Source organism: Hakea prostrata, chromosome 7 (assembly GCF_041222555.1).
Source record: "Hakea prostrata isolate BN-2017 chromosome 7, UWA_Hpros_2, whole genome shotgun sequence".
Classification (NCBI taxonomy): domain Eukaryota; kingdom Viridiplantae; phylum Streptophyta; class Magnoliopsida; order Proteales; family Proteaceae; genus Hakea; species Hakea prostrata.
In genome coordinates this window covers 36,275,194-36,347,282 of record NC_142606.1, presented here as the reverse complement: position 1 = coordinate 36,347,282, position 72,089 = coordinate 36,275,194, and the positions used below count along the sequence as shown (strand labels likewise).

General features: G+C 36.6%; 2 protein-coding genes and 3 non-coding genes across 6 annotated transcripts; 1 reads left to right on the top strand and 4 right to left on the bottom strand.

Moving 5' to 3' along the window:
- Positions 1-1,290: 1,290 nt before the first annotated feature.
- LOC149011002 (small nucleolar RNA R71) lies at positions 1,291-1,397 on the bottom strand. Its single transcript, XR_016174865.1, has one exon. It is a non-coding gene; the product is annotated as a small nucleolar RNA R71 (small nucleolar RNA).
- A 29,247-nt stretch (positions 1,398-30,644) lies between these two features.
- Positions 30,645-30,726, bottom strand: TRNAS-UGA (transfer RNA serine (anticodon UGA)). The gene has a single exon. It is a non-coding gene; the product is annotated as a tRNA-Ser (tRNA).
- Positions 30,727-31,188: 462 nt separating this feature from the next.
- On the bottom strand, positions 31,189-31,270 carry TRNAS-UGA (transfer RNA serine (anticodon UGA)). Its single transcript has one exon. It is a non-coding gene; the product is annotated as a tRNA-Ser (tRNA).
- Positions 31,271-37,887: 6,617 nt separating this feature from the next.
- On the bottom strand, positions 37,888-39,289 carry LOC149010999 (uncharacterized). The gene is made up of 2 exons (XM_089162538.1): positions 39,167-39,289; positions 37,888-38,286 (listed from the first exon to the last, which is right to left on the bottom strand). Exons 1-2 carry the CDS (start codon positions 39,287-39,289, stop codon positions 37,888-37,890), a joined length of 522 nt encoding a protein of 173 aa, XP_089018664.1.
- A 15,615-nt stretch (positions 39,290-54,904) lies between these two features.
- LOC149010998 (aspartic proteinase Asp1-like) lies at positions 54,905-57,674 on the top strand. Of its 2 annotated transcripts, none has more exons than XM_089161826.1 (9): positions 54,905-54,985; positions 55,075-55,295; positions 55,632-55,749; positions 55,851-56,071; positions 56,175-56,408; positions 56,484-56,622; positions 56,726-56,920; positions 57,010-57,082; positions 57,174-57,674. In XM_089161826.1, exons 2-9 carry the CDS (start codon positions 55,120-55,122, stop codon positions 57,278-57,280), a joined length of 1,263 nt encoding a protein of 420 aa, XP_089017952.1. In that variant the 5' UTR covers positions 54,905-54,985; positions 55,075-55,119; the 3' UTR covers positions 57,281-57,674. The 2 variants fall into 2 exon arrangements, with proteins under 2 accessions (XP_089017952.1, XP_089017951.1); XM_089161825.1 differs by having other exon boundaries at positions 54,905-54,967; positions 57,174-57,673.
- Positions 57,675-72,089: the final 14,415 nt, after the last annotated feature.

Sequence of the window (72,089 nt, the reverse complement as noted above, 5' to 3'; positions counted from 1 at the left end):
CACCTTTACTCGCCATACTTTCAACTGTATCTTGTATATTTATTTTATAATTTGTTGTCGAGTTTTGCATTCCTGCTCCTAAAAATCCTGTGCGAATTATAAGATTATTTCTTGTAAATCCTTCATATCCTTTAGTTTGTATTTCAATTCGTATATTATTTATAAATGCTTATTTATCTATTAGCATATCAGGTGTAAAGAATACTAATCCTATATTGTTGTTCATATCTACTTCCATTAATTGTATTATTGAATTGTATTTTTGCATCTTGAATTGTATATTGTTACTAAGGCTTTTGTTCCTAAATGTTTTCTTATAAGAGATTTTATTCCAACTACAAATATTCCAGTATGTATTAGTTTAATATTCTTTGGTTTTAATAATGTTTTTAGTTCTTTGTCTACTAATGATAATTGATAAGCATGCATTTAGAGTAATTTTAGTGTTTTTTATTTTTCTTTGCTTATTTAACTAATCTCTTTTTCTTTTGTTTTGTAGGTAACTGCAAGAGTAGCGATTCGATAATTAGTTTAGGTTGTTATCTTTTCTTTCTTAGATATAATTGTATTTTTTTACCAAAAAAAAAAAAAGAAGATATAATTGTATTTAGGACTTTTCAATTGTAATATTTACATTAGATTGGGTTGTTTAGGTTAATTTTAAAAATCCCCATCCCTCAGATCCCACATGTATAACTTTTGTTCGAAAGATCACGTGGATTACGCTTCAGGTACGTCCTAGACTCTCCCTTTTGCTATAGTTATTTTCTTTGAATTTTTCTTATTTAGCTTCTTCTTTTTTTTTCTTCTTCTGTGTGTATGCATGGTTGTCCGTCCCTAAACCCTGAGTTGACTCCACTTGACTTAGAGTTAGAAGAGACTTTGGCCACCCTTAGAAGGCAAAGAACCATGGCAAACTATGAGCCTCCAATGAGGCCCTTGAGTGCGCATTTTATTCCTACGATATATACTCCGGTTTCTTGTATTCAGTTGCCTGACATAGAGGCGGCTCAATATGAGATCAAATCTAGTGTGATTCAAATGCTACCATCTTTTTATGGACTTGCCAATGAAGAGCCTTATAAGCACTTAGATGAGTTTTTAGAGGTGTCCTCCACGGTTAAAATTCAAAACCTCTCAGTTGATGCTTTAAGGTTACTTCTTTTCCCATTCTCCCTTAAAAATAAAGCTAAGCATTGGCTTCATTTTTTGGACAATGTTAAAATTTCCACTTGGGTAGAAATGCAACAGGAGTTCCTTAAAAAGTTCTTCCCCATTGGCCGTACCAATAGCATTAGGAGAGCGATAACGAGTTTCTCCCAACAAGAAGGAGAACAATTTCATGAGGCCTGGGAAAGACTAAAAGAATTACTTAGAAAGTGCCCCCACCATGCTATTCCTAAATGGCAATTGGTTCAATGCTTTTATGATGGCCTTAGAGACCGACATAGGCAAATGGTTGATTCTTCTTGTGGTGGGACTTTCATGCACAAGAATGAGAATGCAGCATGGGAACTTTTTGAGACCCTTAGTGAAAACTCCCAACACCATGCTTCAGCAGCTATGATTGAGATTCCATCCATTGGGCAACCAAAGAGGAGCGGTCTCTATGAGATAAATCCTACCATTGAGATGAGCACTAAGGTTGACTTGCTATCAAAGAAATTGGACCATCTCTTGTCATTCGGACAACAAACCCCATCTCCACTTCCTACAAGTTTCTCTCCACCTAATCAGATTGCAGCATGTGCTTTATGTTCTAGCCTATCCCATCATGTCACTGATTGCTATTTAGCTACACAATACCCTGAGTTTGTTAAGGAGCATACACAATTGGCCCAAGGAGTTTCTAAATTTGGCAACGATCCATATTCCAATACCTATAACCCAGGATGGCTAAACCACCCCAATTTTTCATGGTGAGACTCAATGCCCAATCCCTCTAATCAAATACCTTATAGGCCACTTCCATTTAATATGCACCAAAATGCCTATAGGAATGAGCAACCATCATTTTCACAACCCTCACATAATTCATCATTTGAGGATAAGGTACTAAAAGCACTCAGTGGATTAGAGCAAAACACTCAATTGTTGCATTCCCATTCTCAGTCCATTAACAAATTGGAAACTCAACTTGGTCAACTAGCTGATGCCATCAGTAGGAGGGAAGTTGGTCAGTTACCTAGTCAACCAATAGGTAACCCTAATCATCAAATTGGGTCTAGGAAAGAACAAGTCCAAGCAGTCTCGGTTGTGACACGCAGTGGGAAGGAATATTATGCACCTTCGCCTACTCCTAAGCCATTGCCCATTGATCTTGAGAGTCGAGAAGAGGTTGATTTGACCCATGAGACTGGCATTGATGCACACAAGCCTAGTAAAGAAACACCACCTGTGAGTATTCCCCATCAAATTCCTTGTAAGGGGTTGCACATTCCGATTGTAGAGGGTCCTATTCCTAAATCTTACACTCCCAAAGCCCCCTTCCCTGAAGCTCTTGAGTCATCAATTACAGATTCTAGAAAGAATGAATCATTAAGCCCAAATAGGGGTGAAGAGTGCTTTGCAATTAACTTTATTGATGAGGTAGTGGTTGATTATATTCCAAACATGCTTATTGATGATCCCCTACAACATTACTTGCCATTTGGGGAATCTAACCTAAATATTGAGGAAGTCAACACATTGTTGGACTCTTCCACTTCTTTGGAGCAGTCACCATTCACATTTAGATTTGAGCCTCCACCTCCATTGGCTGCTTCTTACTGAGTCTGGCTGAAGACTCTAAACTTAGCGCTTTATGGGAGGCAACCCATATGTTTAGATATTATTTCTTGTTTTTTTTCCTTTATTTTCTTTGTTTGTTGTTAGGTTTTTTTCGTTGCGTGCTCTATCATGAGTTCAAACATCGGGTACACTCTTTCCTCTATTTGCTTCTATTATTTTTTTGCATGCACTGAGGTCATTGCATAATTTAAGTGTGGGAGGGTGTCAACTCAAGTAAGACTTGTTGATAGTTGGTAGAGCATTGTCACAAAGATAAAAAGTGCCCAATTTTTTCTGGCTTTGGTAAGATAAATGTTTTAATTCCTTGCTTAGATACAAAATGAGAGTTTAAGTGTTTTAGAAATCCCATATGGTGTAATGAACACCCTCTTGAGAGAATAGTAATGGGTTTTACATTTTGAGACCGAGGTTGAATCGGAAAATAGGAATTCCAGGTAGTCCAAAAGGTTTGACCATCTAGTTATCTTGTATTGCCTTGTGCTTATGGTGACAAGTTGAGACCGATTTTAGACTATTTAAATGTGAAGTAAATTGAAGTATAATGTGAAGAAGAAAAAAAATGCTGAAGTTTAAAGGTTAGACCTCCTTCTTAGTAACCGGGTCTCGGTGTCACCAACATCGTGCCTCGCGTCAAAAAGTTGGGGTGTCTTTGGTCCAGTCTTGGCCTGTAGCCTAGTTGGCTTGAGTAAGTAAGTTCGAGGGGTATTCTACACCTAGTCCCTTAAAGCCATCTAGCTTGAGAGCGGCTGACCCAACACTCGTTACATAGGCCATCTAGAAAGCTTAAGAGGCAAGACATTGCACGGACTAGAACTGTGACCATTAAAGAAAGAAGTGAATTAATGTGCTTATAAAGGTGAAATGTCTAAGAAGGTCAATATTGCTTCGATCTTGAGTTCTTGGTATTTGGTACATAGTTTAGTCTTATCTGAGGGTGAACTGGTAGACTGAAGATAAGAAGAGACTTTTCGATTGAATTGTTTGCCTAGAGCTAGACTCAAGAGAGGGTGTAAGAGCTTAAGTGTGGGGGTGCCTATATTCCCTTTAATCTTTAGTGGAGTGTCTTTGTCTTGGAATCTATCTTTCTACTCTTACTACTGCCAGAATAATTAGAAGAGCACTTAAGAATTTTATGTGTATATTCTCTGCAAACACTCACGAGACACAACTCGTCCACTAGGGTAACCTAGGGGTTTAAAGGCTTGTTGCACATGCTAAGTGCAACCGTGATTCCTACGAAAGTGAGTTAGGTTATTCTTTCTTTATTTTCTGTATTAGTTTATTTTTTTTTTGTTTTGCTCGAGGACTAGCAAACACTCAAGTGTGGGGGTATTTGATAAGCATGCATTTACCATTATTTATTTGATTTAATTCCTCATACTTATTTAATTAAAGAGATCTAACTGAGTATTTTTGTGTATTTTTCAGGAATAAGGAGATTTTGGATATTAGAGATAATATGGAGTAAAGTTGGCAAATATATTAGATATTGGTGGATTTTAAATCATGACATTCAATCTTGCTGCCCAAGAAATCATGAAAAGTGAGATCTTAGCCAAATTGGAAATAGGTGGAGGTCTAAGGAACAAAATTGGTAATAAATCTGAAAATTGGGTAAACACACTACCTTCAGTATTTTGGGCATATCTCTCTCGTATGAGCTTGGATTTCGATGATTTAAGATGCTATGGAATGATATTGAAAATATTTACAACTTTCCAGTTTTGAGTTTTTCCAAATTCCGAAAAATAAAGGTCGAATATACGGGTAAAGAGAGGGGATTCATTGTGTGCAGCGGGAGACATAAAAGAGAAGCCAACCACAAAGAAGGGAAGACGGCGAATGCGGCTCTCATCTCTCTCATTGCTGAAGAAGAAGACCACATCTCTCTCTCTCTCCCCCTATGTTTCATCTTTATTTTTCTTATAAACTTTGTAATAATGAGTAGCTAGTTCCTTTTCTTTAGGATGTAGATGAACCATGTTTATTTCATTAAGTTGATTGTTCTATATCTTATAGTTGATTGTGTTTGAGTTTGGCCAAAGATGCTCTATAACTCAGCGAACTAAGCGTGCCAAGCATCCGCGAAGGACGATAGTCTTGCGAAGATAGGGCATACCTAGAAAGACCATCCCTAATTTACTTTGAAGTATAAAGTATATCGGTTAGGGAAAAGCATTGGGGATTCGAAATCCCAAAGATCTTCACATATTCATAGTTAACGTTTTTGCATTAATTAGTAGATTTAGTTTAAATTTAGTTTTGTTGAATTCAATCTTAGTGACTTAGCCTTTTAGTTCCCCATAGTTCGACCCCGTAGTTTCTGCTTGCTAGATTAGTATAGGATATTATTTTTGATTGGTTAGCGACACGATCAATAATCTAATTGTTTGTCCTTCTAAACAACTTATGATTTCTTCATTTTTATGTTTTGTGAATACTGTATCTCTTGGAAATTTAGCCGTGTTATATAATGTTCTGGGATTTAATAGGTTTAATGCATTATTCTTATAGATTTATATATTTTCATTTATATCTATTATTTCAGTTATTTTGTTTTCTTGCGGACTTTCATATGTTTTAGATGATTGTCCAATCATATTATTTCTGATGGAAAATGTTTTTAGCATTTTGCTCATCTTTTTGTTATTAAGAAAGTTGCTAATTTATTTATTTGTTGGGGTCTAGATTCTCCTATCGATTTATTAATATTTAAATTTTGCATTTTTGTAAGTATTTCATTTATATCTGTTTTCTTTGGTTATACGGAGTGTAATTGGAGAATGTCTTGTTGAAGTTGATCCATTTTTTTTAACATTCTAAGTTGTAAAATATAATTACATTATTTTGTCTCATCATGATATTATCTGCTTGTTGATGAGCTTCATATTTAGTTAATCCTTCAATTTCATATGATATGTTTTTGCTTCATTTAATATTTGTAAATAAAAAGGATTTGTGTCTTGACTCATGATGCAAATTGTGCTAATTCTTTTTGTTTATATTCTAAGATGGCTTTTAATCTATCTATTTGGTATATTTTTACTAATATTGGTGGTTGATTATCTATTCTCCAAAGTAAATTATCTGGGATATTATCAATGGGTTCATTATGATCTATTTCTGCCATTTTCCTTCTAAAATAATTTACTTCATTTTCGGTTTCTTTAATTTTATCTCTTAAGTTTTTTATTCCTCTTAAGTGTCTTAACTTATCTTGTGAACTCATGTTCCAATTAATTTTATTAAATGCTCGAATTTTTCTACTTTTTGTTCTACTCATTCTATTGTTTGCACTATTTCATCACATCTAATATTGACATCATCACATCTTTTATTTAACAATTCAAAGATTTCTTTATATTTGATATGTCGAGTTTGCTCTTGTTCGAAGAAAAATATTAATTTGTGTATGTCTTCCCTTGTTGGTAATTGTTGTAATTTTAATTGGTTTGTTACAGACATGATTTGTTCTAATTCACTTTTTATATAGTCTTGATTTTGTCTAAGTATTATTAGTTCATTTTTATAATCCTTATTTTCTTGTTCCATTTTATATAGATAAAAGTATCAGAATTATAGTTAAATTCTTGAAAGGTCGAATTAGGATTATATTCTAGTTCTCTGTTATATTCTTCAAAATAATTTATAAATTTAGTTTGAATAGCTTCAAAATATTTCATAAGTTCAGCTATATTATTCCAAATTTTTTGGTTTTTCTTTCCAATTTTCTTCATTTGTTTCCTTATTTTAGGAGGTATTATATAATTATGATCTTTAGTTTGTTCAATTAATTTATGTATTTTTGATAATTTTGTTGTATTTTATTTTTTAATTCTGTTATTTTATTACTAATATTTCGCTGATATCTTATTTATATTTTTTGTTCTAGTATTTTCCATTGTATATGTTCAGGGATTGTTAGAACCAATTTTGATTGTTCCAAAGGGATAGAATCTTTTCTTTTTATATTTTTCATATTTTTATACCATAGTAATTCATCATTAGGATTAGCAAAGAAATTTGTAATACAATATATACCTAATTTTTGTCTTTGTGATTTTGTAACAATTTTTAATTGTTCTTTTTGCTGTAATAAGGTTGGATGAGTTGTTTTTAAAGAAAATGCTAATTTATCAAATATTATTTTACGAATTTCTATGGGTAAAGTTATTCCTTGTTCTACCAAATGTTCAGAAACTTCTATATTGTTCACAATAGACTTATAATATTCTATCAGACTATCAAATACTAATGCTATTCCACTTAATGAATAACACTTATGCAAAGCAACAATATACACAGTATATAAATTTACCATGAATAGTAAAAGTGAATAGTAAAGGGGAATAGTGATCATGAATAGTAACTTTTACTAAAACACGTATGATTGAAATTTCAAAATGTCTATTTTGTGAATAGTAAAATGTCTATTATGTGAATAATAAAGTTTAAAAAGTCTATGTGAATAGTTAAGATGTCTATTATATGAATAGTAACAGTTGAATAGTAAATTATTAAAACACGTATGATCAAAAAGTCTAAATATGAATAGTGATTGTGAATAGTGAAAGAGAATAATACCTTAAGTGAATAGTGAGTGAATAGTGAACAGAGAAAATTTTAACGTAAACACTAATTTTGTGTATTCCTACTCAGTACTACCGTCATAATTGAGATGAGACTTCTTTGGCCTTGAGTAAATGAAAATTTACACTATATGAATGCAAAGATATTGAAGGAGTGACTTTCTCGTGGACATTACTGGCGTTTTAAAGTAAAATTCTATTATAGCGCTGTATACCAAGTAATTCTCAAAGATCCACACTTATTGCTGTGAACAGCTAGAGGTGCTACCCCTCTTTGAAGCTTTATGCTTGGAATCCAGAGTTTTACTTTCGGACTGCATTCTAAATGGAATATAAACCATAATTTCCAGAGTTTGATTTTAAGAGAAAGATTACCTTCATAATATCCTGATGCAAATGGATGCATGAAATGATCGATAAAAATCACGCTCTGATATAAATATAAGTGCGTGGGTGACATAGCACGTATGCGAGAGCTACACACGGGCGGGAGCGAACAAATCGTTTAGTCTCCTCACCGTAGACATCGTGATTTTAAAATTTTTTTTTTAATTTTTTATTTTTAACCCAGTATGTGTGTGAAAATTCCTCCGTTGATTAAAAGAACGGGTTCCGTCTTGAAGGATGTGAAGGTCAAGTGACCAGATGGACTATGTGGTGACTTTTAAATTATCAAGTCATAAAAACTTCAAATCCTCAGATTTGATTTAAACTTCTGTTACTCAAAATCCTTTGGTGACACCATCACATGCCTTTTCGATTATAATTTAAGAACTTTACATAATCAAGATGCCAAGCCACTACCCACACTGCCCTTACGCACAAAGCAAGCGGGACTTACTTGCAAGACTTTAGGACCGGCACATCAGATATCTGTATTGTTCAAAAATCAGCCAGTACTTAGGCCTTATAGGAGGAGTTATGCCCAGATTTATCCTTATAACAGAAATTAAAACTTCATCTTTAGCTTTAAAATGTTAAAACTTGATAAAAACATAGATAAGCGGTGGAAATAATTACAAGAAAAGGATTTACAGATGCAACTATTACTATTGATGCATGAAGTGCAAAAATTCGTAGAGGGACCTAAGAGAGATGATAGAAGCACGACTGTAGGCTTTCATCCTCAAATCCTTCCTCTACTAAATTAAAGAATAAAACAAAAAGAACAGAAATAGGCCAAGAAGCTACATCGCAATTACTCAGGGTTCCCTTTCGGGTTCCCCGAAACCGTAAAGAGACTAAGTAGAAAAGGAAAGACTCACCATTGTAGACAAATATTCACTGTATTGTATTCAGAAGTATTACAGTTATAGAGGTAGCACTTCTTCGCTAACCATTACAGAAGACTGAAGCTAAAACTTCACTATTCTCTTTTCTTTTCTCTCTCTCTCTCTCTCTCTCTCTCTCTCTCTCTCTCTCTCTCTCTCTCTCTCTCTCTCTCTCTCTCAGTAAAAATTTACTCTTGCAAATGCACGTGCAACTATATATGAGAAAAAAAATGAAAGTATAAATTTGAAAAAAATAGATGAGAAGACATTCATATTAAACATTAATTTATCTATGAATTTTGAAATAATTAATTGATATCTATAACATTATACATTCTATTCTTAATGGTATTGCTTAACCTAAATAACAATAAAGTGTTTTTTTTTTTGATGAAAAATTAAATGCATTAAAAGAACCCACCGAGAGGAAAGAAAAAGTGAAATACAGACGGCTCCAAGCCGGAGTGCGCTAGCGCGCATCCATTTTTCAGCATGCCCAGCAAGCAAGAAGCCGTATGCGCCAGTTATGCCAATAGCAGCGCCAGACAGCTAAGTTGGTATGGAAGAATTGCTGCGCATCGAAGTAGTTCTCATGATTCAATAATCAATATCATTACTTCAATTTTGAGTTCTTAGTTACTTCGAAGGAGTGCACTTACAACGCAACAAAAATAAAGTAATGCTAAAGTGAATAGACAAAGCAACTATGACATAGCCTAAATAAAAGGGCTGGACAGAGACCCTAAAGAAGCTATTTTGTGGATTTTTTCTTTTCTTTCTTTCTCTTGGAGGATTTGTGCTCAATCAAGAAGTCATCGCCGAAAGGGTTGTGCCCTTTAGTAGGACGGTTACTCCTTTTACGTCGAGCATGGTCAAGATCATGCGCATGGAGGGAGAGAGGAGAATCAAAAGCGTGCTCTATGGGATTTAAATCAATGGTTGATGTTAGGAAAGAGGGGTCTGACGAGGGGGGGGGGTGGGAGGTGGAGCGAGTGAGGGAATTAGAGGAATGGGCCAAGGGGTTCATTAGGTTAGGCACATGGGGTGAGGAGTGAGGAGAGGAGCATGGGTTAATAAGGTTAAGCACATGGGGAGAAAGGCCCAAAATGGAGCAATTGGGGGAGGGTAAAATGGGAAGATCAACTTGATCATGGTTAAGAGATGAGGACAAAACTTCAGTGACTGAACATAGTATTTCGTTCACCAAAGAGGAAGGTTGGAAAGGTGGTGATGGGTTAACAGAGAGCTCAGAGATGATGGTTTCACAGAAGAGGGTGGGCAGATCTAAGGGCCAGGAATGAGAAACAACGATTCCTGAAGGGATCAGTTAAAGGAGGAAGGACCTTCAGAAGATGTGGAAGGAGAAGATTTGGTTTCAACAAAGGCAACAATCCTGGTTTTGATAGAGAAAGCAGAAGTTTTGACTGTAGAGAACTGACAAAGGTTCTCGAAGGGCTTCACAAAATGGGGAGTTGTGCTAGGAGAAGTCGCTGTCAAAATAGGATTGATAACAATAAGGTTATTATCTCATTCATATTGTTCCAATACTTAGATGTTTCTTTGGATATGATTTTATGTTTGTTTTCTCTAGTTTCTTTGTTGTTTATTTATAATACAATTCGTTATATGTATAATTTTTTCTTTTTACTTTGATGTATAAGAGGTACTTATAGAGTATATAGTGATTTATCTTAAGCTTTACACCCAAAAAAAAAAAAGAAAAAAAAAAGAAAAATTAATTATATAATTTTTGTGTTTTTTTTTTTTTTTTATATTTTTTTTTTTTTTGGGGTGATAATTACTATTGGCGCCCTGTACTTTGATTTTATTATTACTGTATCCCCTGTACTTTTCAAAATTACTTATCCAACCTTCAACTTTGTCTATAATTACTATTGCCCCCTACCGTTAAGTTCCGTTAGTTTACTAATGATGTGGCATCTTTATATTTTCTCAAAAATCCCTAAATACCCTTATACTTATCTCTTTACTTATTTTTCCTTTTGTCAAGTTACAGTAGTACCCTTAATTAACTGTGGACAAAAAAATAACTATAATCCATTTTATTCTAAAAAAAACCACCAAATATAAAAAGAATGATTGAATAAAACTCAAATAGAAACCGAAGAGGAAGGAAAATCGAATTCAACTCAAATTGGAAACTGAATATCACCTAAAATATTTTCAAAATAAATGAAGTTTAGTGAAGGTGGGAAACCAAATCGGATTTGGATTTTGCCCATTTCATTAATTCAAAATATATGAAGTTTAACGTAAAATTGGCATTTAATCTGGTTTTTATAAATGGGGTAGCATCGTCTGTTGATTTATTAATTTTAATGAAGGGCAAATTAGACATTACATATTCAAACTTAATGGCTACTTAACACCGTTATAAGGAAGGGGGGCAATAGTAATTTCGTAAAGAACATGGTTTTATTAGTAATAAAATCAAACTACAGGGGGGCAATAGTAATTATCCCTTTTATTTATTATTTTTTGTGTTCATTTGTAACAAAGTTCTTTTTAATATTTGAAAAATTTTGTCTCTGAAATCTAAGATGTACTTGCAAAGCCTAGAATGCTTTATTGTACATTAGAAAGCTTTGCACTTATAACGAGTAAAATATCTGGGATTGCCGGTGGTGATAGACCCGTGTAATATACCAAATTCAAGCAAGAACAACACAGGAAATTTGATTGCGGAGTTCGGTTCATATGAACCTACTCTTCGGGACTCTTGATAGAGTCCGATCTTCACTATGGGTTGAAAAGAACTTACAAATTAGGGAAATGAAATGTACACAGGACAACCGTATAATGGCAACTAAATATGCTCAAACCTCCATCGAGTCTCCCTCTCCTTGTGGTGAACACAAACGAAACCAGAGAGTCAAAGCATAGCCATGAACGAATCGCCAGAGAGCTCGTGAAATCCCCAAATCATAAAACTCCAAATTGAGTTTGCAACATAATGAATTAAACCAACCTAGAAAACACATATACAAATCAAGTGAACCAGCCGGTTCAACTGAACTAACTTAATCCATATGAAATGCCCAGATTACCCTTACAAATCTCCCCCTTAATCTGTAAACCTAAACAATACCCATAGAAGACCGGGCTTCAACTGTCATCGTCCAAGTGTACCTGCAAGATACAAAAGAAAATGAGACCAAAGTACAAAGCAAACACAAATATGCAAAATACCTAGACATGCACTAACCATGCAACACCAACGGACTCACTACAGGCACACCATGCAACAAATGCAATAGGTAGAGAAACCCATAAACAACAACTCATAGTTCACAACTCAACCAAACAAACATGGAGAGTACACATGTACAAACCAGGCATATACCTCATAAGAGAGATAAACAGAACAAGAGCCATACAAAATTGGGTAGCATCTCCCCTAAAAATGCAACATATGCAAACCTGATAAAACTTAAAAAATACCACAAGACACACCACAACCTAAAAGAACAAGTAATATACAACTCAAGACTACAAAAAATATATAAACTAAGAAACAACATCACCAATTCCCAACAAATCAAGACAATGTAAGAATTTGGAAAGAGGTAATGACTTAATATCAAATATGCTTACCTTTTCAATCAAAAGTACATCATCAGTTATTTTCTCTCTAAGGAAGAAGTACTTAATATCAATATGTTTGGTCCTGTCATGATAAACAGGGTTTTCACACAAGAAAATAGCACTTTGATTATCAACAAATACAATAGGCTTAATCTTTAAAATACCCAATTCACATAACAAGCCATTTAACCATGTGCACTCCTTCACACACTCAGATGCAGCAACAAGCTCAGCCTCTGTAGTAGACAAGGCAACTACAGGCTGTTGTTGCACCTTCCAACTGATGCAATTACCAAATAACATGAAGAAATAAGAAGATAATGATTTCCTGTTATCTTTATTACTAGCATAATCAGAGTCAGTATATCTTTCAAGAATTAGGTCACCAGATGTGAATTTGAACACAAGACCTTTATGAACAGTACCTCTCAAATATCTCAAGAGCCACTTGAGAGCAAGCCAGTGCTCCTTACCAGGATTGAACATAAATCTACTCAATACACTAACATCATGAGCAATATCAGGTCTAGTACATATCATGAGATACATAAGAGAATCTAAAAGACTAGAATAAGGGCTTTTTGACATTTCATTCTTTTCAAAACTATTTCTAGGACAATGATCATTAGAAAGTTTAAAATGTATAGCTAAAGGAACATTCACTGGCTTACAATTTAACATATTAAATTTCTCAAGAACCTTTAACAAATATAAACTTTGACAGATGAACATTGTATCCTCCCCCTTACTCCTATAAATTTCAATCCCTAGAACTTTCTTGGCTGTCCCAAGTTCTTTCATTTCAAATTCAGATTTCAACTTGTCATTGACATCTTGAATAAGATTAGAATTAACAAATGCAATCAATATATCATCAACATAAAGTATTAGATACAAAACAACAGAGTCTGAAATGAGAAAATATAGGCAACTGTGATAAACACTTTTCCTAAAACCTACACTCAAAACAAATGAGTCAAACCGTTTGTTCCATTGCCTAAGGGCTTGTTTGAGTCCATAGAGGGATTTCTTCAACAAGCAAGCTTGAGATCCATCTCTTGCTGTCAAGATGCCTAAAGGAAGTTGCATATAAATCCTTTCTTCTAAGTTACCATGAAGAAAGGAAGTTTTGATGTCCATTTACTCTATTGTCATTTTTGCCTGAGCAACTCGGGACAACAACAACCTTATAGTCTTATACTTGGCAACAAGATAAAAAATTTCATCGTAATCCACCCCTTCTCTCTGGACAAAACCTTTAGCAACTAGTCTAGCTTTATACCTTTTAGAGTTGTTTACTCCATCATCTTTGATTTTAAATATCCACTTGCAAGGCAATAGCCTTTGGTCCTTGGGCTTATCAACTAGTTCCCAAACCTGATTTTTATTCAATGATTCCAACTCCTCATTTATGGGTTGAATTCATAAATCCTTATCCTTGGAATCTAAAGCTTCCTCATAGGAACTAAGTTCATCAGACCCAAACTCAGAAACTGAAACATCTTTCAAGGGTAAAGCTGGCTAAATACCTTTTAGGTGGCCTAACCTCTCTCCTCACTCTATCTCTTGCCAGCTGATAACTACTCAAATCAGGAGCCTCACTCACCTCTTCAGTGGAAGTCACAGAAGGGGGCATTGACCCACTATTAATTTCAGAAACCACAACCACAGGCTCATTATCACTAGAGTAGGGTTGAGGGGAAGTCAAGGGTTCTGTAGGTTTACTACAATCAATAGTCTGAACAAGATTAAAGGAAACATCAACCTGTTCTAATTCAAATTGAGTGAAATCAATCATTCTTTGATCTAGTGGATTAATGTTAGTATTGTCAATGGATAGGCAAGGGAATACACTCTCTCTAAAGAGGACATCCCTACTCACAAAGGTCTTAACACCAGGTATAGATCTATCCCACAATTTGTAGCCTTTCACTCCCTCAGGATACCCCAAAAAGATGCTCTTCTTACTCCTAGGCTATAATTTGCCAATGCTCTGATGAGCAAAGGCTTCACAGCCAAACACCCTAAGGTAGCCTAGCTTGGGGGGTTTCCCCCACTACATTTCCTCAGGGGTTTTAGACCCTAGGGTTACAGAAGGACACCTATTGATCAGGTGAGCAGCTGTAGTCACAGCCTCAGCCCAGAACCCCTTGGGTACCCCAGAACTAATGAGCATGCATCTAGTTTTGTTTAATATAGTTCTATTCATTCTTTCAGCAATGCCATTTTGCTGAGGGGTCTACTTAATTGTTCTATGCCTTTGAATACCTTTGTCTTTACAAAACCCATTGAACATTTCATTTACAAATTCTAATCCATTATCAGTTCTTAAAGTCTTAACTTTCTTTCCACTCAAATTCTCTACTAAAGCAACCCATTCCTTAACCTTAACAAAAGTTTCATCCTTGGACTTTAACAAGAAAATCCAAGTTCTCCTAAAGTAGTCATCAACAAGAGATAGAAAATAGGAGTTTCTACCATAAGACAAGACAGATGCTAGCCCCCACAAATCAGCATGAATATATTCTAATATAGCACTGGATAAGTGGGACCCAACCCCAAAGCTCAACCTGTGTTGCTTAGCTAGGATGCAGGACTCACAAAACTCTAAATTTTAAATTTTATCCTTGCCAAATAGGCATTGTTTCTTTAGAGCTTGCAGAGCTTTATTACTAATGTGTCACAACCTAGAATGCCACACACTTGTACTGGTTGACTCACTGGACAAACAACATATACTAGAGACACCATCTAGGTATGTACTACCATCAAACACATACAAACCAGACTGAGAATTGCCTTTCAAACATGTATGAGAACCTTTAGAAATAGTAAGAATACCACCAGAGATACTTGTATCAAACCCAGCACTATCAAGGCTACTTATTGAAATTAAGTTTCTCTTCAAGTCAGGTATATATCTAACATCATGCAAAATGAAAATAGATTTAGTGTGAGTGAACAATTTAACAATACCAATTCCAATCACATCACATAAATCAATATTTCCCATCATTACCTTGGCATCTTCTATCTCAGTCAGGTGTGTAAACCAATGCAAATGAGGACACATATGGTATGTACACCCTGATTCTAAAATCCATTCATCTTGCCTATCACTATCAGATATGGTCAATACTTCACAAATGTCTTCATATACATTAGCTTGACCATTACTAGATCCAGGCATATCAAAATGAGATGTCTCACTTTCTTTCATGTTTCCTTTGAATGCAAAATAATTTTTCTTAAAATGACCCACTTTCTTACAGTAAAAGCATCTCTTGGTGCTAGAATCAGACTTATTATTCCCATTATTGTTCTTGTTGTTATTTTCATGATTGTCATACACTTTACCCTTTCCCTTGGCGGGCTTCCCTTGTTTGTAAGAGTCCTTGCCCTTAACAAACAAATTTTTCCCACTCCCTTTAGTCTTTCTAGAAGCCAATAACTCTGACTCCCTATTCTTTAGAGCATCAATACATTGCTCTAGGGTAATGTTTACAGGCATACTTAATTGAATTCTTAACAACAAGATAGTCATTATGAAGGGAATTTAACAGGATAATAGACAGGTCTTGGTCATCCAATTTGCTCTTTTCCCCAGTACTCGCCAAGACTTGAACCAATTTCTTAAACACATCTAGGTTATTATCTAGATTGATAGCAGGGTCCATTTTAAACCCATATAATCTTTCTTTTAAATAGATCTTGTTACCTAGGTTATTTTTCTGGTAAATTTGTTCAAGCTTATTCCACACCTTGACAGGGGTATTGTCCTCTTCATCTAAACACCTGATAACACCATCAATGATGTTCCAGAGCATGCAACCTATTGCATTCTCCATCACTTCAGTCCTCAACACAGGATCAATGCTTTCGAAGAAAGTGTCTGGATCATCTATTGACCTAAGGAGTTTCTGTTATGCCATGAGAGCCCTAACTTTTCTTTTCCATATTCCAAAATCCCCAGTCCCATCAAACTTCTCTATGTCTACCCTGGAACCCCCCATAGGAGTGTCCAAACTTAGGTACCTTGGGTTCTCTCCTAGACCTACAGCTCTACTAGAGCTAGTGGTGACCACACTGGGAGAAGAATCCTCCCCTGGTAGACTTAGTCCCTTGCTTAACTCCACTTTGGAGCCGGTAAATTACACCAATCAGTATATACAAGAAAATAATTCACAATATTGATATAAACAATTCTGAAAAAAATATAATAATCAAGCATTAATCAATCACACTTTATTGGCTAATAATATATAGTATTCAACATCATTAATTCAAGCAAATTGTTAACATAATAGGCCAATACAAACCAAATAAAGTGCCAATGTTAACAACTGAATATAATAATGCAATCTTGTATAAATTTCTAGCAAACTTATAATCAATGATTTAAACAATCAAACATATCGGAATTACCTCTCATACATAGGTTATACCAACTATAGAATCAAAAAACCAAGTCATACATATAGAACCAAATACATATTTTTAGTTTAAGAAGTAGTAGAAGCATGTATGTATAACCAGAATTTAAAATTGTAATTAACCTATATGCTATATGAGATCATACAATCGAATTAGATGTAAAACCATACACAAACCCTAATTTGATTCCATCTAATCACCAATCACAAGGCTCTGATCCCAATCTGTGATTGCCGGTGGTGATAGACTCGTGTAATATACCAAATTCAAGTAAAAACAACACAAGAAATTTGATTACGGAGTTCGGTTCATATGAACCTACTGTTCAGGACTCTTGATAGAGTCCGATCTTCACTATGGGTTGAAAAGAACTTACAAATCAGGGAAATGAAATGTACATAGGATAACCGTATAATGGCAACGAAATATGCTCAAACCTCCATTGAGTCTCCCTCTCCTTGTGGTGAACACAAACCTTTCAAAGCTCCTCAAGAATCCTTCAAGAACGATGAACAAAGACGAAACTAGAGAGTCGAAGTACAGCCATGAACGAATCGCCAGAGAGCTCGTGAAATCCCCAAATCAAAAAACCCCAAATTGAGTTTGCAACATAATGAATTAAACCAGCCCAACAAACACATACAAATCAAGTGAACCAGCCAGTTCAACCGAACTAACTTAACCCATATGAAATGCCCAGATTACCCTTACAATATATAAAGCAAGTAAGCAATTCCTATTAATAGCAATTCTATCATATGTTAATATTGGATCTTGATTAAAAAGATAGAAAGTGAAGAATAACATAAACAAAGAAAATAATTTTATCAGCTTCAGAAGTAGTAACCGGATTTCTTTAATTAGACGTGAAATTCTTAAATTTATTATTTTGAAAATTCTAGGTTCATCTTATCGTATTCCACCTTCATATAGACAATTTAGAATTCAAGTGACCTCTTTGTACAGTACTTAATCTTCAACTTGTAAAGAAGCTACCTATTTTTCCATGTGTTTTCAATGTGATTACCTTTTCAAATTTGCCAATGTTTTTTTTCTCTTTTCTTTTCTTTTTTTTTTTTTTTTTTTTTTTTTTTGGTAGAGGGGGGTTTGGAAATGGAGGTTCATTTGGGCCAGTTTACATGCACCTCGACTACATATATTATATGTTCAGCAAAGTTTTGCCCCTAACCCTCAAAGGACTCGAACTCTTGACTTCATATTATGAGGGTTGGGAGATCACCAGTTTATTAGTGGGCATTCACTTTTTTATATTTTGCACAATCATGAGTATTCATCTTCTGCACTTGGAAAATTTAGCATCATAGCTAAATTTTAAACTAATTACTCAAAACACCCAAATAAGATAGCGTGTCTACAAATCGCTAATCCAATATTTTAACCAATAAAAACTTTCACTGTGCAAGCATAGCGAATTTATTATATCAAACAATAAATTTACATAATTGGAATAGTAATAGAAAGAAAAACACACTGTGTGCGTTAACATCAAATTTACATAGACTATAACTTGCTTGTTCAGTTGTAAACCAAAAGTATATTAAACTATAATTATAATACAAATAAAAACACAGAATACAAAAAGACAACAATCACCGCCAATAGCCAAAGGGTGCAAGGATCATTGGCTATATTATTTTTCTCATAATCTAAAAAGCATTATAAAGATATTAATTAAATAAATTAATTTAAATTCATATTCAAAATTTTTATAAGTGGATGGAATATGAGATGTCATCTTATAAATTATATTAGTAGCTCCAATGTTGATAGGATCGATGTTAAAGCACATAGCTCATGCACTTCTCTAAACTTTGCTTGATAACCCATCAACATACTTTTGGGGGGTTGTACGATTAGTGAGGAAGATAGAGTTTGGAAAAAAAATAAGGATGAAGAGAGTTGTTTCATTAGATTGTAAGGCTATAGCCCATAGAAATGTTTACCAATAGGCTCCTTTTTTCTGGTGTATTATTAATGCACTCCTTCATTGGTGTGCTAGACAGGAAACTTACCCATGAATATAGAAGACACAATATCTGCAACCTATGTCCTCCTTGACAGGAAAAGAAGACACTAATAATTTATGGTAAGCACTCCTATCATGCATTTTAGAAAAAGAAAACATGGAAATAAATAAACCAAAAGGTGTTGAAGGATTTAAATGTAATAGAAAAAGCATATAACTCAATACAACATAAAATAAGAGAATACAACATATAACTCGGTGAAGTGGAAAATGAAAAAACGAACTTCACAGCCTGAAATAGCTAAGTCAATTCTAATAATGTGGACTCTGTAGTATACAATGAGGCTTCTTTTTTCTTAGATCTTGTGGGTGAAATGTGCAACCTAAGAATAGAAGACCATAAGCAACATTAACTTAGTTTTGTGTAGTTCTTATTTTCTATCCAGTCTTTAACATAAAAGTATCCTATACCATTATAAGAGAAGAAGTGACGTTGTTTGGATTCCATGTAAGCTACTCAAGCAGTTGCCACAATCACAAAATTGTCAAAATCGATATGCATAATTAATACATGAAAACAGCAAGATCCCATCATTTGATTTAACATGTAAACACAAAACCTATTCTAATTTTCTCCTTATTAATTTGAATAATGATGGACATTTGTTTTACCGTGAAGTACCTAAAAATTTCTATAACAGAGAAACACAGGAAACAAAGATTTGAAGAGATTGGAAATGTTGTCTTTAAGATGAATACCTTATTAACAATTTTAGATCTACCAACTTATATAACCTCTGACCAATCTCTACAAACTCACGTTTGACAACTCATACTTTTTTTTAAATTCATTCTGCATCAAAAGTTATTTTCTTTAACCCGAAAGATAAACCAACCAAAAGGAAATAAAAATCGACATAGGTGAAATTGGAGACCTTGAAACCAAGTATGGACAATATCTCGCAGGTGAAAAGCAGAAATTGTGCAAAACTTGCGATGGCAGCCTTCTCCTATTGCCAATTTTTTGAAGCTTTGAACACAATCATTTCATGTGATCCTGTGTGCACCAAATATCTTTGCAAGACACACGAAAATAAGAGAATATTTTTTTTTCAGAGTCTACTTTCTTTAAATAGTTGATTTCGCTTGTGGGATTTTTTTTTTAGGTAGGGGGCATAGAAGGATTGGAAAGATGATTTGTTTTTCTTTTTTTCCCAAGAAGATGGAAGGAATGGGATAAAATTAGAAGACTTTTTTTATTTTTTATTTTTTAAGGCAACTAACTTATCAAGAATATTCGGATAACTTTTAATTATGCATAAAAAAGTGAAACTCAAATTGTGGGATGATCCATGACCTTATTGCTTAGAAAAAAAAGAAAAAAAACCAATCGAATCTCGAATAAGGAATTTTGGTTTCAATAGATATAAAATTATATTAAGATTTTTTTTTAATAAAAAGGGGGAGAGCCTTTTATTTTATATTACCTTTTAAAAATTACCCGATTGTACGGTATTTCGTTAGTTTATTAATATATATATATATATATATATATATATATATATATATATATATATATATATATATATATATATATATATATATATTAATTAATTAATTTATATATATTTCTTACAAAATATCAAGATTCGTATCTCAAATCATATTCTATTATTATTTAAAAAATATAAATAAAAAAATTTTGTTTGGTCAATGGTAAGAAATTTTTTGGAGATGAGTAGATTATGATAGGAAAAATGGAAATAGAAATCGAGAGAAGTTCAAATTTAGGAAAAGATTTTAAATTATTATTATTTATTTATTTTTGAGATAGAGGAAATAGAATAAAATTAAGAGATTTTTTTTTAAAGGCAACTAATCTATCAAGAATATTCTCATAACTTCTCATTAAAAATAAAAAGTGAAACTAAAGCAGGGGATGAGATAAATCCATAAGACTTTATTTCTTAAAAATAAAAAATAACTAAATCTCAAATAAGGAATTTTGGTCTCTATAAATATAAAATATTATTAAAAAAACAATTTTTTGGTAAAAGGGGGGAGAGAGTTTCTATTTTTTTGTTTTTTAATTACCTTTTAAGAATTTATCAAATTATGCCATATTTCGTTATTTATTAAGAAAATAACATATCTTAAAAAATCTCAAGATTCCTAGCTCAAACTTATATTAGAATAGTATGATATGATATGATAAAAATTGATTCTTATGGTAGAATATTAGAGATTGGATCAATTGATATAAAAAGGGATTTTTTCGGTAAAAAGGGCTAGAGTTTTATTTTTTTGTTTTTTAATTATCTTTTAAGAATTTACCAAATTGTACCATATTTCATTATTTATTAAGAAAATAACATATCTTAAAAATCTTCAGATTCCTATCTCAAACTATATTTGAATACTATGATAAGATATGATAGAAATTGATGTTTTTTGGTAGAATATTAGAGATTGGATCAATTGATATAAAAGGATGGTGGAATTTAATAAAAAATTTCTTTATTAAGGATTAAATCCATTCATTAGATTTAAAATAACAATATTTATAAGTTATTTTTGTATAATATCTAATTTGAACAAAATTTTCTTTATTAAAGATTGATATAAGAGAACGAAATTAGTGGGAGGAAATTCTCTTTCCAAATTTTCATTTTAATTTAATTTATAAATTAAAAGAAATGAAAAATTACAAAGGGTACCAACGATTTGTAAGGAAAAATAAAAAAAGATAAGAAAATTAATGGGCAAAATATGACATTTGAATAAAAATAAGGGATACAATAGTTAAAGAAAAGATTTGGGACAAAAGAGGAGTACATGCTTTTATATATACTAGAGAAGTACTAACACGTACAAATGCACATAGCCATACAAGAGAGAGAAAAGAAATTCAAATAAAAAAAGAAAAAAATCTAAAAATAAAAGTTTTTTGTAGTAAGAAAGAAAAAATAATTAACCAAAAAGAAAAATCAAGCTTTGGGGTGATGGTAATAAAGTGAAACTTTTGAAAATGGAATAAGAATACATAGAAAATAAGTACAAGAAAAAATATTCAGAAGTTCAAAAAAAAAAAAAAAAAAATGGAAAATATCTTTGAATTTTGCACATAAATAGGAATTCAATTATTTCTTTTTATTAGTTTTATGTTTTTCTTTTCCCTAAACTATGTTGTGCAATCAATGCCAATTTCTTTTGATCTGCATGCCTTTAGCGTTAAGGTTTTGTGCACAAATATTCATTTCCTGTAATTTATAATTTCATTGTTTGCATATTTATGTCATTGTCAAGTTTTATTTATTTATTTATTTATTTATTTATTTTTATTTGGCCGTTGTCAACCAGTCATAATGACTAAGGGCCCACATGGGGCAAGGAAAGGTGTGGTAGGGATAGAGGTTAGAACCCATGACCTCAGTATGCAAAGCTTTTAAAAATTGAATTGTCTGCTTAAAAAATTCATTATTTAAACAATTTAATATGTTTAATCCAAAGAGATATAGAATTGACTATTAGGATTCGGAATTTCCTCGTACATTAGAATTTCATATCAACTCAACAAATAACCTTAGTTAATGGGCAAGATTTATGCAAGACTGCATATATGAATAGGACTAAGGTATATCGGGCTCATGGGATTCTCAAAATCTAAAACAATTAATGCATAAACACTTAAGCAACGGAATCTTCAATGACAAGCTTTTCCCAAGTAGACAATCTTAGTCTTCTTGTTTGTACAATTTATGAAGGAGAATCATCTTGTCTCATTCTCAAAGTTACTATGCAAAACTGTAATTGGTTCAATGATTCAGTTGTTTAATGCAAAGTACACTATTGCTTCAAGAAACACATTATTTTTGTATCCGAATAACAATTAATTTAATGTAATAAACGATAAGAGGAAGCACCCACCCCGCGGGGAGCACGGGCCCCCGACGGGCGACCACACAAACGGGGGCCCACGGGAAAATTTAAATTGTTTTTGGTTTTCCAAAGTGTTTTCACCGGGGCCCCACGCTTTGTGGGTCGAAACCGCGGGGGCTGATCCGGACTCTATATGAACGTATTAGTTGTATTAGTTTAACGGGTTTCAAATGGTATGGTAGTTTAATTTAAAATTGCATAGGATGATTGTTTCAAAAGGCTGATTTGAATCTTCTAACCTGGTAGAGTGATATTCATTGCTAATTTGGTAAATGATTTGTTCTTACTTGATTCTTTCTAATTAATGGCCGATATTTCGTAATCTTAGTGTTGTGGGGAAATATGGTCCCGATCATCCCCCTGGGAGAGAGGCACCCCCACCGGGGAGAGGCACCCCCACCGGGAGAGATGCACCCCCTCGGGCTGGTGCACTCTTCCCCTCATAAAGGGTCCCGAGTGCCTCACTCGGGACGGATGCCTCCCTCTTTTTGTCATCTGGTTCTTCCTTGAAGAAGGTCCCGAGGACCTAGTCGGGAGAGACACCTCCCATGAGGGATGGCCACTCTTCCCTAAAGAAGGTCCCGAGGGCCCATTCGGGAGAGACACCTCCATCTTGGTAGGTCATTTCTTCGTTGGAGAAGTGCCACACTGGGAGAAATATCCAACTTAGCATTTCTCGGAAGACCTCTTGACTAAGTCAAGAAGAGTTAGTTACGCAAAACACTCAGCATATCTATTCCGAGAAGGGGAGGTGAGTCGCATAACGGCGATATCGGGTGCGACAAAGAAGGAGCCGTATTCCACTACTCCACCACTCCTCAACATCGATCCGGAATCTAAGGAATCACCGCCTCAAGGTAACCTATATAAACCTACCCCAACATGGAGAAAGGTAACGAGAACTCACCGAGTACTACTCATTACGTCTTGAGAACCTCTCAAGAACCATAGTACCAGGCGATTGAGCGCGGAGGCGGTTCCCCCAAACAGGCCGGACCATTCTGCTTTCTTTGTGTGGCAGTATCCCCGTATTCCAACTTGGTTGGAGAGCCAAGGTGGCATCTCAATATCCGGCCTCGAAGAAGTCTAGACGCACAATTAGCATTGCATGTGCCGATATAGTATTATACTTTTTGATCACATGCTTCACAGTTCTATTTGTTACAATGGTGAAACATGAAAAACCAAAATTGGTTAGATCTCTAAGGGCAGACAGAACCGAGAGAAACCCGGATCAGAAGAGAATAACCATTGGGAAAACGAGATAGGGCGGAGATTCAAAAAGAAACGCACACAAAACAGCGATCAAATAGTTAGGTGAAGTTATTCCACAACCAAACATTTAATTTTATAAATTATGACTCCTAAATTTGAATCTCTAGTATTTGAATCCCGACACGCCCTAAAGGACTAATTGGTGTAAATTTTGTCTCCAGTATAATCAAAGTTGCTGGAGTAAAAGAATGGATATATGTTTCCCAATTAAATGCTTGTAAAACTACAATTGAAAAGGAAAATACCTTATTCTATTGTCTCAAGTGACTTATTTTGATGGCATTGGTAAAAAACACCTTTAAATAAACACCTTCGTACTGCATGTCATCTGCCATAAGATGTCTTACGATCCACGTATTGCAAATAAAATAGATTCCCCTCCGTATGCAATAAAGTGTGTTATGATCCATATATTGCAATTAAAAGGGATTCCAACTCTATATGAATGGGGTGGCTTTTAGTTCCCAAGCAAGAAAGAAATGCTTTGGCCTTGTATTTTGTAAGCAAAAATCCTAAATTTGATATATGAAATAAATGCAATACTAACTTGGCCAAACAAATAGTTGAAATTGTAGGAAGTGCAGCAGACACCACTCTGGCTTTGAAGAACAACAAGGGCAGCACCTCGGGCAGGGCGCCAACCGCCCCAGATGCGCGTGTCCTATTTAAATCATACCCGTTCAATCATTATCTACCTTATTCTTCTTTAAACCGTTAACAATGAACACGGTTTGGTTGAGTGAACCGACTTGTTCAAACCAAATCGGATCATCTTGTACTCATTTTTAAAAAAATTACTGTAAACCTAACTCAGCATCATCTTCTATCTTAGCAAGAACTCCGGTGAATGAGTGCGAACACGACGGTGACGATAACGGACACAATGACTAGCTATGAACTCGTTCAATGTTTTGTCTTGATCTACTTATTTTTTGATGCCAAAACTTCAACAAGGACCTCAAATTCATTCTCCGTGATGCACTCGACGATTCCGGCATCGAGCGCTAAGCATGCTAGGATGATCTCTGTCTCTAGGAATACCTCTCTATGTGAATGCGTGGAGATTGTCTAATTAATTTTTTTCGTGGTTTGTTTAATAGATGGCAAGAGAGCGGGTTTCTTCTCTCAGATTCGAAGGTTGTCAACAGTAGAGTGAGAAACGGACATTTGCATTAATAGAGGGTTGATTGGGCAAAAACTGGTCTTCACATTGACGCTGAAGATGATTCCCTCATTTCACGTTCTTCAGTGCCATTGCCTATTGATTCTTTCATTGAAAGGGTTGGATGATATTTTTATGAGTTACTGCTCTTGTTATAGTTCTTCCTTGAGATTGCCGCCGGAGGAATTCCTAGCCTCTCTTGAGATATATTTATTTGTTTATAAGGATTTTCATCGTGTCGTCATGATCAGTCAGTCATTCGCCGGAGTCTTCGTTTTGGCCGGCAAGCTAAGAGGGTAGAGGTGAGAGCCAAGATAAATTCAATTGAAATTGCAGGTTTTATTCCAAAGTGAGTGAAGGTTGCATCGATACGGTATATTTCTTCGATCGATTTAGGTTCGGTCCAAATAGCAAACGATGCTGATTTGGGTTATGTTTCGTTTTTTTTTTTTTTTTTGTTATTTTAAAAAAGTGAGTACAAGATGATCCGATTTGGTTTGAACAAGTCGGTTCACTCAACCAAACCGTGTTCATTGTTAACGGTTTACAGAAGAATAAGGTAGATAATGATTGAACGGGTATGATTTAAAATAACCCCCCCCGCGCCCAACTAACAAAACCGTTGACATTAAGTCGTAGGAAAATCTCCCAAACAATGGCTGGAGATCATAACCAAACCAAAACAAAGAAACCCCAAATAGACAAAGAAAAGAAAAAAATCCCAAGAACAACAACCAGACAGACCCTCCTATTAATTAATCCCTAGTGAAAATTTAGAAAGTCACCTAAACCACCCATTAGATGACAAAGCTAGAATTCTTTTTAAAGAGCAACAAGCAGAAGGCAATTGTTCGGGTTTTGACTGCATATAGATACACCAATGGAAGGTAATCTTGGAGAAGCAAAGAGGATTAAACATTTAAAGAAATAAATATGAGTTAAAGAAAATAAAAATCAAGGTTACCATAGACTCCACATTGTACTCGTTTCCCATTTTGGTGACTTCCATATTTACCTCAGGATTTTAAAGTTATATGATCTTCGTCTTTTTGTTTCTAAATAAATTATAGCTGATTCTTAATATAGTTTTTTTTGTTTTTGTTTTGATTTCAATGGAAGTACCAATTTTGATTTCTTTAACTTTCTTTTCTAGGTAAAATAGGGGTGGAATCTTTTTCGATTATGGTAGGAAAAGATTTTGGAGATATTTTGTCGCAAAATCTATTTTCTTTCTTAAATTACAGGTTAATAATAAGTAAAATATTTTAAATTTCAAAATAAAAATAAGATGAATAAGTAACAATGATATAACAAAAGAAGAGGAAAATAGAGAAGGAATTTCTGTAGGTAAACATTAGGAAAAGATTCCAAAAATAATTTGATTTTTTATACTTTATTTTTCAGCTTGTAATTACTGATTTGTAATTTTTGTAAAATTCATGTAGTATATGCTTACACAAGATTTTTGTAATGCATATCTTAAATAATGACCATATTTAGCATTTTATCAATATTTCATATTGCATTTTTAAAAAATACCATATTGTATCATATTTCATTACTTTATTAGGAAATAAGTATAATATAATAAAAGGAAATGAAGTCTTTTTGATTTGGGAGATGATTAGATTTGGATAGCCAAAATAGGAATGAAAATCGTGGAGGAAAAGTTTAAATTTAGGAGAAGATTTTATTTTGGTCTTTTATTTTTTATATAAAGGTTTTTTTTCTTTTTTTTTTTTTTTGGGTTTGTCAAACCCGGTGGTTCGACTGGTCACACCTAGCTGTGGTGGGTGAGTCTCCAAGCGAGGATTTTTTACATCTACAAGGATTCGATACCGGAACCTTGCTTAAGCAAACCAAGCTGCTTACCACTTGGACCAACCCCGTTGGTATAAAGGTATCTCTTAATTAATAACAAAAACGTCATAAATATCCAATAAAAAAATAGATAATAGAAAACTAACAATATTTCGAAGAAAAAGAAGGACATGGAAAGTGTTGTCATGAAAAGGACCTTATTTCTATCATTTCAAATTGTGATAAATTCATAAGACCTTATTTCTTAAAATAGGAAATTGTATTGTATTCATCATTTTATTAATATAAAAATGTATCAAAAAAATATCAAGATTCTTATCTCAAACCATATTCTATTATCATTTAGAAATATAGAAGTAATATAATAAAAAGAAATGAAAAAAAGTTTTAAAGAGATGATTAGATTCTCATAGAAAAAATGGAACTAGAAATTGAGAGAGAATTTAAATTTAGGAGAAATATTTTAATTATTATTACTATTATTATGATTAGTACTTCAGATAGAAGGAATGGGATAAAATTAGGAGACATTTTTTTTAGGTAATTAATCTTTTAAGAATATTCGGATAACTTTTGATTAAGAATAAAAAAGTGAAACTCAAGAATAAAAAAGTGAAACTCAAATTGCAGGATGAGATAAATTATCATTTAAAAAATAAAAATAATATAATAAAAGAAAACAGAAATCAAAGGAGGTTCAAATTTAGAAAAATATTTTATTTTTCTTATAATAGTATGATATATGATTTATAAAGAAGATCGTTTGAGATTAAAAAGAAATGTATATTGTACTCTCTTTCCTAGGAAAAATTTATTTCTCGATTTGATTTTATGCATTTAAATAAAAAATTATAAAAAGGGTACCGAGAATTTATGAGTAAAAAATAAAATAACAAAAAATATGACATTTAAATAAAAATTAAGAATACAATAATCAAGTGAAAGATTTGTGGCAAAACTGAAGTATATCATACTATTATATAAAAACATGTACTACTCTTTCGCCACAAATCTTTCACTTGACTATTATATTCTTTACTTTTATTCAAATATATTATTTTTATATTAATTTTTTTGAGTACTCTTTTTTTCGCTAAAATGATCATTATATTAAGTGAAGAAGAAATATTAAAAATACATCAATTAATATCTTATAAGGAACCAATATCTCTTACCCACAACAAATGTTGCCCCTAATACACCATTTCCTCATTGGTTCCTACTCAGATTATAAAACCACTAACTCATAAAAGGAAATCTAGGATGTCTGAGGCATCCACATCAAGTTCATTAAGGATTGAAGCTAACCAAGGAATGTTAATATCAAAAGTTCCTGTCCTAATTGCCGAATTTGCTAAAAAATTTGCCACTGTATTAGTTTTCACGATAGCAATGTGAAATCTTTCAATCTATAGTCAGCAAATATTCCTATAACTCTCTTTACATATGAAAAATATACCAAGGTATTTTCTTCTGCTGTATTAAAGTCACCACAGCTTTTGAATCACTTTCTACCCAAAGCTTTGGAATTTGTAAATGCCTTGCCCAACGTAATCCATGAATGAAAGTTTCTAATTCAGCTTCAAAGTTGGTTTTAATATCTAAAAAAATACTGAAATTGAAAACCACCACAGAAACTTCATTTCGAAATACTCCTCCACTGCCAGATTTTTTCTGGATTGCCTAAAGAAGACTCATCAACATTTAGTTTTACCCATCTTGCAACAGGAGGACACAAACAAATATCTTGTGGAGGAGCAACACTAATCTTGGTAAAGCCTATGAACATCAAAGAAGGAGGTATGATAATACAGTTTCTCAAATATAAATGAATTGAGTTAAGAAGCATTCAATAAGTGTATAAGAGTGGGAAGAATCATAAGAAATCTCAAGTTGAAATTATTGTAGACGATTTGATGAGAGAGATAATATCCAACTATCTATCTCTAAGCAACAGTGCAAATACGAATTACTGATCTTGAATGTTAGAATTGGACCTCTATGAACTGAAAGAACATGACTTCCAATTCTCACAAGCTTTTGATGAAGATCAACATAAATTGAATCTATATAATCCTAGAGAAAATCTTGTTTATCATCATCAAAGAACTCATCTAGAATAGGTGTCAATTGATTATGAAATATAAGATGTGGAAAAGAAGTCCATTTGTTTCTCCATATGGTTGATAGAACAGAAGTCCTCGCCGCGTCTCTATACAAACCTGTAAAGATGTTCTCTAGGATTTGCTCTGGAAGATTGATCAACGTGTCTCGAGTTGAAAGAAGAGCCATTTTCAGCCTTCATGAGTACTCTTATTGAACCTGCAGATTCCTAATAAGTGTAAGAGACATGCATCACAAGAAGCAACAACAGATTGCGTGAGACTTCAAAATGACCGTCTTTATTCAATAGATTGAGAAATCTCTATGCAATACATCAACGTATGAAGACAATATTTAATTTGTAGAGAAATTAAGAGACATGGAGAAGATAGTGAGGTAAACTTACCAGAAAGAGACACTGGAAATCAGCTACCCTGAAAGTTTTTCTATTGGTTTAACAAAAGACTTTGTATATAGCAGCTCTCTCTAGTTTCCACCCTTCCAGCTTCCCTTCCAACATCACAAGGTTGAACTTACTCGCTTACTCCACTTCCAACTTTTAAACGATTAATTATTCTTGAGCTTTCGATATTGAAATTTCCACCAGTCTCAACTTCCAATTAAGTGATTTAATTCCTCTCTTTAGTGCCCACTGGACTGAAGGGGGGCCTTGGACTTCCTCCTCTATTATGGTGAAGCAAGGAACCATTTCAAAACCGTCTCACCAAAACCTAGATTAATTCATCCTAGTATTTAATTTAAACAGTTTCTAAGTTGGTAAAGACTCATTAAGAAAAAAAGATTCAATGGGCCAAGGCAAATCGTTGTGTAACCCACAATTGTAACTATTAATTATATTTGTGAATGGAAATTACAATTTCATAATAAATTCGTACCTCTATCTCTCCACACTTCCTCCTCTCGTGTTTCCATCCTCTGGGTTTATAGACCACAGTCCTTATGACTTGTTCAATAACCAAGAAAGAAAGAAAAGAAATATATTCAAAAAATTTGAAGTTAAAAATATGATTCTTAGTACTATACGTATAAATACATGTCAACCAAGTACACTATTTTCTTCTCCTTTAACATTTATAGTATTTCTAATGAAACAAGATTCATTTAATTTTTTTTTCTTATCTGTTTCTGAATTTGTCTGTGGACAACTTAGAATTAAATGGGAACCACAGCATCAGGGGGCAGTTGAGACCTGAAGCAAACCCAGAGAGTCAAACATGGATTTTGCTTTCCATGTCGCTTTGCTGTTTGAATACTTACAAGAACACGCCTTACCTACCGGTCTAATCTTCCTTTGCCCTACTGGTTTGGTTTAAGGTCGTCTCATGGTTCATAATAAACCAATAATACTATATTGGTTCAGACAAAATCAATTCGGAATCCATACTGATATCGTATCCATAGGATTTTCGTTCGTACCTGTGTGGATATCTCCTGAGTAGGCATAGAAATTCGGCACATAGAATTGTTAAAACACACACCACGAAATAGCTAATCGAAAAGAAACAAAAATGAAAACATAGAGATTTGACGTGGTTCACACACTGATGTGGTATGCTACATCAAAGAAAAAGAGCTTTTCCATTATGTAGAGAAATAACAAAAAGAGATCTCAAAACCAATCGCCAAGAACAATGTCAGATGAAAACCGTCGACAGCAGGGTTCGAACCTGCGCGGGCGAAGCCCAATAGATTTCAAGTCTATCTCCTTAACCACTCGGACATATCGACAAGGTTGTGTGTGCTTCGGTTCAGGTTCCCATATATATATACTAGTAATGATACACATGCACATGCGATGTGTCTTGGAATATGATTGAATTTTTTTTTCTTTCTTTGAGTTGAATTTAAGTCTAAAACTTATATGTTTTCGTCATTCTATATATAACGATTTTAATTAAATGAATATCAATGATTTCAATGATTTTAATGGTTTTTTTTTTCTTTTTTTCTTTTAATGGACGAACTAAAAGGCTTCAAACTTTTGGGATTCTCAAGGGATTCTCAATTCGGCACATAGAATTGTTAAAACACACACCACGAAATAGCTAATCGAAAAGAAACAAAAATGAAAACACAAAGAGATTTGGCGTGGTATGCTACATCAAAGAAAAAGAGTTTTTCCATTATGTAGAGAAATAACAAAAAAAAAGATCTCAAAACCAATCTCCAAGAACAATGTCAGATTAAAACCGTCGACAGCAGGGTTCGAACCTGCGCGGGCGAAGCCCAATAGATTTCAAGTCTATCTCCTTAACCACTCGGACATATCGACAAGGTTGTGTGTGCTTCGGGTTCCCATATATATACTAGTAATGACACAGCACAGCGTGGGTCTTGGAATATGATTGAATTTTTTTTTCTTCTTTGAGTTGAATAAGTCTAAAACTTATATGCCTATATGTAACGATTAATTAAATGTATCAGATTTCAATGATTTTAATGGTTTTTTTTTTTTTTTTTCTTAAAAGAGCGAACTAAAGGCCAACTTGGGATCTCAAGGGATCCAAACGCACAAGAAGAAAACACACACACAAGCTAACGAAAGAAACAAAATGAAACACAAAGAGATTTGGGCGGGGATGCTACATCAAAGAAATAGAGCTTTTCCAAATGGGAAAATAAAAAAAAAAAAAAAATCTCCAAGCAATGTCGGATTAAACCGTCGACATCGGGTTCGCGTGGGCGAAGCCCAATAGATTTCAAGTCTATCTCCTTAACCACTCGGACATATCGACAAGGTTGTATATACTAGTAATGATACACATGCATATGCACGTGTGGTGTGTCTTGGAATATGATTAAGTTTTTTTTTCTTTCTTTGAGTTGAATTTAAGTCTAAAACTTATATGTTTTCGTCATTCTATATATAACGATTTTAATTAAATGAATATCAATGATTTCAATGGTTTTTTTTTGTTTTTTTGTTTTTCTTTTAATGGGCGAACTAAAAGGCTTCAAACTTTTGGAATTCTCAAGGGATTCTCAAGCAAAACCTTTGAAGATCCATTTAGTAAATATATTAATTAATAAATATTATTATATTTTCCATGTATTATGATTTTAATTAAATGAATATCATTGGTTTTGATGGATTTTTTTTTTACTTTTTTCTTTTAATGGGCCAACTAAGAGTTTCAACCATTTGGGATTCTAAGAAAAACCTTTGAAGATTCAATTAATAATAAATATTATATTAATTATATTTATGAGTATTAAATTACAATTTTAGACATAATTAATTATATAATTTTAGTAAAAGTTTAGGGGTATTTTAGGAAAAACATGTAGCCATCTTCCATGAGTTCGTACTTTTATAATAGTAGTATGATAGTATGATATATATATATATATATATATATATATATATATATATATATATATATATATATGGATATATATATAGCCTAGTCCTTTGGGTATGCTTCAAAGGGTGCTTACTTGAATTAGGAAGAACTTGTTTCTACTTTTACCAGGAATACGACAAAGCTGGATTTGCCAGATATCCTCATAAGAGAGTTCAAGCTTATAATCAACTCCACAATAAGACAAAAAGAAGTATATCTTCCGTAGCTCAAAACCAAAGTTCTCCATAACATCCTGTCCGACCAAGAGACCATAGAATTGGTGACCTGAAACCTAACAACCATAATGCAGTCTCATATGCTCCAAAGTGAGAATTGAGGGCCTTGGTTTTGGTACTGTTGCTGCACAATCCTGTTTGTCCCTTCAGCCGGATGAATCTGCAAGAATGAGTTCGACCGTGGAGCTCGAGTTTTCACCTCCGACGATATAGTTAGGAATCCGAATAAGGAAGACAAGAAAGTAATGAACTATAATAATATGAATAGTGATAGTTCTATTTAGCGTACCTTTCTCTTGTGCTCCCTTACTTTTTTATAGATTTTCTACGTATGAGTTCGTCTCAAACTAAAACATTACGTGGACTACAATACGAACTTTAGTGATTGAGTCCTACTCAAATATGAGTTATTGAGTCCCAGTCGAATACTTTGTCTTTGGTTATCAATCTACTAGGATTCACTTTGTTATCCTGCCTTTACGCTTGTATAACTGACCTTGACTTGGTCTGTTCGACCTGGGTGTATCCGAACTGGTTCGACCTAGGTTTATCAACCTGGTCCGACCTGGGTTTATCTGAACTGGTTCGAGCCATTTTATTTATTCTATATCATAAGCCCCTCAGTCTATGAAGTCCGAGCTTCACATTATTCGGTCTTTAGAGATTTGATGATCGAACACTTCTGCATTTCCGACCAGCGTAACTTTAGATTTTTGGCAATTGATTTGGTGGATGTTGTTGATGATGTCATCTGACAGGTCAGTGTGCCGTAATAAGGGAAACGACGGCGCACGACTTTTGGCACGTTCTTCTTTATTGACACGTGTCCTCTCATTTATGGCATATCATAATTGATTTTTGAATTTTGAAAAACACGAATACCAACCGTTCCTCCCTCTTCATCTTGTCCATTGGATTTGAATCTTTTAAAGACAAAGTTTTTTCAGATCATTGGATGAGAACTAGTCTTGGAGACGTTGGATTGGGATTCTTTTCTAGAAGTTTGACAGCCTTCTTTTTTGGTCCTTTAGATTAGGATTTTCTGAAGAGCATAAGTATCCTTCCTCCTTTTCCCTCTTTCATTTATGGTGTCTGAGTTTTTGTTCGTGAAGAAGGTGAACAGTGGTGCCTGCATTTTTTGCTCTTCCCCTCTTTGTTGAAGCTTCTCTTGTTGATTCCTTGCACCAGTAAGTTCGTTTTTCCTTGCTGATGCTTTTTATGGTTTTCATTTCTGATTTCGTGCTTGTATTTTGAGGTTGCTTTGCATTTCTTTTTGTTTCTGCTTCTCTATTATCTGCAACTATCTCCTTAGCTTAGTTTCTTGTCTGTGATGGGTGTCAAGAAAATGGCCTCTAAGCCTTCTAGGGTTCCCCCTAGCCAACCCTCTTCTGAAAGCGAGACTATTCGTTCTGAGAATAGTGGGGCTTCCTCTTCTGGCTACAGTGACTCTGATAGTGACACCTCTGTTAATCCGACCATATCTCATGGTGCTCGTCCAAACATGCTTAATGATGAGGAGTTCAGGACTTTAATTATTCGTGCTCGGTTTAGTACTAATAGAAGAAAATGGTTAAAAAATATTTCTCCATCCGAGCTTGCCTTTGAGAGAAATCGTCCTAGGACATCCGAACACATAGACTTTGATCCTAGTAGTTCAGGTCCTAGTTTTTTTCCTTCCGAGTTGACTGAGAGTGATTTAGACCTCATCCGAGCTCGGTATAGGATACCTGATGACTTTGTGATTAGGGTCCCTTCTTTTCACGAACGTGCTCACCGACCTCCCTTGGGTGAATTCGCTGTATATGAGGATGCTTTTATTAGTGGCTTTAGATTTCCCGTACACCCAGTCTTCACAGACATTCTTAATCATTTTGGGATGTGTTTGGGGATGTTAGCGCCAAATAGTTGGCGTAGCATAATTTGTTTTTGGGGCTTCTGTAAGCAAAATGAGGTCAGTGTAATTCCGACCTTAAATTTATTCCTTGAATTCTTCATGCACAAGAAGCAAGAGCAAAATCATTGGTTTTACTTTCCAAATGAACTGCTTTCCAGTATGGATGGGAGGGTAATTTCGTTGGAACGAGCACCCTTCCTTCAAATACCAAGGGTTGGAGATCCAAGTATTTCTTCATTCGTCCTTCCTCTCCTCCGTCCTTTCCGATTTCTTGGCCCAAAAATCCAAGGGAGAATTCAAATGCCATCCCTCCCCTTTCTCGTTCCAAACAGGAAGCAAGGGATCGTATTCGGATGATCCCCACTGAAGATCGGAATTTGTTTGCTGTGAATGGATATTGTCCAGAATATCCGAATATTCTTCATCATTGGGGGTTCTTGATTGGTAAGATATGTGCCTTTTCTTTTATTTCATCCATTTTTGTTTTTATTTTTTGCAAAGTCATCTTACTCGGAATATGGTGTAGTGTTGCTCGGTGAGGAGGATTTTGAAGATGTTGCTCCCACTATGTTGCAAGTAGAGGGAAAGCATCCGACCAAGCCAGATCAAGCACCGGCTGGTACAATCTCCTCCTCAAAAGGGAAAGCCTCTCGTGTTAGGAAGGAGAAACCTTCCGACTTACCACCCCGACCATCGAAGAATGTGTCCAGTTCGGGTGTTAGCTCAGAGAGGGCTTCAGATTTTGAACCTCATCCTTCTTTAGGTGAGGAAATTTCTTTTAAAGACACCCTGAACTCAGAAGAGAGGGTTCCAAGGCCGACCAACGTCCTCCAACCAGATTGGTTGCTGGATGCTAGTTCGTCGGTGTTCAGGGGCGAACCTCGCTCTATGTCTAGAGTTGCCAATGAATGGTTGGGTGGAGCTATTCTTCCATCCGACCTGACATACCTTCAAGGGTTTGGTCATTTGCAAGCTCATAACATCACTGTGAGGTATGTGTTTGTTTCCTTCTTCTTTCTTTCTGAAGTTTATTTTCTTTACTTCATTTGTAAATCCTTTATTTCTTGGTTTACAGGATGGCTTGTGCTTTGGTCCAATCTCTGGGTCAAAGCATTAATTCTGCCAGGCAGGATTTCTTTTCCCTTCAACAGGCTGAGCAACGTAACAAGGAATTAGAGACTGAGTTATCAGCTCTAAAGTCAAATAATAAATCTTTAATTGTAAGCCGACCTTCTTAGTGAGTTGGCTAATGTGAAGGGGGCCAACGAGGCACTGGTGCAAGAAAAGTCTTCTCTTCAATCTAGTTTGGAAGAGGCCGAAGGCTCCTTGATCGGCAAGGATGCTGAGATTTCTAGTCTTCAAGCAAAATTGGAGAGCTCGGATAGTACCGTTGCTCGTTTGACCAAGCTGCTTGAGGAGAAAGCTCCTTGTGTTTTCGAAGATCTTTCTAACAAGCTCCGTCATGAAGTTATCAAGAGATGGGTCAAGACAGCTGGATGTAGAAAGTTTATGGCTAAGGTCGCTGCTCCTGGCTATGTCTATGCCCGGCGTCAGACCTATCAAGGCATTATTGGAGCTTTCAAGGATCTGGATCTGGAGAGGTTCCAAGCTTTGATTGATCCAGGGATTTATGACGACCTCAAAATCCCCCAACCAAACTGGTGTGCTAATGCTCCTAGGTTTTCGAAGCCTCAGAATGTTGAAGTGGTCAATTTTTTAGACTCAAATTGGGTTCCCATGCCTGAGGTTAGGACTCCAAAATCCTTTGCTGTCAAAGATGGATCCAACCAGAAGAAAAACGACTAGGTCTTTGTATATGTTGTTTTCCATATGTATGACCATTTTGGTCCTTCTTACAATTCTCTTTTTTGTAATCTCTGCTTGTTTGGAATAGACGTGTTTATTTTTGTTTAAGGGTTTTGGTCCTTTGATGATTCTGCCTTCCCGAACAAAAGAGTTGGTTGCTTGTAGATTTGGTAAACTTGTGATCTTTTTGTGCCTAATAAGTTTAGGTCTTTTAACGCCTAAGGATCTTAGGGCTTTTTCTGCCTAAGGAACTTAGGGCTTTTTGTGCCTAATGAGCTTAGGGCTTTTTGTGCCTTAGGAGTGTAGGGCTTTTTGTGCCTGAGGAGCTCAGGTCTTTTAGTGCCTAATAAGTTTAGGTCTTTTAATGCCTAAGGAACTTAGGTCTTTTTTATGCCTAAGGATCTTAGGGCTTTTTCTGCCTAAGGAACTTAGGGCTTTTTGTGCCTAATGAGCTTAGGGCTTTTTGTGCCTTAGGAGCGTAGGGCTTTTTGTGCTTGAGGAGCTCAGGTCTTTTAGTGCCTAAGGAGTTTAGGTCTTTTGTTTCCGACATTAGTAGGTCGGTTTTTGTTGCCTAGTGATTTCCTAGGTCTTTTGGTCGTTTGTCTAAGTATCTTAGGTCTTTTTGTGCCTAAGGATCTTAGGTCTTTTTGTGCCTAAGGAGCTTAGGTCTTTTTGATGCCTAAGGAGCTTAGGTCTTTTTGTGCCTAAGGAGCTTAGGTCTTTTTGATGCCTAAGGAGCTTAGGTCTTTTTGTGCCTAAGGAGCTTAGGTCTTTTTGATGCCTAAGGAACTTAGGTCTTTTTGTGCCTAAGGAGCTTAGGTCTTTTTGATGCCTAAGGAGCTTAGGTCTTTTTGTGCCTAAGCAGCTTAGGTCTTTTTGTGCCTAAGGATCTTAGGTCTTTTTGTGCCTAAGTATCTTAGGTCTTTTTGATGCCTAAAGAGCTTAGGTCTTTTTATGCCTAAGGATCTTAGGTCTTTTTGTGCCTAAGTATCTTAGGTCTTTTTGATGCCTAAGTATCTTAGGTCTTTTTGTGCCTAAGGATCTTAGGTCTTTTTGTGCCTAAGTATCTTAAGTCTTTTTGATGCCTAAGGAGCTTAGGTCTTTTTGTGCCTAAGTATCTTAGGTCCTTTTGATGCCTAAGGAGCTTAGATATTTTTGATGCCTAAGTATCTTAGGTCTTTTTGATGTTCGATTCCTGTCTCTACTCCCCGATCATCTTAGCTCTGTATTTTGATTTGAGCTATGATGATATGTTTTGGAAATGCAATGGATTGGCAAAACTTCAAAAACTTTATTCAATTCCGTAAAAAATTCAAAGTGTCTAAATCGAAGACTATGACATGAATGTCTAAAAATAAAAAGGGACTAGGATTTTAGAAAATTTGATGAGGGGTATATACTATACTATTTATAGTATTTCCTCAAGTTGTTCGAGTTCCAGGTCTGAGGTATTAGTTGCTCGGTTTCTGAATCTCGCAGATTGTATGCTCCAGGGGCAACCTGTTGTACTACAATGTATGGTCCTTCCCAGTTCGGAGCTAGCTTTCCTTGATTTTGTGGGATTAGAAGTAGACAATTTTCGGAGGACTAGATCTCCAGGGAGATATTGTCATGGTTTAATCTTCGCATTGTAATATGTCGCAATGCGTCTTTGATATTCTTTCAGACGATACTGTGCTTTATCCCTGATTTCTTCAATGAAATCTATGCTTGTCCTCATTCCTTCAATGTTTGCTTCTTCATTGAATTCTTCTTCTCTGATAGATCCGACTTTAACTTCCATGGGAATCTGAGCTTCGCTTCCATACGCTAGTCGGAATGGTGATTCGCTGGTGGTCGTTCTAGTAGTAGTTTGATAAGACCAAAGAACTTTAGGAAGCTCCTCTACCCATCTGCCTTTGGATTGATCCAATCTTTTCTTCAATCCTTCGAGCATTGATCTGTTGGTAACTTCTACTTGACCATTACTTTGTGGATATGCTATAGAAGACCAACGATGTTTAATACCCTGCTCTTTACAAAATCGTTCAAACTTAGAATTTTTTGAACTGTTTGCTGTGGTCGGTGACAATGATCTTTGGGATACCATACTGATACATGATATTATGTGTGACGAACTTTTTCATCTGGTCGGTAATAATGGATGCCAGAGCTTCGGCATCAACCCATTTAGTGAAGTAGTCTATCGCCACTACCAGGTATTCTCTGCTTCCTGTCGCCTTTGGTAATTTTCCTACCAGGTCTATTCCCCATCTATAGAAGGGAATTGGAGAGAGTGTTGATGTTAAGGGCATTGTAGGGGCATGAGGTATGTTGGCATGTACCTGGCATTTGTCACACTTTCGAACGTATGTTTTTGCATCTTCTTGTAGTGTGGGCCAATAATACCCCTGCCTTATTACCTTGTCTGCTAGCACTCTAGCTCTTATATGACTTCCACAGGTTCCTTCATGAATTTCCTTTAAGATGAGAGCTGCTTCCGGAGCCTCTACGCATCGTAATAATGGTCGGGTCAGAGACTTTTTATACAACTTGTCATTTCTGATAGTGTATCTGGCTGCTCTCTGCTTTATAGTTCTAGCTTCTTTCAAATCTTCTTGTATTAAGTCATTTTCCAGATAATGGACTATGGGAGTCATCCAACCCTGCTTGGTTTGCACGTGCATCTAGTCGATTAAGTTTATGCTCGGAAATTGAAGCTCTTCCATATATTCGACTGGTTCTGCGTCCATGTCATCCGTAGCTAATCTGGATAGAGCGTCGGCTTGCTCATTTTCTGCTCAAGGGACTTGTTTGATTTGGATGTCTTTGAAGTTTGGTCGGTACTGGTCGACCATGTTCAGATATCTATTCATCCTCTTTTCCTTTGCTTCATATAGCCCGTTTACCTGATTCACCACCAGTTGTGAGTCGCTCCTGACTTCTATGTTCTGGATATCAAGGGCTTTTGCTAGGTGAAGACCTGCAATTAATGCTTCATATTCTGCCTCTGAATTTGAAGTGTAATGCATATCGTATTTGGAAACCCCCTGGGCTATTCAGAGCAATCCTGCTCGACTTCCTTGTGCGTTACTAGATCCATCTACCGAAAGTATCCATCTGTTGATACTTTTGGAAGCAGCCTCTTCTTCTTGCGTATGCTCTGGTTCTGATGTTTCGAGGATGAAATCAGCAAGGACCTAAGCTCTAATAGCTGGTCGTGGTCGGAACTCGATTTGATGTTCGCTTAACTCAATTGCCCACGATACTAGTCTTCCGGCCATATCAGGCCGGTGTAGTATTTTCTTTAGAGGAAAGTTTGTCAATACTGCAATAGGATGTGATTGAAAATATGGTCTTAGCTTTCTGGCTGCTACGACCAGGGCCAAAGCTTGCTTGTCTACCTCTGGATATCTTGTTTCAGCATCAAGGAGTACATGGCTCACGTAGTAGACAGGGGTTTGTTGTTTTTCTTCCTCTTGTACGAGCACCGCACTAACGGCTATAGGTGATGTGGCCAAGTAGACGATCAATTCTTTTCCAGTGGTCGGTCGTACAAGTAAGGGTGGGGTACCCAGCTTCTCTTTTAGTTGTTCGAAAGCCTGCTGACATTCTTTGCTCCATTATGGTACTCCCTTTTTGGTTATATTCTTCAGACTTTGAAAGAAAGGGAAACACCTTTCCCCTAATTGGGCAATGAATCTGTTTAAAGCTGCAACCCGACTAGTGAGACTCTGAATTTCTTTGATGCTTTTTTGTGGTTTCATCTCCTGTATGGCCTTAATCTTTTCTGGGTTGGCTTCTATCCCTCTTTGGGATACCATAAACCCCAAGAACTTTCCTGATGATACCCCAAAAGCACACTTTTCTGGGTTGAGCTTCATTTTGTATGTGCAAAGTATGTCAAATACCTCTGCTAGATCTTGGAGGTGGTCGGAGTGAGATGTGCTTTTGACCAACATATCATCAACATACACCTCCATGTTTTTGCCTATTTGGTGCTCGAATATTTTGTTAACTGCTTTTTGATAAGTTGTTCCTGCATTTTTCAAACCGAAGGGCATTACTTTGTAGTAATAACTATCCCTATCGGTCATGAATGCTGTATGCTTTTAATCATCTGGATTCATCAGAATTTGATTATACCCCGAGTAGGCATCCATGAGACTCAGCATCTTGTGATTTGCAGTTGCATCAATTAGTAGATCTATCCTTGGCAAAGGATAACTGTAATATCCAGCCCTATTCTAACCTTGACCCTGACCCGGATCCACTGTTGTATTCAGGTCCGAGGACCCGAAGCGGTGGAAGAAGAGATTTATGGACCATTCTGATTGATGATCATGATTTGGAGACCGAGCCCATGGACATTGACAATGATACCCTTGCTTAAATGCATTGTTAGTGTTTAAGGAAAGTCTGCACATCGGAGAAGATTAATATGGTTGATGTACCAAATGACCTCCTGTGCACAATCCGAAGGTATTCCCCGAAACTAGACTTCTTGATTGAATTGTGGAAGAAAACCTCACTCAATTTGACCTTGTATAGCCTTTCAAATCCCTACTTGAAGTTGCTGTTCTAAACCTGAGTTTTCTGCTGAAAACATTTTGGTCGATCATTTTGGTCGATACCATCGACCAAGGACCATCGACCAAAATGTCCCAGTCTGCCAAGTTAATGATTCCATGGAATATTCCTTTTCTATTTAATATGACCTCGAGCCTTGAGCCTTTTGCAATCATTTTTCTCACCTGGGAACGTGGGGAGAGCTTCCCAAAGCAGCTCCTTGGTTAGTGTGAAGGGTATCTCATCAAAGACACTTAGTTTATCATTAATTCTTGTCTTCATCTTCCACACTAAGGTATGACTCTTCATTCCACTCTCTACCCTACCATTTTCTACTCTTTTCTATTGTCATCTTGCTGATGGGACATTTGGAATGGTGCTGCAACCTTGCAACCACCACTCCAAATGCCTACTCATGCTCAATCCATGATCCCCTTAGCCATTCATTGATGCTAATGCTTATATCTCATGCCTAGTATATGTATTCCATGATTTACCTATTAACATCATACCATTTGATATCAAACTGAGCTATAGAGTGTATTATGTTCATGTTTAACATTGCCATATGATTCCAATCGAATTTCTATTAGTTCCTCTAGCTATTGCATGCTATTCCTCACCAATGCAATCAATTCCAACTCATGCCATGATGTTTATCACTTGAACTTGATAGCTCAAATTGGGGCTTTTTAATTAGACATTGGATTGGGTTAATTCCTTGATTTATAGTGTCCTACTACTGTTGTTAAGTATGCCTCCAAGTTTCAGATTGATCCGAACACCGGAAGACTCATTTCGGACCAAAATCCCCAAAATCCACTATTCTGCCCGAGGACTATTTTGGTCGATCATTTTGGTCGATACCATTGACCAAAGTTGTTGCTTGACAAAACAACCTTGGTCGATTTTGACTCAAATGACATCCGATCTTCCCGACTTCTTTTCTAACTTATTATTGATGTTTGTTTAGGGCCTTAACAATTCTATTGGACTATTTTTGGTATTCTCAATTCATCATCAACCTATCCAAGGTAAGGATGGTTATATCCATAAACATATAAGTCATCAAATATTGAACTGTGCTTTATTCAAAGAATGAAATCCCTAAATTTCTTTCAATCATTATGATATTGTTACGTATGTGTTAGAACAGTAACATTTAAATCTTTATACATTTGTTGTGTTACTTTATCATTTTGATTTGCTTATGTTTATAATGATTCGTTTCAATATCATGATTTGATTTCTATTATGAATATGCATTGGATGCATGAGAAATGATGAGATTTGATGTGTGATTGCTTACGTATGACTTGGGATTGGAGGGTGTCCTACTGACACTTCTGTCCTTGGGCATCGGAGGGAATAGTATGGGATGTTCTCCGATGGTGCCTATCGACACTCTCCCGAGTTATTGGATGACATACATAGGATTGTCTAGTTGTGTGGCTAGGTTCATCCTTGTCGTGTCAGACCCGAATCGGAAGGGCATTGAGACCGAACAACCCGTGGTAATGTATGGTTGGATGGGCGCTCTAGGCCGGTAGCCAATCCGGTAGGGGACATAAACCATGCTATGGATACTTGAAAGGGGCCATTTATTGGTAGAGTTGCATATGGATAGACTTGGGCTCACGGGCGCTCAAGACCGGTAACCAATCCGTGAGAGGACGTGAGAGCTTCCCGTTTACTATATGTGGATGACCAATAGGGTTGATGAGTCCTAAATCCGGGATTTCTCTGACTCTAGTGTGAAGGATACCGGAAAGGATCGCCGGGTGCGAGGAATGGACGTATCTGAATCGACTTGACCGATCGAGTAGATGACTTGCATTGGGCTAGGCTTTACTGTGACATGCACCAGTACTTGACCAAATGGTGATGTGAGAGAGCGGTGACCGATCCCCTTACCATGGTTTTTTATGACTTTACCGATCTTCCCCGGGCATTCCCAAGATATGGAAATGGGAGAGTGACTGACGACCCAAAGAAGTACGGTGCTATGACTCAAAGCATGTCACCTTAGAGACCAGCATTCATAGAGTTAGGCTCATATCTGCATCATATGTTCCATATCACATTGCATTATTATATGCTCTGAATGTGTATGATTTCTAATTATGGAATAACTTCCTTGCTGAGTTCTTCGAACTCATTCTTTTTGTGCAAATGTTTTAGATTACATTCCAGGTACTGAAGATTACGATGGCACCTCCTATGAGGCGGACTATGATTCCACATACTACCCTCCGGGTAGTGGCGTCGGTGAGGATTCGTATATTGGAGCCGAGGAGGATTATTATTCGCACCAGGGTTAGCCCCACAGTTGTGCGGGAGCGGCAACGCTGGGTTTACTTCATCCGTACTGTTGAGGAGACTACCATTAGTATAGAAGAAACCCTAGCATAGTGCCCCATTCCCCTGGTGTATTTGTGGAACCTTGGATTTTTTAATTAACGTGTCTTTGAATTATTCCGGTGATACTTGGATATGTAACTAACTTGATTTAATACTTTTCCGCTGCTCTGAGAGGGTGACTACCACACCTTCTCACCCTTTATGATTTTGATCATACCTTATTTATTATCTATATTCCGCACTCTGATTTAGTTAATCTTGTCTTATTCATGATATTTGATATTAGCTGTTTTTACCATTGATTATTACTGTTCATGATTGTGTTACCGTGTATGTGGGAGGCATGGACCTCAGATCATTGATCCTTGGACTGTGGATCACATCCCGGGTATTCCAAATGTGGTACCGGCTGGGTGGATGTGACAATAACAATCCTTTGGACAAGCTTTATTGAGGTCGGTATAATCCGTGCACGTCCTCCATTTTCCGCTTGCTTTTTTCACCATCACCACATTGGCCAGCCAAGTTGGGTGATCAATGGGTTTGATAAATCCAAGATAGTTTTAGCTTCGCACTTATGTTTGGATAGCCTCATGCTTGTCTAGGGAAAATTTTCTTCTTTTTTGAATTGCTGGTATTGTATGAGGGTCGATATTCAATTTGTGCTCGGCTACTCTTCTGTCTATTCCGGGCATGTCTTCGGCCAACCAGGCGAAGACGTCTGAATTTTCTTGGAGAAATTTTGTCAGACTGGCTTTGAATTCTTTCTCTTGCTCTACTCCGATCATCATTCCTTAATCTTCTTTTGAATTTAGTCTGATCTTCTCCAAATTTTCTACTGGTTCGATTCTTTGCATGGTTTTTTCATCTCTATCATCCCTGAATTCAGTCTGATCTTCTCCAGTCTTTTGAATTCAGTTTGATCTTGCTTGTCGCGCTTATTTTTGCTCTTTTTCTCATGTAGTTGGCGTAATTTTGTCGACTTCCTTTCTGATCGGCAGAGCATTCTCCTATGCCCTTTTTAGTAGGAAATTTCATCTTCATGTGTAAGGATGAAACTACTGCCTCTAGAGCGACAAGGGTTGGTCATCCCAAGATTAGGTTATATGCAGATAAGTCTCGGACGACCATAAAATTTGACTGAATGAGTCTGTCTCTAGGGTATTTGCCGATTCGGAGGTCCAGTCTGACAGTTCCTTCTGCTCGAGTTGACGACCCTGTGAAACCATATAGGTGTGTGCCACATGGGATGAGCATGTTTTCATCGAGCTATAACTTTCTGAAGACTTCCAGAGAAAAGATATCCGCGGAAGGTCCTGTGTCGACTAGGACTCTGTGGACCTCCATTCCTGCTAGGATGACTTTGATGACTAGGGCATCATCATGAGGAGTGCTCACTCCTTCCATGTCTTTGGCTGAGAAGGTGATAGGTTCTAATATAACCTTTCCAGTTGGCTTTTCGAGCTCGGCATATCCTATGTAACGCGCTTTTCTTTTAGCTTGCCGAGCTGATTTTTCTGTTGGACCACTGAACACTATAAATATTGGTGGTCGGCTTTGATTTTCTCTGCCCTTTGCTCGGCTCTTGTTTTGGTATCTTTCTCTGCTCGGAGATCTCACTCTTTCCTTATTTCTTCTTCTTGCTTTTTACCTGCTGGGTAGGATGGAGGTATTTTGTGAGCTGCCCTTGAGATATGATTCTATCAATCTCTATTTTTAATTGTCAGCAGTCATCTATCCAATGTCCGTGATCCTTGAGAAACTCACAATATTTGCTTTTATCCCGCTCATTTGGTCGGGAATACAGTTTGCTGGGCCACTTGAGAATTCCTTGATATTTGCATTAGGATATCCGATCTTCTCATAGCTGATGCCCCTCCTTGATCAGGTCGACCATCCCTAGTCGGGTCTATGGTCGGTTTCCTGACTAGTTGGTGTTTTTCTTTGTGTGTTCTTGCCTCAGTGGTTGGATGCTCCTTCTTTCGAGATTCAATTGTTTCTGATATCTCTGCTTGTTTGTGGCATCGTTCTCTGAGATCATCATACGTTTTTGGCATATCTAGCAAGAGTCTCTCGAGTAGGCCCTCATGGTTGAGTCCTTGGTATAGGGCATGGAAAGCTATCTTCTCGTCTAGATTTTCAATCTGCATGGTCAGATTATTGAATCTCGCCAGGAAGTCTCGAATGGACTCCATTCGCCCTTGTTTTATAGCGAACAAGGTATCCTCCCTCTTTTTGGTTTCTACTCCGCTTTGAAATCATAGTAGGAAAGTCCGACCTAGATGGTCGAAGCTTTTGACTGAGCCATTTGGAAGTGTCGAGTACCAGTCTAACGCTGCTCCAACTAGTGAAGCAGGAAAACTTTGGCACATGGCTGCTTCACTATGTCTAAAAGTAGACATAACGGACTTATAATGTGTGATGTGACGCTTTGGGCATCGTGATCCGTCGTAAGCAGTAAAAGCGGAGCACTTGAAGCCTTTCGGCATCTCTGCTTCCGAGATGCTTTTGATGAACGGATCTTCTTTTAGGACGGCATATAGCTCATCTTTGCCAGGATTCTTCAACTTTTTGACCGTCTCGTCCAATTCGGTGATTCGTTTGTTCATCTCTTTGTCTCACTTGTCTGGACCATTATGGCTTTTTTTGTCTTTTGGATTCCGGATTGGATCCGAGCTGCTTCCTCGATCTTCGTCATCGTTGATTGGAGACTTTTGTTCGAGAATAGCTCCCTTTGAAGCTCGGGATTTTTTTGTCTTCTTCTTCTCCTCTTTTTGGGATGGTCCAATATCCTGGTCGAGCATGGATGGTCGGCTGTTGTTGCCTTCCTCAGGAGTTTTTTGCTTATTCTGAGGATCTGCTCTGGGAGCGATTATATGTTGCATGGCCATTCTGACCAACTCGCTTAGGGATGAGAATTCTTTCCTGAGTTCAGATTGTTCCTTCTGAATTTTGTCCACTTGATGCATTGTAGCAAATTGATTTGTTGGAGGGTCTGAAAGAGTTGGAGGATCTTGCTGAATTTGAGGTTCGAGAATTATATCAATTCCCTGTGGATTTTTGCCCTGATCAACCTCCTTCTCTCCCTCAGATCCGTCGCTTGTCAATAACCCTGATCTGGTTTTCATGATGGATTTTTGGTCAAAGGTTCTCACAGACGGCGCCAATTGTTGCTGCACAATCCTGTTCGTCCCTTCAGTCGGATGAATCTACAAGAATGAGCTCGACCGTGGAGGTCGAGTTTTCACCTCCAATGATCTAGTTAGGAATCCGACTAAGGAAGACAAGAAAGTAATGAACAATAATAATACGAATAGTGATAGTTCTATTCAGCGTACTTTTCTCTTGTGCTCCCTTACCTTTTTATAGATTTTCTACGTATAAGTTCGTCTCGAACTAAAACATTACGTGGACTACAATACGAACTTTAGTGATTGAGTCCTACTCAAATATGAGTTATTGAGTCCCAGTCGAATACTTTGTCTTCGGTTATCAATCTACTAGGATTCACTTTCTTATCCTGCCTTTACGCTTGTATAACCGACCTTGACTTGGTCTGTTCGACCTAGGTGTATCCGAACTGGTTCGACCTGGGTTTATTCAACTTGGTCCGACCTGGGTTTATCTGAACTGGTTCGAGCCATTTTATTTATTCTATATCAGGTACTATATCACGTTCTACATCCCAAACCTTCAGATAAGTAGTTCCATAATACAATTGCCGATTTACCAAGGAGGTTATAATATCAGCACTTCCAGCAGTTGTAAATTGCACAATAGCAAAAGCAAAAGCAAAAGTTTGCCTCCCTGATCTTTGATTCTAGGTCCTGATTTTCAGTGCATAAACAGTACCAATTCCAGTATAACGCTCCAGAAATTCTTTATCTTGAAAGTCTCCATGTCTTGAATAAACCCTAGATTTCAACCATAGACTGGGAAGCTTACAAACAATCGAAGCTTGGCAGTGGCAGAAAATCTCAAATGAAAAGAATATATGTGTTAGACATAGGACAAGCATACCCCGAAGACGGTCAATTGCGAATAGCTCGAAATCCTCAAGTCTAACTTCGAGCATCGGAGCAAATCGGTTTAAAGGAAGGGTCGGAATGGCATCTGCAGAAGACGTTGTCCGCTAAGATCATATAAATTCCATTCTTTTTCTTTTCTTTCTCCAACAGAGCTTCAACCTTGTAAATGAATCACCTTTCCACTGCTGCTTAAGGGCTGTGTGGCAGAAATAAAGGGGTCGGCCAAGGAGAGAAAATTATACAGGAGGCGGGGATTTGTGTATATTGTTTTCGCATTTCCCCTTTGGCATTTGGGACTGGTATGCGCCCCATCGTTTCATCTTCCATTTTTTCCCCCTTTTTTTTTCTTTTTTTTCTTTTTTTTACTTTTCTGGTCAATACGCTTCTTCTTCATTGCCTAGAACTATGGGTTTCAATTAATTAAGCTCAGTATTACTGTAACATTGAAATTTAAGAAACTCTTCCTCTTCCTACGTGTTTTGGGCATAAAGCGTTTCTTTTTTCTATGAGCTTTCGGTATTCAGTATTCTTTCACCAACAATTAATGATTTATTGACAAATGAAAAAAAAATGGAGAAATTGAAAATTTAAATTAATTCAATATTTTAAATTTATAATTTTAGACATCATTTATTACTAATTCAAATATCTAACTGATTGAATACAAAAGGGTATTTGTGAGAAACGAAATGTAGCTGTGTCTTTGGTTCAAACTTTATGAGTTCATACATATATATATAGTAGTATGATATATATGATATATATATATATATATATATATATATATATATATAGAGAGAGAGAGAGAGAGAGAGAGAGAGAGAGAGAGAGAGAGAGAGAGAGAGAGAGAGAGAGAGAGAGAGAGAGAGAGAGAGAGAGAGAGAGAGAGAGAGAGAGAGAGAGAGAGAGAGACACCGTAGAAGGCAAGGCTTTATCTTTCCTTTAATTGGGATACATACCATTCTTCCTAGAAAATGATCGCTTCTTTTCTTACGTTTGTCTTTATTTTATTGCATATCGAGATATTTCATAAAATAATTTCAGAGATCACACTCTCTTAATCCTTCATATATGGTCACGTGCATTTGCACGTATATAAATTTACTAATATATATATATATATATATATATATATATATATATGACAGCAAATAGTGCTCTTTGTAGGCAGCAAGAGCTTTTGAACAATCTGTGCAAACTCTTTTTTGTACATCCCCCTCCACTCCTCCTCTCACCAAGAAAAATAACATTTTATCGAAGTTAGAATTAATTGTTTCAAATTTTAGTTTCTTTTTTTTTTTTAATTTCTAGAATGTGTTTTAAAAATGAATATAATACTAGAAACAAAGCCGAAAGAAGAGGGAAAGAAACACATATTCTTCAAACCCCATATAGTAAGTTTGAAAACTTATGAGAAAAATATCAAAATGCTTATTTTTCCTTGCAAATCATTTGCTTAGAATAAGTAGACCTGTATAATTCCAATAACTTCTGAGATATGCATCAAAATGCCGGGTTTGACTCCTCTCTAGAGAGAATATCTCTTAAAGAGTGCCACTTGTTTGGAAATAAAATTAACCGCAAGCGCATGGTATTGTGTAGCTAACAAGTCGATCTTAGGGAGAATATCACTTTAAAATTTAACATCTTGATGGTAATATGAGAGTACGAGGATTCAATTTTTTAACTAATTAGTTAAACTAAATTAGCAGATCTAAGTAAAGGGTCCTAACACATACGTCTAATGCTATCGAGGTGGAAGTAAAAATAAAAATAGACACAACCTAGCTATTCATCATCTAATAAAAATGCATAAATATAAAGACAATAATAAAAATTGATCACAATAGAAAAATAAATAAAGAAAAGGGAGGTGATTCGAGTGTTGATTTTGATCATGGACCCTTTGTGGTGGCTTGCACTCCACTGATAGGGGTTATGGATATAAAAGAAAGAACTGCTGAAGAAAAAAAAAGAGTAAAAAGGGAATTTTAACCAAAGAGAGGCATTACTGTAGGTATCTTTAATAAGGATACAGGGAAATAAGAAAACAAGAAATAAATATTGAAAAGGAAATCTTAAGTAAAAAGGCACAACTGTAGGTATCTTTAATAAGGACACAAAGAGATAAGAAAACAAGAAATAAATAATGAAAATGAAATCTTAAGTTAAGAATATGGAAGGATAGATAGAAGCGGGAATGGAGGTGAGATAAAATATTATTGACGAAAGCTACTTACTTGCATCATTGAATCTTGAATAACAAAAAAAACATTGAACGATTGATTCAAATCTTAACCAACCCTAACAATCAGATCTGGAATGATCCAAATCTGCAATTACTAGACTCAGAGAAAAACAAATTCTTTTGGAAATTGAAACTTGAAACATAAAGCCTAAAATTTAAATTGAAATTGCATTGATCCAATACACTTACATAAAAGAAACTAAATAATTTGAGTAATCATTGCATTACATAGAAAAATTAAATCTAAACATTGAATCTAATAAAACTGAAACCTACAAAACAATCAAAGAACTGGAGAAAACCTAAACAAACTAAAAAGAAGAAAGAAAAAAAAAAAAAGTATAGAAGACCTAAACAAACTAAAAAGAAAAAAAAATGTAGGAGACCTAAACAAACTAAAGAGAAAAAAAAAATATAACCTAAGTTTAAGAGAAGAAGGGTATTTATAGGGAATAGTGAATCGAGTAAAAATAAGGTAATTAAAAGGAAAAAAAGAAGAAAATAAAATGATAATTGAATAAATAGAGAAAATGTGAGTTAAAAAGACCAAAGGAAAAAAATTAGTTTGACAATGGAGAATAAGGAATATAGAGAGAGGGGAGAGAGAGAAAAAGACAGAGAGCGAATGAGTGGGGGAAAAAAATAAAATAAAGATGGCATTATAAGGTGGAGAAGAAAGAGGGAGAGAAAACAATGTGAGTTAATTAAAGGAAAAAAATAAAATAATAAAGTAAGAGAAATAGAAAGTGGGGAGAGTGAGAGAAAAATAATCAAGGAAATAAATAAAATATTCTAGAAAACCAATAGAAAAAATAGAAAATCATAATGTTTGACTACTTGTAGGTCATGTACATACATTAATTTTTTTTTTTTTAATTAAAATAAAGTAACATTAAAATAAAAATCCTAACTAATCTCAACCGTAGATCAAAATTGGTTTTTTTTTTTTATTTTTTATTTCTAAGATATTCTTGTCCCATAATTGCATCTTTAGCTCATCATACTCCAAATCAATTCTTTTTTGCATTTGAGAATTTGAATTCGACTTCTTGATGTGTAAAATTGCATGTTTCATACAAAAAACTCAAAATATTTACTTAAATCCTGAAAATTTCTAAATCTGCAAAAACAACATAAAATAAAATGTAGTTATGGTTTGAGTGTATAAAATGCATGTTTTATGCTCTAAGATTTCACACATAAATGTGCTCATCACCGCTCATTGGCACCATGTGGACAATACCAATCCAAGGGCTAAGATTAAACACCTTTTCATTAACTAAGTAAAACCCTAAAACCTGATTTGAACCCAAACCCTACTTTGGAGTTCTTTGTTTTCATCTTCCTTCAAGTCTACAAGAGTGGAGACTACCATTCCTCGTTGTGAAGCCTGCTCCCTTTTTTAAGAGAGAGAGAGAGAGGAGGGGGGGGGAGGGGGAAATGGACTACTCCGTGACGCCTTTGATCTGTGGAGAGAACCTCTTATGGGCTTTTTTCATTTTAGCACAATCGCTGTTGAAACGTTATTGAGGAATCTGCAAATATACTTGAACGCTTGTTCTCACAATACTGTCAAATGAGCTGAAACGTACCAGAGGTACTTTCTTTAAGATATTTAGACACCCCAATTTGTGCAATATGGGTTCTACAGTGTCTTCACCCCAAGATCAGTCAGCCCAACCTTTAAGGTTGCACCCCAGAAAGGTTACTTCAGGTGTATCAGGTAATGTTCACTGCTTGACAGAACAACAACAGGGAGAGAGAGACAGAAAGAGGATGAAGAAATTCAATGCTTAGAATGAACTCGGAAATGGCTTTATATAGAGCTCCAAAGGCTGTGGGTGAAAGGATAGGGTCACCTCTCTTTGTTGAGGGTACCTTTCAGCTCAACTCCCTTCAAGAAGGTACCTATCTAGCTAACTTCCCTACAGGAGAGTGACTCTCTAATGACATCTCCACGTAATCACCCAAGAAGATGCTTTTCAGAATAGGGTCCATGACAAAATGGGCCTTCTAGATCAAAGCCCACAACCCAAGTCCCAGGTCATATAGATATATTAATATTAATATATATCTATATAATCATGACAGGGTCAAAACATGATTCAAACAAATTAATAATACATGGGCCCTTACTATATATAAACCATATAATCAGATCCTCTCAACCCGATGTGGGACAAATATAAAACCATGGATAAAAGACACAATTAAAACAAATATTTATATAAAATAAGTTTTAAACATATTTACAACAATCGCTACAAAGGCAGTTTTGTCCCCGCTAAAGGTGGCTAATGAAACATAGATTTGTCTCCATTACTGTACTATTCTCTTGTTAAAGAAGTGAAGTGGAATGTATGCTATTGGTATGCAGACCTCTCTTAGCTTGCGCACTTTGTTTATGGCGTATTAGTTGCAGCTTTAGACTAGAAGAAAGGGAGGGAAGAAATCAAGAAAAAAAGATGCAGAAAACACAAAATAAACTAAGGTAGAGCTTCGGTCTATACTGCTCCTCCTTGAACAGTCATTCCGCCGAATGGGTGTGAACCCAAGACCTCCCCGTGGGAGGTCGGGCCTTTAACCGCTTTACTAAGGTTTCCCTTAATAAAATATAGGAGTTTAATCTTAGCCCTTGGATCTATATTGTCCAAATGGTGCCTTCTCAGAACTTACGGGGCACTCCTTGGGAGATTCTCCCTTGAGAGAAGCCGAACCCTCAAAATGCTTGCTTTCCTTAGCAAATCATTTACCTAGCGTAAGATCACCTTTTAGGGTTTCAATAGCTTTTGATGGACACATAAAAAATGCTTACTTTTCTTGGCAAATCATTTGCTTAGAAGATGTCACCTTTAGGGGTTTCACATACCAAGTAAAGAAAAACAAAAGCAAAAGGGCTCCTTAAGGTGCGAAAGTGGCTTTTGTTTGATTCGAAATTTGAAACCATAGATGCAAAACTTGACAACCAAATATTAAAAAGGTTCATGTTTTGTACTCATTAAGATAATAGATACTAGTATTCTGGGATGGTCTTATTTTTACGTCTCCTTCACTATACATTCATGAGGTGGGCCTGCCTACGAATACTGATAAGATAAAATTCCTTTCTTGCCCCCTCCCCTTCTCAGAATAGGAATATCGGGGGATATAGGAACCGGAGTCAGGATAATAAGTCTGATTTTGAATCCTAATCTAATTTTTATGGTTTACTTTTCTTAACAAAAATGCAAAAAAAAAAAAAAAAAAAAAAAAAAAAAAAAAAAAATCCGAAACCAAATTGAAATTAATCATATCCAATCTATTTTAGTGGTTTCTCCTCGGTTCATGATTTATTTACATGTAATTCGGAATATCTGGTCTGGAAAGCAAGGGAAAGCCACTCAAACTTTGCTAGAAGATGAAATTTAACTTTTATAATCTTTCTAGTTCAAATTTACTCTATTATGTATGGAATGGGTTCTTGTTCAGCCCTTCTAGCTCTTCAAAATTTTGGGTTGTTTTAAAAACCTCACCTCCCAATCATAGATCCTCAAAAACCTTTATATTTCTCAAAAACATGTGGACCCAGCAGGATCTTTGTAATTGTAAATTGATGTTTCCCTCTTTCTATTTCTATTAAATTTCCTTATCTTTTATCTTGGGCTGACCTTAGACCCTGGATTAATCCTACCAAGATTCCTTAGTTACATTGTCTTTATTTTTCTTTTTGAGTAATCATTCAACTGAATTTAAGGAAACCAAGAACTTTAAAAAACATGTTTTTTAATCTACAAGGAAACGAAGGTGCTAAGAACTTTCCTTCCTGTTGACCAAAAAGAACTTTCCTTCCTACCATGGAATTGAGTTTTGATTCGCACCCTATGCTAAACCCACTTTTAGATTGTCACTCTTTAATAAATAAATGAATAAATATCGTGATTTTAGAAAATTATTTTCTCGAAGATCATCTAAACTAAAAAGTAGAAGACTCTCCAAATATACGTACATATTACTTGTCAAATGTCAAATAAAATTTTTAATTTCATTATCCTTGTCTTAAAGATGATCACCTTTTTTATTAGTTGGGATCAGCTACATCCGGAGGTTGTATTGCCAACACTTTAAATTGGATACAGATCAAATATGCACCACATGTCAGGGCATGAGTCCCACACATTACATGTGTGGTCTATAAAGTCTGGATCACCCTCCCGTTAAGGGAGAGATACGTGCTTCCCTGAGACTTCTTAATCCTACTATATGTGTGGGGACTATGTAAGATCTACTAGGGGTTCTACCTCTAATTTATTGTATCAGTACTGAAAAGGGACACGAATCAAATACACTCCACCTGATAAGGTGGTCAATACAACTTACATGTGTGGTATATGAAGTTCGGATCACCTCTTAGTCAAAGAAGAGATGTGTGCTCCCTTGACGTTTCCCCATACAAGAGGGGTGGGACCCACCTCTTGAGTACTGATACAATAACTCAGAAGTAGGACCCTCATAGATCTCACGTGGTTTCCATTCTATTTTGTGTTAAAGAAGTGTTAGAAGAGCACATATCTTTCCCTAGATAAAGGATGACCTAGATTCTACATCGGTTTCCCTTTGTATTTTTTTTTTTTTTGGTATCAACTGTCCTTTAAAAATAGATGACACCTAGGTCATAGGCCCCACATAGAATTGAGATCATTTGCATCTGAGTAGGGGATTCATTCGGACACATGCCACTAGTTGCATTGCCCATGGTATCAAGTAACCAATCCAAGGACCACGGGTAGGGCATCCAGTGGCCATAGAATTGAGATCCTTTGCATCTGGGTAGCGGATTCGTTCGAACACATGCCACAAGTTGCATTGTCCATGGTACCAAACTACCAATCCTAGGACCACGGGTAGGGCATCCAGTGGCTGCATGCCCTCGACGCATAGGATTTAAATCCCCACATGTCAAGGTATGACACATTAGACCCACTCTTATGTTTTCTAAAATTTAAGACAGACTAAATCTATACTTAAGCCGACTTCCTAAGGAGGTTTCCTTTTCCTCTTATAAGAAATGACCCTACAGGATGTAAAATACTTTTTATAGTTCACTCTCTTTATCAATATAAAAAATAAAAAAATAAATCTGAAAGGTAACTTGAATCAGACTTGATTTTTGTTACTCAATACTTTTCCCATAACCCTCCTAAGAGTCCCATCTCAGGAGGTGGAAAGGAATAACCTCACCATTAAACATATCTTTTAAAAATTAACAAGTAACAACACCCATCTAAAGAATCTCTAACCAAAAAATACAATCTAAAGAAAGGAAGACCCAACTTAAATCTACACAACAAAGAATCTAAAACCAGGTTCTTCTTCCGATTTTATTCAATTTAATAAATCTGATTTTCTCCTGTATATATATGAACACACGCGCACGCCGCACACACAAATAAACCTCCCTCGTTAGTCCCGACGACCCAAGACTGCAATCCCGCGTTAAGGAAGCTTCCAAGCGCAGACAAATCCTTGTAATTATATTCAAACGCGTCTGTCTCTCTTTCTCTTTCTTTTTTTTTTTTTTTTTTTTGATCCTTGCGAGTAGTGAGAGCATTCTCTGTGTGTTTTTCCGATACAGGAAAACAGGAGAAATTGCACAGAGGATATAGAAAAGATCACTGCCATGGAGAAGAAGGTTTGGTGGGTTATGCTCATCTTGGTTCTATCGGTAACGTGCTGGGATCGCTCTTTAGCAGCCAATTGGTGGCAGACAAAGAAGCAAGGAGCATCGTCTTCTCGCAATGGTGTTGGCTCTTCTTCTGTTATCTTCCGTGTTCAAGGAAATGTATATCCAGATGGGTACGAATTTGTCTTGAAATCAAAATTGATTAATTCTTACTTGTTTTACTATCTGATTCGGTTTGTGGATTGATATGGGTTTTGTGTTCGATGAACCATTTCCCTTTGCTGGATTTCTTGTGCAATTTTTTTTTGTCGAACTTGATCATTGATTGAATTATCTTTTTCTCTGTGTTCCAATTCCATCACGTTTGTTCTGCCAGTGGGTGAACTGCAATTTCTCGAAACCGCTTGCAGTCCCCTAGTTCGATCACCTCATTTGCTTTCTTTATTTGTTTCAATCCTGCGAAAGTGATGTGTTGATTTAGTTCTTTAACATGTTGTATTTGGTTGCAGGTTGTATTATGTGACCTTCAACATTGGTAACCCTCCCAGGTCTTACTACCTTGATTTAGATACAGGCAGTGACCTCACTTGGCTCCAATGTGATGCTCCTTGTAGACACTGCGATAAGGTATGAACGCTTGCATTCATTCGTTCATTTGATCATAAAAAGAAATACAGTTATTTCAACCAATCGATCTGCTTTTGAGCTCTCTTTGACATTCTGGACAGGTACCTCACCCTCTTTACAAACCCACCAGGAATAACTGGGTATTCTGCAAGGAACAAATCTGTAAGTCGCTTGATTCAAATGACTGCAACAATCCAAATGAGCAATGCGACTACAGCATTGAGTACGCCGATCACGGTTCCTCCCTTGGTGTCCTCACCAGGGATGTCTTCCCCCTTAGATTCACCAATGGATCAGTTCATACACCCAGTTTGGCTTTTGGGTACCCCTCTCTCTCTCTCTCTCTCTGTGGTTGTCAAATTTTCATTGTTCTGAACTTTGTCAGAAATGGGTTTTTTTCCGGTTCTTATTGTTTCCGATTGCAGATGTGGTTATGATCAGCAAGGTTTCTGTAAGGGATCTGTGTGTCCCACAGATGGAATACTGGGCCTTGGTAATGGTGGATCCAGCATCATGTCTCAGCTCAAAAACCAGGGATTAACAAAGAATGTTATAGGCCACTGTTTGAGTGGGACCAATGGAGGGTACCTTTTCTTTGGTGATGAGGTTGTACCTTCTTCTGGGGTTGTTTGGACACCAATGTCAACTACATCTTTTGAGTAAAGCTCCTCAAACTCCCTTTTTTCCCTTCTGTGTTTCTTATATACTTTTAATTCATATACTCTTTGTTGCAGCAAACACTACTCCCCTGGTGCTGCTGAACTCAGTTATGGAGGGAAACGTACTGGTGTCACTGGTCTTAGAACAGTGTTTGACAGTGGGAGCTCCTACACCTATTTCAGTTCTGTGGCATACCAAGCTTTGATCACGATGGTGGGTTCAAAAGATATATTTTCTAGATACCATTAAACCCTTCTAGAGTTTCCATTTGATCCACCTTTGTGTAGGAAATCATTGATAACATTTTTGTTTTCAGATTAAGAAAGATTTGGTTGGAAAGCCACTGAGAGAAGCTGCTGATGACCATACACTACCTGTTTGTTGGAAGAGAGCAAAAGCATTTAGATCCGTGCTCGAGGCCAAGACATACTTCAGTTCTGTAGTACTGAGCTTTGGTGGTAGTAGGAAAGCTCAGCTAGAAATTGACCCTGAATCTTATCTGATTATCTCTGTAAGTGCTTGAATTCTTTACTCTTTTAAGATGAGAATCCAAATATCAAGCAAGGATATAAAAATCTCACTTCATCCTATCTGTCCCAGAAAAAAGGGAATGCTTGTTTGGGAATCCTGAATGGCACTGAAGTCGGACTAGATCCTCTCAACCTCATTGGAGGTAAGTCTTTTTAAGAGTTGAAAACCTGTAGATGAATAACTCCCTGTTTGAAGATAATGCTAATCTTCCTTCTAATACTTTCTGTTTGCAGATACTTCCATGAGGAATAAAATGGTGATTTATGACAATGAGAAGCAGCAGATTGGATGGATCCCTGCAGATTGCAACAGGCTTCCCAAGTCTGGAACTGGGTTTTAGCGATCTCATTTTCATTCTCACCTGTACTCTTGTTCCTTTTTTTCATTTTTCTGTTGCTTCTTTTCATTCAACATAGTGGATAGTGATGCTGGTGATGGCTTCTTTCAGCCCAACAGAGCTAGCTTCGTATATTACCAAGAAGACTAATAGCCAGCAACATATGATTTGCAGGAAGACCAATTACTTGGGATGCAAAAACCCCATTACAGATATTTAGGAATAGATGCATTCTCATTACTCATTTGTATATAAATTCAGAACTCATAGATGGGGTTTTTTAAATTAATTATTTACCTTGTACAAATATTCATTGGAGATATGTTTCATTACAGAAAAAGTATGGTTGTTCCTTCTGTTGCCTTTACTTATTGTCCATTTACTCTTATTCTGCTGCTAAAAGTTTAGTCTCTAGTGTTTACCCCAAAAAAAAAAAAAGTTTAGTCTCTAGAAAGTGAATTATTTCCTTTTTTTTCTTGATATTTCAAATTCGTCGAACTATTCTCTATTTTTACTCTTTTAATTGATTAAAGTGATTTCTTCTCATTTCTTTTATTTTTCCGCTTCATTTTTTCCCACTTCTATGAAATCTATTATACCTGATTAGGTGTATTCCTTTTTTGTTTTTGTAAATTTTTCTGAAATTTTTGAGGAATTTTTTTCAGACTCTATTTTGACGGTTTTAATAGACGGGTTCCTACAAGTGAAGTACAAAAAAAAAAAAAAAAAAAAAAAAAAGAAAAAAAAAAAGAAGAAAGAAAAAGAAAAAGAAAGAAAAAGAAAAGAAAAGAGAAGAAAATAATACATCGAAGTATTTTCAATAGATTCCTATAAGAGAGTGCAATAAGTAAAAATAAAAATAAAAATACATATAGACAATTTAATAAATACGAACAAAAGCAAAAAATAAAAAAGTATACCACTTTGGCACTTATAATGGATTATTATTTAAAAAAAATAGAGAAAAGAAAAATAAGAAAAAAAAAAAAGAAAAGAAAAGAAAAAGAGAAAAAAGAAAGAAAAGAAAGAAAAGAAAGAAAGAAAGCATCATAATTGATTAAAACGATTAAAAAGAAAGCTAATTTTTGCCATTTTGAAATATTAGGGGAGAAGAAAAGGTAATGGTTCACATTTTTAGGGGAAGTAGAAGTGAGACTTTTGATTGGGAAGGAAAAGTAAATATGGCTGGACTAAGTATGGTGAGAGAGAACTTTTACCCTTTTTCTTTCTTGTAGAGCTCTTTTCCTTTTCTTTTTTTTTTTTTGTGAAACTTGGATTGGTTTATTTTTGATATATTTTGGAAATTTTGGTTGTGATGCGTCCAAAAAGTGATCAATCCCTTAATGCGTGCTTGTAAAATAAGATTAGATGTGGGCCGACTCTACAGTTGGGAAGCCACTTCCAAAGGTTCAATAATAGATCACTACAGAGCTCTAGCTAGTTGCAAAGCTTAATTGAATAAGTATAATGGAGGGAAACAATTCAGATATCTCTAATTTGCGTGATACTTTAGTTTTATAGGATTCACCTCTTATTCTCGATCGTTGGATTTGTTTATAATCTTTCTTTGTAGCCATCCGATCGTAGGGTTTTCTCCCTTTCTATATGAGTTGGTTGTAGTTTCCATGTATGGCACACGTTCGCATATCCCAAATTTAATGGGAGCACGTCTCTTTCTATAACCGTCAGGTTCCTTCATACTGACATTACTCTTTGGTTCAATAGCTCTTGAGCCAGTCCCGACTAGAATCCCTAACTCGATTGCTGTTGAACCCGGTTTGCTGTTATTTTATCCTTATCATGAGGCCCCCTAGGCCAAGTGGTCGGGATGAAACGACTGATTGTTTAGTTTGCTTTTTCTCGATACCGAGCATTGGAGATGGTAGGCTGAAGTTCAAACGTCCTCCCGTTCTCCAAATGTCGCATTTATTGCTATCGTTTGTGCAATAATACGTTTCATTGAGCCACACTCGCTTTTCGTAACCCATAGTTCTTATGGCACATGCACTAGGGAACAAGCGCCATCATGACTACCCCATGCTCGAATTGTCTTCTTCATCCCACTGTTGATTATGGGTTAATCTTATTCATTGGATCATGTCTCGAAATGTCGTTTGAACTTGACCGTCAATTTGGATGCATCTCGTTTGTACAAACCATTCTTTTAAATCTATTTAAACCTTTGCACAACCTCATTTCTTCTTCACTTTGTCAAAATTATGAATCGTCTATGTCTTCAGAAACTCTGTGCGCATGCTTCGAACAATTTTTTGCCTTCAGTTCCTTTTTGATACTTTCTACAAGTTAGTTTTCTCTACTTCTCTCTGCCATTTTTTCTTTGCTTCTATCCCTCCATTTCTTTTCTATTTGGGTTCGAGACTTCTGTTGTAGCTCACTTAGGATTCCTGTCCTTTGTTTTCTTTCGAAAAAACCATTAGAGACCACTTTTTCCTTCTTTAATGAGTAGTGACAGTTAATCCGATGATGATTCCATCAATCGAATGATCGAAGGGGATGGTTCTGCCAATCAACCTAGCCCTTCAGCTTCAATTGAGCTGTCGGGTGATAAGGGCGAGAGGATTACCGACAATTGGTTGTCCTTCGTGTGTTCAGCCCCTGTGGAAAAACTAGGAAATGAAATGGAGAGCAAAAGGAGTGCTTCTCCTATAGCTTCCAGAAAGCAAAAAACCTCTAGATAGGCTATTGTTGGAAATTCCCAACTTCTTTGGCTCTCACCTTTGTAGTGAAGAGATAGATTCTGCTTCCAACTTCTTTTCCCTTCCTTTCTCTTATGTCCTTCAAGTACCCATTCTGAATGAGAGGGTTAACTCCAACCCTGCCGAGGAGTTCTCTCTTTACATCGACACCTTGAAAAGCGGTGTTCAATTCCCTATTTCTTCTCCTCTGTTTTCAGAGATTCTCAATCAGTGGGAAATTTTCCCAGGGAAGTTCCTCCCAAATAGCTAGCATCACATCGTCGGCTTTCTTGGCCTCTACTTTGAAATAAAAATTACTCCCTCTCTCCCTCTCTCCCTCTTTTTTCACACTTCTACTACCTCAGTAAATCCAACCCTCCTGGTTCTGTTTTCTTCTCCAAGCGCCCCAAAACAGAGTTGGTGCCACCGGTACCTTTTTTTCCGAGCACCTCCTTCTGACTAAGCTTCCCGATCGCCTGGAATCAGCTTGATTCCTACACCCAAGCGAATCGGGCTCTACCATTGTCTTCCAATGAAGAAAGCCCCTTCAAGAAGATAAAATCTATTCTGACGCATCAGGAGATCCATGGTTTGGCCATGGAGTACGAAGCTATCCTTCAAATGTGGGGTTTAGCTAGCCCCTGGTGAGCTCTCGACCCCTTTTTAGCTTTTTGCTTTAGTCTTAGCATTATGTGTATACTTTACTAATCTCTGTTTTTTCTTCTTCCAGTGCCTCCATGATATAACCCAAAGGCGGTGAAGGCTCTAGCTTCCTAGGGCTTCCAAGCCGCTGAGGATTGAGAAGTGAGGATGAAAAGAAAAGAGTATGAAGCTACTCCTCCACCCCCAAAGACCTCTAGCCAAATCTCGAAGGGGGTTATGAAAGTTTGTTTGGGTGCAACCAAACGAGGGAAGGCTCTAATAGACATTGTGGAGTTAACTCATGATGATGTGGTGCTCACGAAGAGGAGGCCCGATTTCCTCAATGACACGGCCATGAAGAAGGCCCAAACGGAGAAGGGGAGCGTGTACATTCCTCCTTGGAAACTAACAGAGAGTGATCGCATTTTCAGGGACTCTGATCGAGTGTTGGAGTGGGGGACCTTCACCTAGATGCTTGTCAAGAGTAAAATCTCAGCTCTGCTTATGATGAGGAGTTTGTGAACTCCTCGATCAAGTAAGTCTTTTACTTTACTTTTAAAAATTTTTCTCTTCCTGATCGCTGATCCTTTCTCTTTGCAGGGTGATTGCAGATAGTTTCCATAGGCAGATGGAAGCTGTTCTTCAGACCGATCGTCTCAGCATCTGAACGAACCACAGGAGGAAGAGGGGAGGGCCAAAGAAGTTGAGATCTCTCAGGTTAAGGAAGAGGGCTCCAAGCTTGGGAGAGTCACCGAAGAGCTGGAGGCGGCTACCAAGAAGATTCATGACTTGGATTGAGAAGTGAAGAGACTCCAGAAGGTTTATGAAGGAGTCTGAGGCTAAAATAGAGAGCCTAGTTAGAGAGAAGGAGGAGCTTCAAGATCGGGCAGCACTGTTGGAGCCCGAGCATATTTCTATGGAGGCCAGGAAGGCTTGCATTTGAAAATACTTGAGCAACAAGCCTTTTAGTGATCTTCTAACCAACTACAATACTATGGCATATTGCAATTTCCAAAATGAGATATGGAAGTCGATCATGAGGCAAGACCTTTCTTTCAACATCGAGCCTTAGCAGGAAGTGTGCCATTCTAAGGTTTTTGAGGACTTACACTTGGCTACTCTCGCATGGACTCTTCACAAGATTGACCATCCACCTTCGGACCCGAACATCGAAGGCTACCTCAGTGACTCCCCTCCACTTTCTCTTGAGCCAAAGGTGGTACAAGAGAACGACAACCCCGAACTTCAAGCTCAAGGCCCTCCCAATCAAGAACTAGCCCCCAACATTGCCAATCAAGAAAATCCAGCTCCAGGAACATAATTTTTTTCTCTTCTTTTTTTTTTTTTTTTTGTAAGGGTTGGCCCCCTCTGGCCGTTTAAATATGAATAAACTTCCTTTATCAATAGTTTCTTTCATACTTGACGCTCAAACTGATGTGACTAACTTACTTAAACCGAATTCAAGCTTCTATCTTCAGTATCCAATATACACAGTAGAACTTTAGTCAGGTACATAGTAGACCTTTATTTAGAGTAATCCTGAAAAAATTTCCAAGTATTAGAAGGTCTTAGTTGGGTGTAACCGAAGCCTTAGAAAATTTCTGAAAATTTTCTAAGTGTTAGAAGGTCTTAGTCGGGCGTAACCAAATCCTCTCCATAGGAAAATTCTGAAAATTTTTCTAATTGTTATAAGGTCTAACTCAGGCGTAACCGAAGCCTTTCCTTAGGAAAATACTGAATTTTTTTTAAGTGTTAGAAGGTCTTAGTCAGGCGTAACCAAGGCCTTTCCTTAAGAAAATTCTGAAAACTTTTTTGAGTGTTAGGTCTTAGTTGGGCGTAATTGAACCCTTTTCTTAGGAACATTTTGAAAATTTTTCTTAGTGTTAGAAGGTCTTAGTTAGGTGTAACTGAAGATTTCCTTAGAAAACTCCTTCGGCAAAGTTCCAACTGTCAGATCCCTCAACCATGGTTGATGAGCAAGCAAATCCATACAAATTAGTAGAAGTTGGTTCCATCAAATCCTCTTCCATCTTCAATTGATATGCCTCATAAGACAAGAGATCTGCTGATGAATCTATGTCTACCAGCACTCGGTGTACCTCCCGATGGCCAATCTCTACTTTTATCATGATTGCATCGTCATGTGGAGCACACACACCTTTTTCATATTCCTCGTTGAACACGATGGTCTCCTTGAGATTGGGACTTTTCTTTTCTTCACTTCCTCCCCTGATCCTACAAACTTTGATTTTGCCTTCAGTCTTCTGAGGGATTTGGGTTTCGATCCTCCAAGTATTGTGAGGATCGGGGACCGACTAGACCTTGCAACCTCCCTTCCTTTCTTGGAGTTGGAAGCCTCAGGCCTATGGTCTTTACTTCATGATCGTTCTCTTCTTTTTTCACCAATTGTTCTTCTTTCTCGATCGTCTTCTATATGCTTTATGTAATTTTCCAAATGTCCTTGGGATATTAGCCTTTTAATATTCGCCTTCAGGTGCTTGCTCTAATTGGTGTAATGTCCATAATTCATATGGAAACGACAACACTTGTTCATGTTTATTTCTTCAGGTTTAGATGCCATATTGGGTGGCCATCTCAAGATATCTGGATCCTTAATTTGCATCAGAATCTCTAAGCATCATGCATTCAACAGGGTGTACTCAACATGGTCAAGTGAGCATTGTCTCCATCCCAATCATCCCTTGTTTCCACGATCATTGTTTTGTGCTTTTGAGCCTTGGCCTTTCTCCGAAGCTTTCTGCTCCTTATTTGCTGCCTTCACCTCCCCTTGCTGAGCGTCAGGATCTCTGTTACTTCTGCTTGCTTTTGACATCTTTGAACAAGCTCGGCATATGTGATCGGCATGTCCTGCAACAACAACTCTAAGAGTCGTCTGTTGGAAAGACATGTAAAGAGGGCTATTTTGGCCACTTGCTCATCAAGGTTCTCGATCCCCATGGTTGCTTTATTGAATATTTGCAGATAGTCCCAAATAGACTCATTCTTTGCTAGCTTGACGGTGAATAGAGTCTCTTCAATTTTCTTAGTCTGTATCCCACTCTTGATAATCTTTCGAGCTAGCTCATCGAAATTAGCTATCCTTACCGATGGTAGGTTCTGAGCTGCTCCCGTTAGTGAGGACCTGAAGACTGTACACAAGATCTTGTCCAAGTTGCTAGCAACCGCCATTGTGTGTTCGTAGTAACTCATATGGGCCACTAAATCCCCACATCCATCGAAGAAAGAGAAGGCCAGGAGTTTGAAATTATGAGGGAATTCATACCTAGCTATGGCATCAACAAAGGGGGTTTTCTGATGATCAAGTATATATCATTCAACTTCTTGCCCTTCGTGAGTTGTCCCAGTTTCTGGTTTATATCTGCCAGTTTTTTTTTATCAATTTGAACTGCTCTGATGTTTAGCTTCCAAACACTGTCTCTATCCGATCATTGAGATGTTGTTGAGTGCGTTCGTTCTCCTTTCTTGATCCTAGTTAGAGTCCTTGTTTGTCTTCCTTGTGATTGATCTTGTACTTTTGGATCGTTTCTCTTTGGTAACTCTCTAGTCCTTCTCATTCCTAAGGCTGCGTTTGTTTGCTGGAATAAAGATGGGGTGGGAAAAAAGGGGTGGGAAAATTCTTGAAAAACGTGTAAATTTCTTACTTTTCCTTTAAGTCCCAAAATGGTATATTGTTTGGTTGCATGGGGTGGGAAAGTGGGAGACAAGTTTCCTTGAATCAAGGAAACTTGTCTAACTGATGTGGCATCCAACTTTCCCACCCCATGCCATTTTAAAACCCCACATATTTGGTGGGACTTTGTGGGAAAGTTGGGAAAAGTAAAAAGTGGGACCCACCCCAATCACTTTTCCACAAAACCCTTTCCTTTCCTTTTCTTCTCCCTCACCCCACTACACATGGGACCTACATGTTTTTTTTCCCCACCCCTTTTTTCTCACCCCACCTTTGCAAACAAACGCAGCCTAAATGTTCTCCTTCTTCTTCCGGCGGCCTTAAGTTTTTTCTAATGGATGATAGAAGTTCTGGCCTTCGGTCGGGTTCCTTTCCCTTCGTGGAGAACTTCCTCTTACTGGGGATTTTCTCCTTTTAGTCCTTCGGGCTTGCCTTCTTGCCTCCTCATGATCATGGAGATTTGGGTCCTTGGGACTCCCAAACTCTTGGCCATCGTTCGGAGCATGTTCTGCATCTCAAGAAACTGAATTTGCATTTGGTTCATCTATTGCTGACTTTGATTCATTTGCTCTTGAATGACTGGAATCATCTAGATCTCTCCATTTGGATCATTCAAATGGGATCCTCCAGCCACCTCCTCTTCCTTGCGCTGATCACCCTCATGTGTGCAATTCCCCTATAGGGGAGCAAGATTTCCACCCAAAGGAGGTTGATGTTGATGCCTTTGAATCGTTGATTTGGTGTCTACCATGTTTTTTTGAAGTGTTTCCCATAGACGGCACCAAACGATGCATCCAAAAATTGATCAATCCCTTAATGGTTGCTTGCAAAAACAAGATTAGACGTGGGCCGACTCCATGGTTAGGAAACCACCTCTGAAGGTTAAGTCAATAATGGATCACCACAGAGCTCTGGCTGGTTGTAGAGCTTAATTGAATAACGATAATGAAACAATTCATATACCTCTAATTTACATGATACTTCAGTTTATATAGGATTCACCTCTTATTCTCAATCGTTGGATTCGTTCATAATCTTTCTTTGTAGCCGTTCGATCAGGGTTTTTCCCCTTCTTATAAGAGTCGGTTGTAGTCTCCGTGTGTGACACGATCGCATATCCCAAATTTAACGGGAGCACATCTGTTTCCATAACCGTCGGGTTCCTTCACGCTTATGTTACTCCTTGTCAGCTCTCGAACTAGTCCTGACTAGAATCCCTGACCCGATCACGGTTGAACCCGGTTTGCTGTTATTTTATCCTTATCTTGGTTTGTTTTTATTAATTTTTTAGAACCTGAGGTCATTTGCGTTAAGGATTAGATCATGCATAACATCTTTCTTGTTGTATACAACAAATATGATCTATTGGGCAATGTGTCCTTGATCTTTTTCCTACCCCAAATCATAGCACATTCACCTTACCTTGTAGCCATTGTTTTGTTGTACTATTGTCACATCCCGCCCAAATACACCCAGCCTATACCCCATCTGGGTTATCTAGGGGAGTGATCCACAGCCCAAAAGATCAAGTTTAGGAACGATCATATCCATTTAGCACAATAACATAATCAAAAGCAAGAACAAGTCATTGTATTCTAATAAGTTAATAATAAAATTCAAGAAAAGATCTCAGAAGGATCACTAAGAATACCAGAGTGCGGAATAAAAAGATACCAAACAAAGAAAACTGTAGAGTATAGCGAAAATACACTCCACAACATATGCGGAAGATAGATCGAAATCTAGGTAAAGCTCTAAGCTAATACAAGTAAAGTAAAAGATAAGTCTATAAGAAACAAAAGAAGTCTAATCCACATCTTCAGTCGGCTTTTCTTCATCTTCTTCACCTTCCGCTTCCTCATACGTACCGTCATAGTAATCCAAACTTGTAGAGAAGTCTAACAAAAGATATGGTACAAAAGGAGTAAGTTTCAAAAGAAACCCAATAAGGCAAGTGAACTCATAAGAACATAAATAACATTCGGCAGAACATAACAAGATGCAATGCAATATGAAACAGATAATGTATGTATGCATCTAAACTCTATGTGTGCTGGTCTCTATTGGCAAACATGCTTTAAGTCATAGCACCGTACATCTTTGGGTCATCGGTCACTCTCCCCTCAGCCATCTTGGCATCTTGGGTCTGCCGGGGTAATTGGGTAAAGTCCTCTCAAACCATGGTAGGGGATTTGGTCACCACTCTCTCACAACACCATTGGTCTAAGTACTGGCACATGTCAAGGTAAAGCCTAGCCCAATGCAAGTCATCTACTCAGTCACATCAACTCAGTTCTAGATACGTCCATTCCTCATCCTTGACGATCCTTTCCGGTATCCTTCGCACTAGAGTCCTAATAGTCCCAGGACTACGGACTCATCAACCCTCTTGGTTATCCACATATGGTAAACGGGAAGCTCTCATGTCCTCTCACGGGTTGGTTACCGGTCTTGAGCGCCCATGAGCCCAAGTCTAGCCATATGCAACCCTCCAATAAATGGCCCCCACAATATGATTCCCGTCCTCTCACGGGTTGGTTATCGGTCTTGAGCACTCGTGAATCACATTGCTGCCACGGGTCGTTCGGTCTCAATACCCTTTCGATTCGGGTCTGATATAACGGGGACATCCTAGCCAAACACTTCTAGACAGCCCTAGGTATGACAACCAATGATTCGGGAAAGCGTCGATGGGCATCATCGGAGAACATCCCAAACTATTCCTCTCGATGTCCAAGGACGGAAGCGTCAAAAGGACACTTCCCAATCCCAAACCATACCTAGTCAAACACATTCTCAGATCAGTCATGACATACACAACCAACAATTCATCATATAAAAGAGAATGTAAAAGCATAATCCGATCAAGCAGTAATAAACATTTCATATAAGCTTGAATAATGAAAAAGAATACATAAACAAGTGCTACTGTACTTACAGTAGTATATCAGAAGTATAAAGTACAAGAACAATAAACAAACTCATAGTTTCTTAAAGTAGAATCTAGAGAGTATGCGATCTATGTTATTATGAAATAACTGTCCTTACCTTGATTATCGCTGAAGATAATCCAAAGATCAAAGAGAGAGACACCAAACTTGGCAAATAAACTCCTAACAAGCATAGATACAACATTAGGAAAGATGCCTAAAAGATCAGAAAGAAAACGAATCAAATTGGGCGAAAAATGAAGCTACTTCCTCCTTTGGTCGAGTGGTCCAGTCGACCAATTGAGTCAGTACGAAAAAGTAAAAATTGATTTGGTCATAACTTCTTTGTTTGAAGTTGGATTGATCCGAAATTCGAAGGGGAACTTCCTAGGATGTATTAGAATCATTTAGGTTGATAAAAACATCAAGTCATGGTCAAAATATGGGTACTTGATTTGACCCAAGAAACTAGGGTTTCAACCTTTATGGCTCCCATGAAAAGGTTATGATCACGGAATGGGAGGGAATGAATGCTTGGCCAATTATAACAAGAAAATCATAGAAAACCAAGTTTAGATTAATAGAAACATTGCCCATGAGGTTTCCCTCGCATGGGAGGTTACCAAAGGTTTCTAGAAAGATCATACAAGGTCAGGGTTTTAAGAAAATAAACAGGCTAGGGTTAAGATCATGACGATGATCATAGATCTCAAAGAAACGAAGGAGATCACAAAGGGATGGTTGCAAGATTGCAGCATCTTCTTCCTGATCTCAATCAAGAACAAGATCGAAGAAACAATAATTTAAAATTCAGAGGAGGTACTAACCTTGAATTGTCAGATCAGAGATGAGAGGCTTCAGATCTATAGAGGAATCTTCGAAATCACCGGAAAGAGTTTCGGAGAGGTCTTCTCATGTTCAAAAAGTGTTTAGGAGGCAGCCGTAACTAAGAAAGTCAAAGTAGTGTTTAAATAAAAGTGAAAAACCCTAAAATTGTATTTTCTCGGATTTAGCAAACCTTTGGTCGAGTGCTTGGTCGACTGGCCCAGTCAACCAAGGAGTCGACCAAGCAGAACAACAAGGTTCAAACAGGGATTCAGAGGCCTATACAGGGTCAAATTGAGTGGGGTTTTCTCTTACAAGTCAATTAAGAAGTCTAGTTTCTAGAAATACCTTCGGATTGAGCACGGGAGTTCATTAGGTACTTCAAATAATTTACCCCTCTTCGATGCGCAGATTCTCACTAAACACTGACAATGCTTCCAAGTATGGATCACCATCAACAATATCCATGGGTTTTGGGTCACACACCATGTCTTCTATAGAGAGGTCCCACAAAGACTTCTTCCTTCACTTTGTGACCTTGAATTTACCCTAAGGAAAGGTTTGACATGACTTCCTAAGGCTTTCAAAGGGTAGCAACACTATTATCAAGGTCCAACTTCAAGGTGTAACATTTAAACTAACCTTTCTTTACCGAAAACAGATAGGGTGTCTTGGCTAGGTTTGGGCTGGATTTCACAACTATGGAGTTCATGCTTGTGAAAATTAATTGAGTAATTGGATATGAAAACAAGGATCCGACCTTTTGTGAACAATGCGGAGTTGAGTTTCTTTGATTCTCGGGTGTAAAGATTCCTACTGAGATATATCAAGCTGGCATGTCATGTAACTTGTGTATGTTATTCAAAATGTCTTCCTAGTTATATTGTGAATCTTTTAGATAAGCTTTTTAAAGATTAGAAGACCTAATATATTGTGATGTGTGACTTGATTGAATTATGATTTTACCTTATGAGAAAACTGTCACCCATTCAATCCAATTGGGAAGCCCTCACTCTGACATGACTCTGGGGAGGAGTACATGAAACTCAAAGTTATGAGTGTATTCAATACTACTAGAATGCATTAGAGTCTAGATAAGGACATGGGCGAAGCTACATTAGGGCCAAGGGGGCCATGCCACTTCCACTCCCCATCCCCCATAGTTTTTTTGAAATTTCTTATTTTTCGATCCAATTTTTTGAAATTTCCCTTATAGTCTTCTTTCCATTTGTTAAATATCAGCACTTAGTCTCCCCAATTTTTTGAAATTTCTCCCTCGATCCTTTTTCCATGTGTAAAATATCAGTATTTGCACCCCGATTAGAGAATATTTTTAACCATAAAGATAATGGGTAGAAAATTCATTGTGTTTTATGTGAAATATCGGTACTTGGCCCCTCCCAATGTTGAATCCTAGCTCCACCCCCTGGATAAGGAAGAGCTCTTTTAAATTTTGAGTTCAAGTTCAAATTCGAATTTACGACGATTTAAGTTCCCCTTGTTTTCTCCTCATGTACATGTCAAAGTTGTTGAAACCAACATGTAAATGTTGGGTGTGATGCCGTGCATCTCTTTATATTGTTATTTTAATATTGTATTAATATGTTCCAAATTCCTTAGATTACTTAAATAATTGGTGACATTTGAATCCCTATTCCATAATTAGGTCAATGGGCATTTTTTTCTGTCCATTGGTCTCAGTGCGGCTGAGTTAAACTGGACCAATGATAAGGAATGATCGAATTAGCACAATTTTATGAACTTGGAGGTATTAATAATTGGATCTCCGAGTGGGCCACACATAAAGAATCGGGTGGGCCCACAAGACCATAAAGCAAGACTCACTAATTATTTAATTAAAGATACCATGTATGTATGTATGTATGTATGTGTGTATGTATGTATGATATGGTATACTATAAAATATAATATAATATATATGTTATAATATTATATAATATATTGAAAAAAGGAAGGAGTAGGGGGCATCTTCTCTCTCCCCCTCCCACCTCCTAACATAGAGGAGTTAAGAAGAGGTGAGGTGTCACTTATTAACTAAGTAAATATACATATATTATTATTGTATATATAATATTATTGATAATATAAAGAGGAGAGAGAAGGGCTGTTGGCAAAACAGCCCATGGCTTCAAAGTGAAAAGAGAAGAGAGAGAAGCAAGGAGAAAGAAGAGAAATAAGAGAAATAAGAGAGAGAAGAGAAAGAACAAAAAGAAAAGAAGTCAATTTGTGCGGCGGAGAGAAGGGGGGAGGGAGAGAGAGAGAGAGAGAGAGAGAGAGAGAGAGAAGAGAAAAATAAAATACAATTAAATAATTTTTATCTTCAACTATAAATAGGAGGGAGTGGGATGTTTTGTGAAGAAAAGCCATGAGGCTTTCAAAGAGAAAGAAGAGAGAGGAGAGGCGGAAGAGAGAGAAAGAGAAGGAGAAATCGAGAGGGAAGAGAAGAGAGAGCAAAGAAAGAAAGAGAAAGAAAGAAAAGAAAGAAAGAAAGAGAGGGCAAAACCTTGTTCAATCCCTTGCATATTCTAGCAGGGTGAGAGAATCATTCGATTTTCAAGAAAAGGTTTTGGCGAGGGAAGGCAGGTAAGTATTATAACCAACTCATGTTCTAGTCGTTTACTAAATTTTGTGCATTTTGATTACACAATATTATTTTTATTTGTGGGATTACGTATCTAATCACGTTGCACGATCCCTGGACTATCTCCCGATTTACTCACACTACGCCTCGATTGATCAGCATAGTGTGCATCTAATTTATTAGCACACTATACATTTGATGGATCCATACATTGCTCAATTAGTTGATTTACACACTATGCTTGATTGATCCGGATATTGTCGTCTCGATTTATTAACACATTATGCCTTTGATGGATCTACATCTTGTGCACCCGATTTATTCACACACTATGTCTCACGGTTGATCCGCATACTATGCACTTGATTTATTACGCACACTTTGTTCCTTTGATGAATTTTCATCTTGTGCACCTGATTGATTGAGCACTATGTTTCTAATTGATCTGCAATTGTACACACGATTTAATAGCACACTATACCTTTTATGGATCTGCATATTTTGTGCTTGATTTATTAGCATACTATGCTTCTAATAGATCCGCATATTGTCCACCTAATTTATTAGCACATTACCCTTTTGATTGATCGACATACTATGCACCTAATTTGTTAGTACACTATGCCTATGATGGATCCGCATATTGTGCACACGATTGATCCACATACTATGCCCGCGATTTATTTCCCTTTATACACCCCCATTGATTCTTAGCATACTATGCACTAGATTTGACTCACACATTTTACGTGCATGTTTAATCTGCGATATCTTGCATGTGTTTCAGGATTTGGCAATGGTTTGACAACTCTATGGATTTAATCGTCATGATTATTGGTATTCTTTGCATTTTACGATTAAATGTAAGTTTTAATAAATGCAAGATTGAATTGGAATCAAAGACATAGTGTGGCTCAAGCTTTAACCCTTGTGGCTAAATTAAAATGGAAAGATTGAGTATTGTGCCAATGATGGCAATCTCTGAGGTGTCAGCATGGCCTTGTGCCGAGAAGTCGCCGGTGGTGAGAGATAGAAGCCACAACGGTTGGTGAGGGGATATAAACCACTTAAAGTCGAAGAAGCAATGACCAATTTGATGGTGAAGAGAGTACTTCCATTGGATTTGCCAAAGCATAAAGACAATCAATACTAGAAATAGAGATGAAAATATGTGAAAAAGAATTTTTTAAAGAGATATCACTGTAGCTCTAGCTACTGCAAAGCTCTAATTGAATAACTATAATGGAGGGAAACAATTCAGATATCTCTAATTTGCGTGATACTTTTAGTTTTATAGGATTCACCTCTTATTCTCATCGTTGGATTCGTTTATAATCTTTCTTTGTAGCCATCCGATCGTAGGGTTTTCTCCCTTTCTATATGAGTTGGTTGTAGTTTCCATAAGGGCACACGTTCGCATATCCCA

Excerpts from the sequence above, each read along its gene's own strand:
- LOC149010999 (XM_089162538.1), bottom strand. The coding sequence starts at position 39,289 with ATGCATTACACTTCAAATTCAGAGGCAGAATATGAAGCATTAATTGCA. Across the intron at positions 38,287-39,166 it reads CACAACTGGTGGTGAATCAG|GGTATTAAACATCGTTGGTC; the intron begins GTAAACGGGCTA and ends TGTAAAGAGCAG.
- LOC149010998 (XM_089161826.1), top strand. The coding sequence starts at position 55,120 with ATGGAGAAGAAGGTTTGGTGGGTTATGCTCATCTTGGTTCTATCGGTA. Across the intron at positions 56,072-56,174 it reads ACACCCAGTTTGGCTTTTGG|ATGTGGTTATGATCAGCAAG; the intron begins GTACCCCTCTCT and ends TTCCGATTGCAG. Across the intron at positions 56,623-56,725 it reads ACCAAGCTTTGATCACGATG|ATTAAGAAAGATTTGGTTGG; the intron begins GTGGGTTCAAAA and ends TTTTGTTTTCAG.